Source organism: Varroa destructor, unplaced genomic scaffold (assembly GCF_002443255.2).
Source record: "Varroa destructor unplaced genomic scaffold, Vdes_3.0 BEIS01000003.1, whole genome shotgun sequence".
In the NCBI taxonomy this organism is placed as follows: Eukaryota; Metazoa; Arthropoda; class Arachnida; order Mesostigmata; family Varroidae; genus Varroa; species Varroa destructor.
In genome coordinates this window covers 23,527,149-23,599,237 of record NW_019211456.1, presented here as the reverse complement: position 1 = coordinate 23,599,237, position 72,089 = coordinate 23,527,149, and the positions used below count along the sequence as shown (strand labels likewise).

General features: G+C 40.3%; 1 protein-coding gene and 4 long non-coding RNA genes across 35 annotated transcripts; 2 read left to right on the top strand and 3 right to left on the bottom strand.

Annotated features, from left to right (window-relative positions):
* Positions 1–6,015: 6,015 nt before the first annotated feature.
* Positions 6,016–13,539, top strand: LOC111248172 (acid-sensing ion channel 4-A-like). Of its 2 annotated transcripts, XM_086983173.1 has the most exons (5): positions 6,016–7,161; positions 11,027–11,285; positions 12,428–12,674; positions 12,785–12,875; positions 13,312–13,539. In XM_086983173.1, exons 1-5 carry the CDS (start codon positions 6,198–6,200, stop codon positions 13,317–13,319), a joined length of 1,569 nt encoding a protein of 522 aa, XP_086839299.1. In that variant the 5' UTR covers positions 6,016–6,197; the 3' UTR covers positions 13,320–13,539. The 2 variants fall into 2 exon arrangements, with proteins under 2 accessions (XP_086839299.1, XP_086839298.1); XM_086983172.1 differs by having other exon boundaries at positions 6,021–7,161; positions 12,785–13,539.
* A 14,005-nt stretch (positions 13,540–27,544) lies between these two features.
* Positions 27,545–37,803, bottom strand: LOC147756697 (uncharacterized). Its single transcript, XR_015323598.1, has 3 exons — positions 36,877–37,803; positions 32,932–33,746; positions 27,545–29,437 (listed from the first exon to the last, which is right to left on the bottom strand). It is a non-coding gene; the product is annotated as an uncharacterized LOC147756697 (long non-coding RNA).
* A 208-nt stretch (positions 37,804–38,011) lies between these two features.
* On the top strand, positions 38,012–52,378 carry LOC111248102 (uncharacterized). Of its 29 annotated transcripts, XR_002672405.2 has the most exons (7): positions 42,305–42,410; positions 43,188–43,434; positions 43,864–44,181; positions 44,944–45,094; positions 46,568–46,767; positions 47,407–47,488; positions 47,843–48,269. It is a non-coding gene; the product is annotated as an uncharacterized LOC111248102 (long non-coding RNA). The 29 variants fall into 29 exon arrangements; XR_015323580.1 differs by lacking the exons at positions 42,305–42,410; positions 43,188–43,434; positions 43,864–44,181 and adding exons at positions 38,012–38,177; positions 39,157–39,379; XR_015323579.1 differs by lacking the exons at positions 42,305–42,410; positions 43,188–43,434; positions 43,864–44,181 and adding exons at positions 38,017–38,181; positions 39,157–39,379.
* On the bottom strand, positions 44,919–46,661 carry LOC147756696 (uncharacterized). Its single transcript, XR_015323600.1, has 3 exons — positions 46,544–46,661; positions 45,652–45,735; positions 44,919–45,046 (listed from the first exon to the last, which is right to left on the bottom strand). It is a non-coding gene; the product is annotated as an uncharacterized LOC147756696 (long non-coding RNA).
* Positions 50,389–58,126, bottom strand: LOC111247013 (uncharacterized). 2 transcript variants are annotated; one of them, XR_015323599.1, is made up of 3 exons: positions 57,988–58,126; positions 56,058–56,313; positions 50,389–50,519 (listed from the first exon to the last, which is right to left on the bottom strand). It is a non-coding gene; the product is annotated as an uncharacterized LOC111247013 (long non-coding RNA). The 2 variants fall into 2 exon arrangements; XR_002671921.2 differs by lacking the exon at positions 50,389–50,519 and adding an exon at positions 52,446–52,584.
* Between the last annotated feature and the right edge of the window lie 13,963 nt (positions 58,127–72,089).

Here is a 72,089-nt window from a genome sequence, read left to right as displayed (position 1 = left end):
TATTTTATATACGTGTACATGATTCCAAATAGGCCCTACAGGCAACATCAAACAGCACTTATTTAAAATAGATTTACCAAAATGCGAATTCGAACAGTCATAACAGGATAATCGCTCTATTAACATAAAGTTACTAAAATGCATAATAAAATATTATGCCCTCTTATAAACAACGCATCTACAAAAAGATGCACAATGTCTCAGTTTCTATAGAAACCCTGAATCGTTCATACAGATGACTCCCATATAATTTCTATCCTAATTTTCGACATGTCCGACATGGAGAATGGGTATCTAATACTGCGCTCGGTTTTCTCCTTCAAGGAGTCCACTCAGACAGTTCAGCCTACGAGATCGCGCCAGCGTGTAAGTACCGTGTCTCATACAATAACACAATTGAAGCGCCTCATTGATGGTAAGATCTTCAGAAAATTGAGTGGAGCCTGTGTTACGGCATCCATTGCTGCCTTCGCCAGCACCACTGCGCGATCGAGTCATCTCTTTCTTCTTTGTTCCATCTGTTCCAGCGTCACTCTGAGCGCCTACTTGGTCCGGGTGATACAGCAAGTGAGTGCAGGCATCGGGCGCTGCCGTCAACTAAGACGGTGTCATTTATTTTCTTAGTATAGTATCCCGCGGGGATATGCCGAGTACGTCTTTTTTTTTTTGAATTGGGCCGGATCGTCGCCCGTCGCTCAGACCTAGCACCGCCATAGGCTCATTGGCCGGTTCAGAAAGCAGCTTCTTTGTTCCTCACAGTGTTACGGATCAGCGGACCCGTAAAATATTGGCGTAATCTATGTGTCGCCTTGTTCGTACAGGGAGGAGGAAGAGGAGTCAAAATTGACGACTGGCTTGTAAATGGCGAAACTTGTCCGTTGTTTAAGGTTAGGTGCCGGCTATTTTCATTGCACAATCGTAACAACTTGTATGCACAGTGTTGTCTTCAATAGCTCGAAATAGGGCAGTGAACGAGGTAGCTATATCTTCAAACTGAACACGTAACAATGCACTTGAGGTGATGGCACACAACGGAGTTGATGCTTCGATAAACGTCTTTAGTAAAAGCATAGATTCGCAACGAAGGCGCAAATGTCATGCATTGAAAAGTCGATCGATCGATCGATCGATAGATTATAGTATTTTTTATTTCTAGCAGAAATGGATTTTTACTCTTTATTTCGTCTGTCTTCAGTCTGTCACGTTAGCTAAAACCTTGCTCATATGCCTACAGTAGAGCTGACAGACGTTTGTAACGAACGATCCGGTATTTCACTTGCTCAACGAAGCTGCTGCTTAGTTTGCAAATGTGTACCAATACGAGATAATAGTGGAGATCGTCTATAATATGGGACTTGGTTTACCTGCTCTAATATAATACCGATGCTTAATTCGCCTATAGACCGTATACGAAGTTGACGGGTGGTGACTAAAAATGAATTTATGGAACATTTGTATATGAATGAGACTGAACTGGTCCTTCAAAAAGAGAGCCGTCCGTTTCCAAGAATTGAAGTGTTGAGCTATTCGTGGCGCAATTTTTTTAGCTTGATGCCTAATTGTCTACGCAATTTGCTAAGCAGTCGGTCCTTTCATATCTGACGGCTATTTGTTTTGTTATTGCATAGGGACTTTTCGATCACTCTAATTCCCTAATCGAAAGTCGTTTGTGATGCGAAAAGCCTATTTCTGAAAATTAGAGAAAATCCGCGTATAATCTTGGAGAAAACATATTTTCGTTAAGCAAGTTTTTTTTTGATGATACACTGAGATTTCCTGTTTTATATATAGTGCTAGAATTAGAAGCCGTTCACAGATTGTGGGCAAATAAAGACCGCTTTGTTAGAACTAACAAAAAACTATTATGCAATATGATAACAACGAACGACCAAGGTTTCAAGTTGAAATTTCTTAACTAATTCGGTACTAGTTTTGTTTACCTAGGACTAGCTGAAGTGGCAAATTTTTACACCAAAGCTAGCTGTCTCCACCTCGTCACTTTATGCCATAAACGCACACGCCCATAAGAAGCACGTAATTTTCTTTGTCCAAGTCGTTAGGCGAAGGTACACATGCTACATTCATTTCAATCAAATCACGGCCAAGTTATAGTGCTTCAAGAGCACAGACAATCAACGTTATTAACAATGACTCAAAATTAGTTTTATTTAATGTTCTCATATTAAAGTTCATTAGAAAATATGAAACTTTGAGTCGTATCTATTCTCAGAGATACATCGACTTCTTCAGGTATTCATTATTTATCCACAATGTCTCGTCGCGTTATAGGAAACGAGGTGCGATAGGCAATTTATACGAGCGGAATTTTTTTCTGGATATCATTTACCCAAAAAATGACGGCGCTTGATTCGATGAGAGAAACGATACATTTTTATTAATTTAAAAGTTCGGAAAACCGAACTTGCAGCGAATGATATACTATCGGCATGTCCATAATAATTGCTTACCTAATTATATGACTCTACCTAAGCCTCTGCTACCGCTTAAAAATTAGAAGTTTTGATTCTTCCTCGTCTAAGAAGAGGAAAAGCACATCTCTCTTTGGTTCCTATTAAGCCTTTCTCTTTTCTAGACCTAGCCAACAGACAGCCGCTTTTATTGTCTCGTCTTTGAGTTTACCTCATCATATTATGGGTATCTATTACCACATATAGGTACTGCAGTACGTACCTAACAAACAACCTTGCTATATAATAGAATTAACTCTTAAGTATTCCGTGTACGTACGACTCATTCCATTGGGTAAAAGGCTATCAAATGCTACTGGTTGAATTGACCAACAGCAAAAGCGCCAGTTGGGACTAATACGTCGTGATTTCCTTGGCCAAACGATGCTCGTACCGTCAACCACGGGATTGGCGCGCCGCGTCTTCCACAGCCGTCGTAGGTTAACGTCTATGCGGCTCTGGCCTGTGCGTCCTTTCTTTTGCGTCCTATTATTTTTAGTTCACTTTATGTTCCCAAGATCAGAGATTTGCGTGCGATGCTTTGCGGTTGACGTTAGATCGAACACTTATATTTAAAGGCGTAATTCTGTGCAGAAATGAAACAAGTACCTACGCGTATAACCGTATCGTGAGAGAGTGTCCCAACTGCAAGAACAAAAGATTGATTACTAAATACGTTAAGCGTCATCCAAATTCCACCCGTGTGCTTCAGTAGATGCAATTTCTGAGAGAATACACGCGCGCTTTTTCGATTCATGCCGCGAGGCGGAAAAGCTCGAATTGTTTAGCGAAGCCTTCGTTCCCTGATATTCATCTACTGAAAATGATCGGCTCAATTGGATGAATTGACCCATGAGCAATCCTTTCACGACGGATAGGGTTTACCCGTTTCAATATTTAACGTTCCGTAGACATGTGTACGCCATGATCCTACCTGATGTATACCGTTCGCCTTTGTACGGTGTCGTACACCTTGTAGCTAGCTAATTGTAGCTATTTAAATGCACGCGCTCTTCCTGCTTTGTTCGACCTCTTCCACCACTTCCACCGCCAGTCCCCATCCGATTAATGATGTGTATACCTTGGACAATCACGCCAGTAATTCTCGTCCAAAATATTTCGTCAAGATGAATATAGCTAGGATTTATAGGCAGTATGAACCTAACGTATCATTGTTACAGGCAGGTACATTGCTCGAAAACTGTTTCAAAATTTCACCTAGGTACAGGTTATTAACTAGAAAATTATTATATTTTATAAGAGAATCGTTAATTGTTGCTATTCAGCTATGAAAAATGCGTTGATTTATTTTATTGTTATTAAGAAAGAGAAATTTCATTATTAGTGGATTTAGGACAACTGATACATTGGTAATATCAATGATATGTGACTTTTCGAAGAAACAAATCGTAATAATAAACCATGTTGGACATAAGTCATCAAATGAGATGCCGCATAGGAACAAATTTGTTTTGTCCTAGCTAAGCAGATTTGTAGTATTCTGGCACCTATGTATGCTAACACAGCGTAGTACTTTTGATGCATAGATGCTTACAAATAACATTTTGGGGTTCTGTCTAGATTGAATCATGGCCATCGGCAATACTCGGCTGCCTATCACGAACTTAGTTTAAATCGCGTCTACGCTCTTGAAATTCTACATTTTGTGTGTGGGATTCTACATTTCCTGTGAGGGCGGTCATCTGCTTTACTTAGGTGTGATGTGCAGTAAGCTTTAGCGTTAATCCGTACACTATAGGGAGAAGATCCCTAAGGCTATAAGGTGGGAGACTCATTCAGAAAGTTTTTCAACTGCTCTGGACCCTCTACGCATAATAGTGTGATTTTATAAGTATGAATTCGTATCCACAACTGGAAGGCCAGGGTGTCCTACCTAGTAGCTAGCTTAACTCGACTTGTCTAGATATAGAGCCTGTTGTGTGTACGGAAACTTAAGGTTTTCGATAGCCGCATCCGTGCCGGCTGTCATATGTGGTTTGTGGACGGTACGTCTTTTTATGCGACTGTCGAAATAAAACTGTCCTAGGAATACCGTGCACCTGGTTAGTCCTTTATTGGCCTACATTTCACTAAGTCGTAACGCACTTCCGGAACAGGAAACATCTCCGTAGAATGTATTTTTCGATATGCTACCGTTAGAAGTACTACTCTTACTGAATCAGGCCAGATTTGAAATAATACCTCCTGCAAAACGTGTTGAAAATCCATGCATATGAGAAGCAGATGGAGGATATCGCAGCACAGCTTTGTAAGCTGTAGACACAGTACTTGTGCCCTTCCGTACTCTCTCTTCTTGAAAGCCTTTGTCGCTCAGATAACATAACTATAGCGTTCGCAAAGCCTGCAAATATAGATCTCGCAACGTTTTCTTGATGAGCCGCCAGATATCGACGCAGGCACTCTGACTAACCCTTTCCCAGGACCTTTCAGTCGCCTCAAACAGGGATCAGCCAGTCCACGGCAGCGTTACTTTTTCCATGGTGCGCTGCGTTTGACGCAATGAGCTTGCCGTGAGGTTTTCCTGATGTATGAATCATTGCCCATGTTGGACTAGATCTGAGCGAAATTGCCGATTCTCTCTCTCAAGAATATAATACTTCAGCTCTAGACTAAAATGAGCTCCCTTCGCCCTTACCACTACTCTCGTTTGTGAGCTCTCGATTGGAGAAGAAGATGCGTTATTGCCCCCTCTGGCAAAGACAAATGCTCTCGGCTCCAAATATGCTCATCTGTCTTGGCCGACCTCTCAGTGGGTCATAACTTTCTTCCGTTAGTGACGCTGGAGCGGTTATTCTACGACTAAGGGCAAACCGTTTTTGGGTGAGACTAGAGAAGCTTTATTTGTTGAGGAACGCGGCATATATTGCTTTTGCTCCGAGACCTTCTCAAGGTCTGCTACTTGATGGCAAAGTGTCTCAAATATCTGCAGGCTGAGGTAGCGCAAAATTATACAGTAGCGAACATGTCGGGGATTTATTTTTCCTTGCTTACAGATATGCTTAATTTAGGACAAAATACGTAGACAAGTAACCGAAGTCGGAAGATTTTAAAAATGTCTTCGAAAATAATAAACCCTATTAGTAATAGTATATAATAATGTGCATACCGTACCACGGGCCTAGCATAGCACGTCGCGATGTATTAATATGTATTATGTATTACTACACCATCTTAACAGACAGTAAATTGAATAAAGTATAATGCACCTAACTGCTATGATAGAAGTTGCCTTACCTCGACCCAATGAAATAGGTCAACTCAAAACGATATTTAATCAGATTGAACCAGATCTAGAAAGTCGTAGCAAGCAACTACATAAGGTCACATAGAAATGTCTAAAAGATAATCAAGGTTTCAACCTCTCGGTCATGGTTAAAGGCGAAACGCAGTGACCTCCAATCTACTACTAACGCTAAAAACAAGAAAATCGATAAATAGGGGAACTCACGCCATTCGCAAATCATGGCACAAAATTGGAGTCCCGTTTTAATCAAGTTTACTATACGCACTTCAACTTCGATGGTTGCAGTTAACGTCTCGCGTTCGGACTCGTGTATTTCTATAACTTCTCATTTCGATGAACTATGGTATTTATTGTGTTTATAGCTCGATGAATGGTATTTGTAATACTTCAACGGTGATAAGTGCGGCAACTAGTGTATGAGAGTTGTATTTATATACAGTGGCCATTGTTATTAGCGCGCTTTGATGTCTTCACTGACCTCAGCAGGTACTGCGGTACGACTGGCCCGTATTCGAAACAATGACATCTTTAACACGCTCGTGGCTAATCCTCGGTGGAGTCTCAGTAGCGATCCGAATTCTATAAAATCAGACAGTGAGTTCATTAAGCCATCCGTGCCATTTATGCCACAGTATGGCAAGCCCACGAAGGGGCGTTACGGCCGATTTAAAGTGCTCGCTCATCTTGTATCAGCTCTCACTGTCAATCATGATGATAATAAATGGCAAATTTTAGCAGACCTTTTTGCCGACGGCTTAACAGGGATCGACCGAATTGTGCTTGTTGGCACTGCCAATAAATTTCGGCTCGGTTTGTGGATTGCCGTCTTTGCAACACTTGTTATAACAACATTATATTTCATTACGCTCACCGTTATCGAGTACTGGCAGTACAATACAATCGTGTCCGTAACTTTGGTTGGCCGTAATCCAGATATACTTCCGGCAATTACGATCTGCAATCTGAATCCGTTTCGCAAGGATGTGCTCTGCGATCCTGATGGGGCCTTCTACTCAGTACGACAAAGCATATGTGAAGAGTCGAAAAACTCCGAGCAGTTCGCTTACCATATGACCAGATTCAGGACACACTCGGCCACAAACAAGACTCTGGCAGCGTTTATTGAAAAATCGAAATACACTTGGGAAGACATAGTAATCTCGTGTAGCTTTAATCAAGAAGATTGCAAATCCGACTGGGTCCAGGAAGAGACTGTATCATTTTATCGATATGGCCGTTGTTTCTGTATGTTCTGCAACCTAACAGCTGTCAACGAGAACGTTCGTTTTTTTTTATCTAGTGGTCGCTTGCACGGTCTGAATCTAGTCCTTAACTCTAGCATGAATACGTATCTTACGTCAAGAAAGAGCGTTGGCTTTCTCATCATGATTCACGATCGAAACCGACTTGCCGATGCCAACATGGATGGTAACGTCATTAAAACAACCATGCTTATTTAGCGTCTATACCTTTTTAGTATCTTTGTCGTTTAATACTTTCACATAAATGTAACCCACGTTTTCTGTATGTAGAAGCGTATATTTATCGAAGGTATAAATATATATATATTGTCATGTATTCATTATTCTAATATAAATCCGTGAGTATACGTCCACGTATACATAACTGCAAAGCAAACGGCTGAAAAGCGCTCGTTCGTGTCAGCCTAGGGCAGATTCAACCCACATCGCTTCACACTGATGGTAGCGTTGAAATGGCTAGCGATGCTAGCACATCGGTGGATTGATTCGTCGAGTGCTTGAATGATAGGACGGCATTGTCAGAGTTCGCGTTCAATAAAACTTTGTCGAAGAGGTGGATTGACGAATTTAAGTCAATTCTTTCTTTAAATTCTTTAGACGAAGATCGCGGGTGGTCAACGCGCCAGATGACACTCAAAAAGCCGCACTACCTGCAAGGAACGTCCGTGTGTGGTTAGACCCGCGTTAATTGGAACATGGACACTGGAACATTGGATGATACAGCTTCAAGACTGAAGTGTACGACCGTTTTATTTTTGAGAAAGCCAGGCCGCCTGAGTCGTTTGCTGCTGCTTCAGGAGTAAGAAGAAGACGTTTCAGAGATTAGTCCATGCTGAACGAGAACCGCCGAACCTCACCTTCACCTTGCAAAGTAACAGGCTTTAAATGTGTTGGCACTGCGAGGCTCGAAGGTCGCACTCTGTATCGGCCAAGTCGTATGCCCGCCATGTACCACCCTCAGTACTTAACCAGCTTGTTTTCTATGGGTGGCGGTAAAACAGGTGTCGCAGGAAGATATACAGTCAGTGGGTTTACCCTCGACAATACTGAACCGGTCTTGGAAGATCGAAACCAATCCTGTCAAAATCAGCCGAAGCCTTGTCATCAGAGTTGTGCAGACCTAAGAAAAGCTATACGCTGACTAAAGGCACACTAGTTCCCTGATAGGAGAACATGGGCTTGACTACGTGCGTATGTACATGGATGTGATATACGCCGACTTGCGGGAGAGAAGGAAGAATGTGTGTATTTTTCTGATCCGTCGACAAAGGAACTGCGAATCAGCCGGTAAAAGTGGGCAAGCATCTTCCCTGTTGAACAGCACGGACGGCTCGAACTACTAAGTTTACTTTTACAACAGCATGATATCCTTCAGGATGACAGGAGGTCCAGTTGTGTGCTTGTTGCCGCGTATTCGTGCAAGAAACCCCCCAACAACGTTGAGATCTAGTCAACGTGCCATCAGCTAGTCGCCTTTGAGGAAAATGGAACCCCTTCAGCGCCCGTGGAGATTCGCGCATCGTAAAATTAAAAGCACTGGAGGCTTGAGACCTGCCGGCCGTGGGTCAGGGCATTCCGCCAGATAAACGTGACTCAGTCTTAATAAATGCATGCAGAGGGAATTGTTGTAAAGCGCTCGTTCCTGCTAGCCAACGGCGAAACTAAGATCGTTGTCGGGACTTTTATGTTTAGCTCTCGAAGTCACATGTGGGTGGTATATTTTTTCCCGTCATTGTTCACGATGTTCTCCAGTATTTTCAAATATGATATAAGGTGTCTTGTGTGCTACTCGAAGGTAGGATATCGTCTTATATGTGTTCGTAGTGAACAAAAAACGTTTCGCTTCGTAGAAGGCAATTCCTGTTATCCTAAAAAACGCAAAACATATTTTTTTTTGGATGACTATCTAGTAGGGCCTTGGACTTGGATTCTTTTAGACCTCTCCTTCCAAATACTACCAGTGACAATTTTGTCCAGGAATAGGCCATTGTGGCTGCGTGGCGCTCAATGCCGGATGAAATGTTAAAATGCATCATTGAGCCGTCACTTCCCTTTGCTGAGTTCAGGAAGTTCATGGGGCAACATGTGCGGTTGATTTTCGATTTATCTGTAAGTTTTTCTTCAAAGGTGCTTTTAGATTATTGGTCCAAGTGATTGGCTGGAGTAAAAGCATCGTCTGAATTCTGGTACCTCTTCAAACTTGACAGACAATTCTAGAATAGTCCTTTCAACGATAGCGCCGCTACCGTACACAAGATTAATAAGCCGAATTGTTTCGGCAGCATTTTGGCCTCGATAAAATACATAAAATAGTACCAAATATGCATTTTTTAATTTCGAATAGAGACCTTCAAGTAGTTATTTCGAGTCAAAATTTCAGTCAAGCTGATTAAGAAAGAAAATTTCTCACCCAACTTACGAGATATATATGTAAGTTGCGTTAGGCCATCAAAAAGAAACGTAAGAATATGCTCAACTTCGATGTTGCCGGAAAATGCGCCAAATGCCAGTGATAACAGGTCTCGACCTGTTTCTATCTTAGCTCAGTTAGGCATGATCCTTTTTTATTGCTGGAATAATTCATGCACGTTTCAATTTGGCACAATTTTGTGGGCAGGCCTAACCGTTCTGATTGTTGCAGTAACCGATGGCTTAGCTGCAACCCCTCCAAACGATTACAGGTTACGAAACGCAGTAAAAAAGCGTGTGAATTGATAAGCACTAAGTGTATGGCCTGTTTACAAATGCATTTACACTCGGTGTCAACAGAAGGGCCATAATTTAGGCGTTGCTTTGGCTCTGTTAGCTATAGCGGCTCCAAAAAAGAAGCTCCGGAACTCAAAGTATATAGTGGGTCGTTTTAGACAAACTTACGATAGACACGGCAATATAATCGAGAAGTGAACTTCACACGGCACTGCTTATATATTTTTCAGTACATTGGTTCTGGCGAAGAAGTACGTCATCCTTAAGCAGAAAAGCTTTTATAGTAGAAGGTTGGTTTACTGCTTCATTGTATCAATATCTAATTTCAACTTTTACAGACACTTATTACGGTAACTTATGTATGGATTATGCCCTCCGTGTAATTTCCCTATATGGAGTATAGTAGATGCACATACGTTGCATGCACGTTATTATATACAATCGCTTGAACTCGTAGCTATGTATTTCCAACATCTGCTATATATGTCATGTAAGCCAGTGTGTCACAGATCGGAGTAACTGTACCAGAAAGCGTATCAGACTCAAGCGAATACGTAACCATTTAATTGACCGCTTGACAAAGTCCGCAACTGGGGTAAATGTTTATCGCTGTCAACTAACTAAGGGCTGTACCGCACCCTATTGAACGCTCACATGAGTCGTTGGCCGCCGACTGGCTAGCAGAGATTAGCAGTAGATAGATAAATGCAATCGGTCAATGAGAAAACAATATAGATGAACCATGCGTTTGCGTAGAGACTGAAGATCGTTCGCTTGCTCAGGCTGTTAGTTGCGAGCACCGCCATACATGAATTCGTGTATATTACGAAGCGAGGGCTCATAAAAACCAGCAGAAGTATATTTTTTAGTAAAGCATCATATATTTTGGAATTAAGATAATGTATTAACGATTTGTTTACAAATGTATTAGAGTTAAACGACCGGACGGCCACGATTCTGACTGAAAGAGATTATGAGGAGATGGCAGTCGTTACTGCGAGCCCAACCAACGACGCATAAACAGTACGCAGTTTCTATGTTAGGCACATGATTTGGAGCAATATTGGCCAACCAGTTACATGGTTTTGATTGGCGTTTTCAATACAAGGATGAGAAAGCCTCAATTCACCAACAAGGATGTACGCTATATTGTATGGAAATGGGCTCGTCTCTGAATCTTGTGTTCACAGATAGATCTCAATTGATGCTAACGAGATAGATACACAGTATGGCACTCCATTTACACGATGGATAAGTTTTAGAAAGGGGAACCGAAACACTATGCATGCTATATAGCAATACAATCTTTGTGTTTTGCTTTGCAGGTATATACGCTCCTTTGGCAATGTCAACTTTCATTGGAATCTCCAAGAAGCAGGTGAATCTGTTAGAGGCACCATTCCGGTCAAACTGTCATACCACATGGCCGAAGGGGAAGCCATACAATGCCTATCTTAGTGAACATGACCGCTACTCTGAGGAGAGCTGCCGGAAAGTTTGCATCAGCTACAATATCATGAGACTATGTAACTGTCTCGAGATGTATAAGGGCACAGACATTCAGAAACTACTGGACGCAAACAGGTACGGCATTCGACAGAACTACGTCCTCGCGAACGGACCAGGCAGGTGCCATCTGAAAGTAGCTTAGAGCTGATCAAATCTTGCCAAAGGTCTATCGGCCATTCTTGATCTTGCAAAGAGCGTACAACAATGATGTGATACCATCACTCAGATTTCATCACAGAATTCAAAAGGATGCTAAAAACAATGTTGGCAGTCATAGATACGTTACTCAATACTCCATCGCCTTATGGAGTGAAGAGTAATGCTTACATGACTTTATGGAAAACTAATCAACGGCCGCGAAGTCAGTACGTGTGATGTACGACTAGCATTAACTTTATTTTAATAATTATTCGCCAACAACGATAAGATTTTTGTTTTACTAAACGGCACCCAGCTCATCAGTAACATAATCGTGCTTAGAATCAGCCAAAAAAAAGGAGCGATATTATTATATAAAGCTTTCTATGATGTTGTTTAGTTATGCAGTAAAAATGAGGTGTTGATTGCAAACATAAAATATGGCGTCGTACCCTTCTGTAGTCTGGAGATATGCTGAATTGTATTTTAATACTGTCCATTCGCGGTTCTTGGCGCCTGGATGCACCTTAAACAGCAAAACTTAATTTTACAAAACTTATCGCTAAATCAGATTATTCAGTCAATAATTTTATATTTTGTGGCTTAATGGTTAAGAAGCCAGAGTATGATCTCGCTTGTCTTACCAAATTGTTGTGTTGTTTTTTTCGATTTATCTTTTTCATGAACAACACCTTGGTTATCTACAGAAAGTAGACGAGGTTTTTATTTCGAAACGTAAATAGAGTACCATCGTAGGCCAGCAGACATAGAACGTGCATGCAATATTCATATGGTTCTTACAAATGTATGTTGATTTGTGACAAGAGGCAGCAATCAGGCAAGCGTGTAGCGTGCTCAATCAAAAGAAACGTAAAAAATCAATCATTTGGATTTCGCTTAGAAACAGAAGTAATGGACGGTATAGAAAAATCTATGCTTCCTTCCTAAAACGGGTGCTTATAAAGTACAACTTCTTTTCTCATAGAGAAAGCATGGATATTAATAACCTACAGAGTAAATGGCCTCGTACAACCAGTTCTTGAATAATGTAGCTTTCGTCGAATACGGTACGTTTCCAGTGTTTGCGTGGACTACAAAGAAGGGACGGCCTGTCGAGACAAATTTGTACAAAATCCTGGAGGAATCACGGATGCGTGCGACTGTCCGAAGCGTTGTGAAGAGGTTACCTACAAACGATCGGTATCAAGGGTTGCTTGGACGCAGACTCTCCGTTCAGGAGGCATCGACCAGGAACAGGCGACTCCCCTCAGTAATATCGTTATTTATTTGCAGAGCGCGATGGTCACTGCGATCACTGAAAAAGAGGTGAATTACTGGAAATCGGCGTTGGTTTGTGCACCTATTAGCTTTATTTTGCCCTTAGCGTCAACATCGATTTTAATGATATTATTGTACTGTTTTTTGTATTTTTTTAGGAAATGAGTGCTATTTCGGCATTGTCAAATGTGGGTGGATTTCTCAACATGTTTACAGGAACTTCGTTTCTTATGATCTACGAGGCTTTTGGTATATTCGTCATGTGGTTTTACAAGGTGTTTTCTGGATATCGACGTAAAGAAAGAAAGCTACCATTTATCGAGTCTTTAAATCTTAAATACTGATCTTGTGCTATCAAAAGTACTCGCTTGACCCTACCTATTAGCAGTCGTCTTGAACAGACAAATTCCACGAACAATACAACTATTCCACAATTTAGGGCACCTGTAATCGTAGGTTAGACAGCCTTTATCGTCGAATATGTGTTTAATGGAAATCGAATCCGACCGTAGTATCTACAGGGTCGTGGGGCTAGCGTTTAAGTTAGCGTTGCATGTTAATAACTCGTCCACGTACCTAGGATTAGCGACTGTATGTAGCGATAATTTTTGTCCAGCCGTAAAATTTCAGTGATGAATTTATTGCTATATTTATTGTTAGTGGCTTTTTTTTTTTCTTATTACAGACCTATAAACTGATTCGGGTTCGGTTGATAGCGTACATGGAATAAAGGGTTTGTAACAACATTCCAATGTACTAAGTACTAGATCGATAGAAACAATAGATCACAAAACATATGTACATTCGTAATATATTTCTTTATGTACTTTTATGTATGTTTCACTTGTTAAAAACTGTTACAAGATTGAGGGAACCTAATAAACATAAGTATACATTTATTACACAGTGTTAATCTATGCGTTTTCTATTAGATCAAATTGTTAGTTCAAGTGTAATACTAGGCGGTTGCATTATTTTCTAATGAGTGTTTGTTATTTTCATTCATTGCTATTCATTGTAAAAGCAAAATGCATAACTATTTAACAAGAAATTTACTTTTCATTCTTTCTCGAACGAGAAAACGATCTGCATTCGGCCTCTGCGAAGTTGAGCAACCGGCCGGACGAATATTTCAGATATCGAAAGTTTATATACGAAAATATGTAAATAACTGCGCCGGTTTTATATTTTATACGAAGGTCACCTTTTCTGAAGTTCGGCACAGATGACGTGTCTGTGAGATTGTTATTGAGAATTTTTTGTTTTTGAAAAATTCTAAGTAACTGTACAGTATTAATATATATAGTATTAGATAAAACAGAGACTCTTCTCATAAAGCATTCCTAGCCTTTTAAATCCTTTTGCAAGCAGCAGCTGTAATATTGTTTCAAGTAGATTTTTCACCCCATCGTAGAATTTTATCTTGATCATTTTTTAATCTCTAAAGACAGTTCCTGCCGATGAATATCCTTACATTATATACTGAATCTTTCTTTAGTATATCTAAGCATGTATCGGAAGTTCACATTTGAATTGAAAGCTGTTCTCTACAAACAAAGAGTAGTTTACTATGCCTTGACAGGTATTCGCACAGCTATGTTGGGGGAAATACTAAAAAAACAAAAAAAAAAACAGCTCTCGAAGAGAATTTATGTGATTACTCGATAGCGTATTCTAAGATCAAAAGTAGGCAGCATAGAAAGTAACAATTATGACAAACCAAAACCACTATGACTCGTTATGCAATACATATATATATATAGTTGGCGGAACTTTAACGACAACCTCTTTTGAAGTGTCTCGCAGCAACTATTTATTGTTTATTTATTTATTACCTCTAATTTGAACGTAGTGCAGTTGTCTAATATTATCAATTTAATCCTAACCTATATAGTTGGTTTAGCCTATTTAGTTTTATACTAGTCCAGCCAGCTGTAGCTATTCAAGTAGAAATTTTTGTTTTTCAGTGGGATCGAAATAGGGCTGGACAGATGCATTAGACATGAAGTTTCCTCTTATGGCCCCTTGACTATTGTTTACAGAATGAATAAAAAACGAAGATGAAAGACAAAATAACGGCTCGCCCTATACGTAGTTGAGCAATGCGGCCGATTTTCGAAACCGTGAGAGGAGATCACTGCAAGAACACACCCATCGCTCATTAGACTTGTAAACGGTAGGAGTAAAACTTATAGTGTGACATATATTAAGGACATAACTTTTTAAAATGTATTACTTATTTTTTATTTACATATATATATATATATATATATATTAGTAACTTATTGTATTGTAAATTAATACTGTAAAAATATTAATTTACTTTTTACTGAGTGTAATAGCGTTTCGTGAGCATACATATTACACATATAAGATTTGTGTGGATGGAGCATATGTGCTTACAAAGAAAGTAAGGTAAGTCATGATAAGCTTAAGTTCATTATTGTTTAGTGTTATTTATAGCAGGGCATAATCTTTGCCTTGTGAAACACTCTGTGAAATAGGTAATACGTGAATTTAAGAATCTTTGGTACGCATGTTGGGAGATGCCCACTTCCTCAAGACAAGGGTAGCCATGTTTTTTTGGGCTATACGACGGCAAACTGATTACGATACAATACAAGTTTCTCTATTATCAATAGAGTAAAGCAGATTTGTGATAGAAACATTTATGAAGGGTTGCCTCTGTTTGCCACTGTAATGCAGCCATGATTAGAGTGGTTCAAGATCAATTAATTATGACTTCGATTTCTTTGTCCCTCGTTTCTGTGTGGGCACAGTTCATCTTCGACGGATTAAACATGAATGTAGAAAGCTCTGTCGAAAGCCTTAGCTAAGCTGTTCCTTAGTAAACCTTGCAAAGTTTAACCCCTCGTTTTATCCATTACATGTACGAGCTACCTGTATGAAGCTCGCAAATGTTGGTAATCGAAGCACGTCTCTAGTGTTTTTAGCGGTATCAGCAGCTACTACACGTTACAACAGTTAGTTGTATTGCTCTGGCAATTCAGCCTTCGAATAAGTTTCATGATCCGAGCTGTCCCCTGTTGCCAAGCGCTCTTCTACCTATTATCCATCTCCGCTCATACCCCCAATTTCGTCCATTAGGCCATGATATGTGGCGTGCCAACATAGAACCTTTTTTCTCCTGAATTGTAACAATCTCCATTTGCCTCCTTGTGGCTGGAGACCTTTCTACGTGATTGTCAATGTCGGATTTTTTTCACCCTCCTCCCTCTTTTCTTCTTCTCTCACAAACACTCATCCTGCCGTACTAAAAACTGTTCTCCTATTGGAAACTTCAACCATGCACGGGTGATGCCTGACCGTACGAACGTCTCCCGTCGACCGATGAGATAAAGCACAGATCTTTTCTAACGGCTGTCTCTGCCTACTGCTGGCGTCACATGGGAGCTCGTTCTGAAGAGATTCCTTGATCTAGCTTAAGATTATATTACAGTAGCGGCAATATTCAACGAATCTGGGTAATGAGGCAGAAAAAAACCTAACCGTTATTATAATTAGTGCTCCTTAACCTGGTGAAAGGGCGTAGGAAGGCGAACATGGAGAGGAGGCAATGCAGCAAGATTCTTCGACGGACGAATCAACTACCACCTATGTTGGAAATATTAATATAGCAAACCTCGTTTAAATTTTTTACAAACCAATTTTGTTTCCAGTGACTTCGAGAGCCAGGCGCGAAGTCTTCCGCCACGAATATCGGTTCATCTGGCATACATGGCTATTCTATTCTCTGTATTAGAACTAGCACCCAGAGCTGGAAGTCTACAACACTGAAAAGGTCCAATAGAAATAAAAGAAATCTTGCGCGTTTCACCCATTTTGTGTGTATTTATACGCGAGCATGCCATCTCTGGCATACATTAACGGTGGCAATAAAATACAATTTTAACGTAACAGATTTGAATTTTCGGTAACTAACAGGAAATTTCACTTAAACGCCTCACGTTATGATCCCACATGGAGCGAATTAAAACCAACTAGCTGATGGTCTGTTAAAATAAAAAATCCTTACAGCTTCTTTTCCAAGCTGTCTCCGTTTCGGCCTGTCTTAGATAGATAGCTGTGAGAAGTAGCGTCTGGGAGCTATTGTAGATTCTCTTAACTATGTGCCCGGTCGCACAGATGTCCTATACCTGCTCTTTCGTCGCTTTACCAGTTAACGAATCTGTCCCAATTTATCCCGAGATTCGTTCTATTATGCACTGACTAATGAGAACCGAGGAGTTCAAAGCCATCAAATCCCTCGTTAGCAGAAGCATCAGCTAACCCACCTGGCGACCGGCTTTCAGGTCCCGGAAGCAGAGCTTAGTGAGTTGACCAGGCTATAATAACATAACGGTATATTACATCTGAATAAATGTACCCGAAAAAAATTATAGTAACAGATGTGTTCCTACGGTCGATCTAGTTAAAATCGAACCGTAAAGCCTGAAAATATTGAACTCATCGAGTATTTGTTCTTTTTACATTTACAACTTGGGAATCACTTTAGCCGCTTCCAATTTATCTAAAATCTATGCATATTGACATCGGCTGATTTTTTTTTGTGTTTACGAATGCGTGTAGGTCGAACCTGGCAGATACCGCATGTGACAAATACTTCTTTTTGGCAAAAAGACTTTGCTTGGCCATTCCTTTTTGATACATCCATCCTACCCCATCACCTTCATGTTCTTAACGTTTTTATTCAGGTTATAGGGGCCTCTACGAGCCCGCTGGGAATTAGTTGCCCGTAGAAAGGCCCAGAATCAGAAGAAGTGCGTCAGCCCCTGGCGTAGGTATGGTAAGTAGTAAGGATGGCTACGGTGTCTAAATAAGATCACTCCGTGTGCCATATGGGGCCTGCAACATCACGATGTTTCCTAGATCTAACCACTAGACCCTTATAGCAGTCCTGATTCTGAGAGCCGTGTGACTCTCTGAGGATAGCAGTTTTCAATACGCTCAAACAAATACGGTGCTGGCTGCCGTAAGCAATATTTGTTGGTGTGATTGATATCGTGCGACCTTAATAGAAGATTATAACACACATAACCAAGTCGATATTGAGTTATTACAGTGTGTATTATTATAGTGGAAGCGGCAGTTCCAATTGGATCCTGAATCAAAGTTAATCTATGTACTAGACTTTTTTAATAAGGACAGTTTTCAGTTAAAGCCTCGGTGCGGTCCTGCTTTTTCGTTTCACAATTGCCGAAAATGCCGCACAAACAGCCTCCAGTAAATTCCTTTAGCACGAAGCATTATGCCTGCTCCGTCAGTGAATTAGTATAGAAACAAGAAGCGCTCATATGGCGCTATTCTGCAATAACACTTGAACAAATTTGCCATATGAATTCTGGATTCTTATGTAGGATATTATCTCAATATACCGGAAATTCTAAATTTAATATACCAAGATTTGAACAATACAACAATTCGTCACAGGTTGACGGAACGAATAGTTAAAATAAGGAAAGACTTATCTGTTTAGACAGTCCGCTCGGTTAAGCTGTGATATCACAGACTGATGTGTGATACTGTTCTTCACAGAAGCTTACCAGTTCGATCTGGGCTGCAGGAAAGTCACGAAGATCTGATCTGTTCTACAACACAATACGTGAAGAAGACAGGCTTGAAATAATATACACATTATTTTTAAAAGATTTCTTCCTCACTGAGAACACACCGAACAGCGGCTTTGCGCCGAAAGTAACTGAAGAAGCACATATTGATGTTTACTCGAGGGATACGATTAGTTGTTAGGTGGTGCCACCTATGTCCAACATATAAATGAAGCGAAAAGGTCTTCTAGTAAACGCCGGTAAGCATATTTGTTTTGAAAGTGTTTAAGAATCATTAATTATGGAGTACATGTGTCGATTTACAGAAAATAAATCACTTGCGATTTATAGATTTTCCCCTATATCATGTTTGTTTGTTTGTTTTCTTACGTTTACCTTAACGTTCACTGACGAATTGAGTCGCATTTACACTCAGCTCTGTTCCTTCAATTATCGAGTCGCTAACTTAACAATATACCTTCAATGATACTATTAAGTTGTACCCGGTGATAGCACCTGCCGCTGTCGTGACAGCTTTAAACGAGGCTCCGACCTGAATAAATAGTGCAGATGAACTCTTTCCCTAAACTCTCATATAATGATCATCATAGATTCATTGTTTCCATATGAAATGGAAAATGGCAGATGGCCGGACTATAGTAGAAGACAGATTCTTTATTTTGCTTTTTAAAATAAGCTAATTTAAGCGGTATTTAGTAGCGATGCTTAAGGCTGTCTATTTTTCCAATGCTTGTATTTTAAGGCGATTACTTAGGGGATGGATAATATCGAGATGGATTGTGTCAGTTCCTCGAAGGATCAAAGTAAAATTGTAGAAAGAAAAATATTTGTCATACGATAATGAGAAGCCTATATAGGATGTGTAAAGTATTCTATTCATATTAAAAAAATCAATCCTATTTAGTTACTTAGATAGAGAGCTTTGATTCCTTTCTTTTTTATATGTGATGCATGACCTCGTTTATCCTGTTGGTGTATTGTCCCAGGTGTCCATAACACTGTTCCACATTATTATACATCTTATATACTTTTGTAGAATATAACAAAGATTGTACCCCATCAATTGGAATTATGATCCGACGCGAAACACGAATAGAAACAATTAACACATCGCAATTTCAATGCCTAACGTAAATACTTCCACTGGCCGTGTATTAGTTTAAGTACGTACACAGAGAATTAAATGGAAAGCATACATACATACATATATATATATATATATATATATACAAGTACGGAAAAATTGCCTGTTTAACTTAACAAGTTTCGTAACATGACCAGCTTATTATGGCGACTTTATCTACCTGCATACTCGCGAACCAAGTCGAAAACGATTACCTGAATCATATGGAACAGGCTATATGTATGTTATGGAGTTTAAGTGGCTCGCTAACTACGAGCGGTCGATTACACTTTCATCGATCCGTGTCATTGCCGCGGTTCAGAACAAAGCTATAAAGGGCGGGCCCGGGCTTCTAACCTCTTTTGGGAACGACATCACGGAAGGACGAAGACTCTAAAAGCGAAGAGGAGATAAATGACGCCATCTTGTTTGGTGGCACTAATTTATTTTTGCCCCGGCAAGTTTCACTCGTGACAGTAGGCATCGAAATAATAGAGGAAGAAAGAAATTCGAAGAAGAACTTCGCTTTTTCAATGACCCGCTAACTACAGACGGCTATCATAAAAGGAATTGGATCTATTACAATCATTACTATTACCGAACCACACGAGATATCGTACGGAGTGACGCGGTGGAACGTAGCGACGGAGCCTAGTATTGGCCTCTGTTTTACGATGAACTAGATTACTCACTGAAGGTTGTCTAATGATAACGTTTCACCAATAAAGAAGCCATTAATAAGGACAAAATTATATTTGTATCCAGGGGCGTACTGCTTTCTGCTCCACGAAGACAGTTCGACAACTGAATTATAAAAGTTTCATTTAACTTTTAAAATTCGTTTTATTTACATTATGTAGAAGTATCCTTTCATGTGTGTATGTGAGTGCCTTCTTTCTAACCGACAACATTCGCCTGATTATGCCTATTTCCCAGCTCTTGTAGTTTTCATTTTGGTTTCCATAAAATTTAGAGCCATAATTCCTACTAAAAAAAGAATAAAGTCGAGCGCCGGTCTGCTCTATTGAGACAGCCTGAATTTGGATAAGTTGCAAAGAAAAGTCTATAATCAAATCCTAACTTAAAGGTCATTGTCAAACGGCCTGTAGCGGTTGGCCCGAGAAGTTTTCAGTTTAGCATCGAATATTCGGATGCGGAAAGTGTGGAGAGGCAAAATTAGACTGATTGGTAGCAATAGGAAATACCGCAAATGATATTAGACCATGTGGGTTATTTCTAGTCAGAACTTCATGTTGGCACTTTCATTCTTAGATTGTATCTATCACATACGAAAATCTAAGACTAGGAAACGAATAGAAACATAAATTTAATTGAATAGAAAAATTGAAAACATTCGCATCTTATTGCTGAAAAGTACGGAGGGATCGCTTATAGACGAACCCATATACCTAAGGAAAACGAGCGGCACCAATACGCGCATTGAGGTCATGCGAAAACAAACAAGTAAAAGGGTATCAAATATAATGATGAGTAGAAACATTTTCGTGCTGAATTATCTCCTCGGAAAGAAATCATTGTCATGTATGATCAGAGCACGGTCTACTGTCACCGAGGGAAAACACTTTACGGAGTCCGTCAGTCACCGTTAACCCCACAATTAACTGGAAATTTTCGGATCGTAACTATTACTAGTTGCGCTAGTGCGAACGTAGCCACGGAGGTAAAGGCAACGTGAGTATTTAACGGATCACAACGAGACGTCCAACAACATACGGCACTGCTTAGGGATATGGCGGACTATGCCGAGCGAGGTCACCTACAGTCATGCATTTTGTATTGCCCTGCACAGAATAATAAGTGACCAAATATTATAAACCTGAACAATCCATACACAATACGTATGATTATGGTTTTTTTAGATCAGCACTTTTCAAATTTGCTTCTAATCAATTATTGCATAATACAGATGACATTATCAGAGCTCTTATCGTACACACCTTTGTCGTCCTTCGTCGTTTCTCTGGTGATCGGATCCAAGGCTTTCGTTTTGATATCAGCCCTTATAAAAATCGTTGTTTTCGGCATCGTCTGAACACGCATAAATTACTTTCTTGTTCTAGGGGTTTGGTAAATAGACAGTAAAACGAGCACAGTGTATGCTAGTTCTCCCATGAGTTACCTACTTACGCTTTCGGCTTCTCGTCCGAAGTGAGTAGTTTGGAAAAGGACAGAATGTTAACAGTAGTAACAGTACAATGTCTACAAGCTCGTATATAAGCGTGTCAGATTCTATATGCTAGCCCCTTATGGGGCTAAGTGTTTTATGACCTAGTACACACAATTTTGTATATCAGGAAAGTTACTTCTTCCCATCTGCAGCGAGCCGTTACAAAATGATTCAGAGTTTGGCTTTGTTTGTAAAGTTCTATGAACTTTGTCACTCGATTTGACAGAAAGCGTAATTTTGGCAGAATTCATGATGCAAATTAGGCAAAGTTCACAATATAGCTCCGTAATAGCTATTTAGTGCAATAATAAAATCAAATTATAGTTGTCAGAAGAAAGACATCAGTAATACAAACGATGATCTAGAAAACGATCTGATCTAAAAATACGTGTATTTAAACTTTTCAGTTGTTTGATTGTTCCTAGTAGTCAGGTTTCTGCAAGCTGAGTGTCTCTCAGCGGCTCGAAGTAACAGAAAATTCATTTCTAACCAAAGGCCAAGGATAGGTCTAAGGATTATTGGCTGAGCGAAAGTACCAAAATACCAGACGATTACCATGGCAGCGAGTTCTGCTCTGCCGTACAACCCGCTAGCCGTTTACCTTCTGAAAAAGTGTGCTTTTCTTTTACCTAAACTGTTAAATACATCAGTTATCTAGTAAAACAGTCTGCTTTGTTAACTCTTACTTAAAACAGAGTTCGTTAAAAAAAAAAAAAAAAAGAGGATGAAATGCGCAGGTTGAACACACAAGAAGACTCTCTTAAGGGAATTTGTCACGTTAACATTCGTAATCCTTCATGTCGGACATCATAAAATCTAAAGGCTACGACATATAGTTAATAAAAGATTTTGTGCATTTACTATATTATCCGCACAGCTCTCGAATCCTATTTCGTTTGTTTTCTTTTTGACCATTCAGACATGAAATAAAATCTTTTCCAGCTCGAACGGACTATTTCTCTGGCAAAGATCAGCGATCATACCTGATTCCTGCTGATCAGAAACGCCACTGGCAAGCAGAGAGGTGGACGCGTTGGGCTGCGGCGGGAGCCCAAATTATGCTAAACAATGTGCGACATATTAATAAAACTGTTTCTATACCTCGATCTAACATTGTTGCTTTTAGTATAAGCTTCAGTGTTGTTGTTCTAATCAACATTGTCACTATGATACGAGGTTCGGATAGTTTATTGACCATGAGCATTGTAAATAGGTCAGAACATGGGCAGCCACATATCATATACACATGTGAGATGACCAAGAGAATATAATGGAGGCTTTGCGAGGCGTTGAAGCTTCCGGAAATATGAACAGGATCAGAAAAATGGATACACGCATGTCGCCGTTTCGAAGTAATTCCGAGCACTTCGATCACATAACTGTGTCAGTCGTAAGGGACGCCATCAAATGAGCGATTGCATCAACATATCAATACGCCGTTAGCAACACAACGCAAAATCATCTACCATGGTGATAGGAATTCGGAAAGAAAATGGTTGTTGACTCATTGTTATCAAAGAGTTTTAAGTAGCGACTAGCGAAGGCTAATGCAGCCCTCTTCCATTAAGCACAAGCGCATAATGTCACCGTTCCCAAGCTCCACTGATGGCCTACGCTATCGCTAGTAGCTAAGTGAGCTCGATGTTTCTAAGGAAAACTTCTGCAACTCGACATGAAAGCCTCTTATCAGATAAGATGATGAAAAGTTTCAGAAATCATCAAAAAACACAAAAATGTATGCTTTACGCTACTAGTACGCTATTCGGACCTTTTATTCTAGCTCTATAGTGACTATTTATGTACGAAAGCCTATTGCATTTTATACAATTATTATCTAATAAATATTAAACGGATGCTCTATGAAGACGCAAGAGATTCTGTTCGTTGATAAAGAATTAATATAAAGCAAATTTTTATTATTCTTGACGCTGGATCTTTGCTATTGACGCAAAAGTCGGCAGGAGAAGCGGCTGCCGATCCGTCAGCGCTCCGAAAATATGTCTGCTAGCTAGAATCGAATATTCAAGATGTGACAATATCGTACGCGGTTTGAATCACTTCGACTTACGTCCAAACGTAACACTTTCTTCAGGAAAGCAGAATGATTAGAAAAGAAAGCTTTTGCGCGTTTTGCAAGCTAAGCTGAAATCTATTAGAGTAAGAATTCAACAACTTTTGACGGTTCTTAAAGTATCTTCTACGGTTGTGAAGAAGCAGCCTCTGCATCGAACCGCAGTTATATTGAAATGGTGATGTGCCGTAGTGAGATGTCTCTGTTGAAATGTATGCATACCTATAGGGGATTGTTCGGACATATAACATATAAAACGTACATGTAGGCGTCAGACGATGTAGCTGAAAGGCTTCTTTACGTTCGAAGGGGCTCGAGTGTGCATCGAGTGGGTTTATTTAAATTATGTGTAATTTATCCGAGTTGTTATGGAAATCGGGTTTATTAAAAGAAAATATCATTTTTTTTTTCGTAATTACATTTTTCAAGGACACCTGTAAATTCCTGTAGTATACCTGATCCTATTTCAACGTAACTATCATTCTTTTTTATCTTCGTTTTCTTTAACTCTTACTTAAGCCTGCGTATATATTCTCTTCAAAAACTGGCGAGGGGTATATGTATAAATTAAAAAAAATTCACACATATATATTGACATATTGAACAACAGGAATGCAGAAAGAAAAAGTGGTAGAATATGTTTAAGGTCAAATAAACCAGGTTACAATTTCATTAACTGTAAAGACTATGCGATATATATCGCCGTACCTAAATTATGAAACCTGTGTGTGTTTAAACAAAGACAGCTATCTTAACGAAACGTTTTGCATTTGCTGGGAATGTCTTCCTAGCAGTCATGTTTTTTTTCGTATAATGACCAACTATCACGTAAATCACTAACTATCATTGGTTCTTCTGTGGCCGGCAAATAAAACGTTAGTAATGATTGTGTATCAAACCAGTTAAAAAGCTGCTCACATACAAACAATTTCAATAGAATTATATCTCAAGGTGACAGTAGATCAGATGTTCCAAAGAGAAGCCCAAAATGGCCAAGAAGTCCAAAAGATGGAAAAGGCATAAAAGGTCTCTAATCCTCAACTGGCTATTGATCTTCTTCCCAGGATAGTCATTAACGTCTGTGTGAAAAGCCTACGTGCATCAGAAATGGCTTCTCGAGTCCTTTAGATACAAATTTTATTGAGAATCTTCTGGCTTGCCTTATGAAACTATTCTTCGGTTTTTCAGAAGCCACATAAAAGTGGGCAATTATGTTGTTTGGTGACTTAAAGACTTTAATCTGGGTGAGAATTCGTTCAGCATAGAAGAACTGGATAATTACTAATCTTCGCTTAGATTGCACAAAGCGACGGACAATCTTTCATCATAGTCTAGTTTGTTGTTTTATGCTACAAAAAAACTGGTTTCTATCGAGTATGAGAAGTACTTTATGAGCATATACCTCTTATGTTAAACAACCCAAAGCTTGCCCCAGTCTGAACGCATCACTACTCATATATATATATATATATCAGTGAAAAAATATCGGTTTATGCTCTACCGATGTTTTAATTAGTTTGGTGGCCATTAACTTGCTTGGTTTTTATCGACACACAAACTTCTATTCTATAGCGAATACAATTACATAAACACAGAAGCACACACGTGCGCATCTCAATATGTGCAATTCAGCTAATGTTAGTGAGCAACAGATGATTAACTTCCTTTACAAAATACAAAACCCTCGAAAGAACATCCAAGAAACATCGAAAGAAACTAGGGTTACGATCACATCAAAGACGAGCATATGTATCTATTCCGAGAGGAATAATACGTCGTTGCTTTTCGTTACCGCCTTGTGGCCCCCAATTTCCACGCATATTTGCTCTTTTTTGTCATCGGCTTGTGCGTCACGTGGGCTCCATGTTCGACACCAGCTAAATCACAGCAAATCTATTTATTGTACTATAAGACCATGATGAATGTTGCAGTACAATAAAATGCTCAGTCTCCGTTAACATTCATATGTCCCTATTTTTTAAAATTACCCGCGTTATGAAACCAAACATATTCTACGATACCATACAATTTCTGTGTATGTTTACATGTCTTACCGGTATATATTCATGCTGTATAGTTTACTTCTTCTATTTGCCCATTACGTGTAGTATATATATATATATATATATATATATATACAACATTAACAGTAGCATATATATATATATATGCCGCTTTTATTTTTCTATCGTTATTATTAACACGTGCTATGCATCGTCAGCGAGGCTTATTGTTGCATTTTGCCTCTGTGCTGTTTCGCCTGCACGTGGGATATAGATCCGGACCACGTCGAGCGGTTTTAATCATCGGCTAGCGCTTTTCTTCATCTTCATAGGGGATAAGAGAAGCGTCATCTTGGCAAGGTTGGCTCTCACTACTTACATATATCAGTCGTCGTGCCTCCGCTGAGAACTCCCTCCGGCCACTGAGCGCAGACCCAAGAAGCGCACTCTGGAACCCGGTACTGATGCACGTTTCCAGAGTGCGCTTCTCGTGCCGCTTTGCATAATCACATTGTTCCGCCGCTACCGGCCATTTCCTAGTGCAAACCTCAGCTTAGCTGTACCGGGTCCAGCTGGAGTAGCCGAGAGGGGAGGAAAACCGGCCACGCTCTTTACCGAACAGAACGCAGCTCCTTTCTACAGCCCTGTGACCTGCTTCTTTGCCACTCCGTCATAGTGAGCCTGCACCGTTCTTTCAGTAGTGACAGCCCATCTTTCTATGCACTTACTATGCTGCTCGTTCTTACATTCAGGCGCTTCTTCACAACAAAGCTGTTTATCTCAAAAAGGAATTACAAGGAAAACATCGAAATGTCCACGACCGTCACTACCATGATACGATGATGTTAAAGTAGCAGGTGTTGACTTGTATGTAACAACGATGTTACGTACACATACGCGTGCCTTCAAAAGAGTTTTCTAGAAACCCTGTGTTTTTTACTTTTTCGGACAGGAGAAAAAACAGCTGACAGTTTAAAACTGTACTCTATACGGATATTTCTTTTAATATCTCCTTGAATATTTTATGTACTGATTAGTTGAACTAATGCTCAGTAATTAACTCTACTAGCAACCGCTTGACGAGTTATACTGAGGGGCCCCCTCTGGGCCCCCATAATGGGTTATCAAATTTAATTGTGTGCTTTGCGGTCTCTGAGGGACAGTTGCGACTGGAACTCACAGTATATATAAGTAGAAAAGTGCGTTTAACTTTCGGGCTTCCTAAACTAATTTTTATTACCTATGATTTACTCATGGAATTTATTCCTTGGGCATTCATATTATGATAAACTTTTGGAGTTCTACAAGGCATTTGTCTAGCAAACAATTTGTTTTAGTTGATAATTTAAAAAGAGGGAACCGAATCTTATTTTTATCGACGTGTTCATATGGTTATGTAGGAAAAGTTACTATTGCATTATTATTTGGCTAATCTTACTTATGAAACTGTTGAATCAGCAAGCAAGCTAGAAGGTACCCCAGTTAGATGGGATCGAAGAGGTATACATGCGTTCATATATCCACACTGACCGCGTAGTTCTTCAGATCTATCCGCCTGCCTATATTTTTGACATAACCATCGACCTATGAAGGTACAATGACTTTTAATGTAATGTTAATGGGTATCGAACAATTTTGTCCTTAAATCGTTGTAAGGGTTCTCTGCGCAAGATAGACTGGCAGGCGACACTAGTCGTCGCCTGTACTCTTGGGCCACCCACGATATTTAGAAAAAAACAAGACGTTTATGAATGACATATACTTTGTTAGACTAGATCATAGATTTTCCACTCGGATTTTCAGCAAGAATCTTTAGTTCTAACAACAGCAACCTCAAGGATTTTCTTAAATCAAATTTTTTTTTTAAATCAGCCTCAGTTCACTAGCTTGAGTATGTATTTCTTTCCTTTCTTGCAATGAACTAACTGAATATTAGTAAAATGAATATAGTTCTAATGAGCCTTGTATTTATTAGAGTTCGAACAAGCGCCGTTAAAATGTTCATCTCAACTTAGCTTAACGAAGTGTTATCAATCGTCGCTTCGTTGAGTCATCGTCTTACTGAATTATGTTTGTTGAAAATATATCTGGTAACATTTACATTTCACCCTTGTCCTTTATAACACCCAACAGAAATTTGTTTAACGTCTCAATGTAGAAAATTCAACATAGAGGGTTACTACAGCTTTCATCTCTCCTAACGTAAACATACCTCTTGCCTACGCCTGCTGGTTCAAGCCTTAACCTAACTAAACACCATTGGTATTGAGGTAGTAATCCAGTCATATTTCACCCTTCAGTGCCCTCAACCTAAAAGCCGTCGTATCAAACATGTTGTGAGATACGGATCGTGAATTCTATAGGTCTTGATTTTCTATTGCATCGACTACTATATGACAAGCATCTAACAGAGAAACACATAGTTTGGAATTATTCGTTCTATCCGCACACGGAACCAAGCGAAGCTCACTGTCTAGTTTACCAGAAGTAGGTCAAAGTCGCCGGAATAGTTAAGTTTTTACCTATAATAAGGCTGTTACAAGCGAATCCTGCTAATATTAACAGTTCCACTAGCTGGGGTAGAATGACGATTTTTTTTAATATGTATTAAAGGTAGTTTTGTTTTTCGTCTCCTCGTAGGGCTTTTAGACAGCTGTCTATCTATTATGCTTGCCCATGTTCACAGGTTTACTACCTATGGCTCTCCAAGTGAATCGATAGTAGAGTATACTTGCCCACTGGGTGCTCTTTTTAGGACATGCAGAGCCGCAGAATCACACGGACTACCATCAACAGAATAGTCGGGTTAGTGCATTACTTGGTATATTCAGGAAGTACTTGAGACATGGCGATAAGATCTGGCGTTGTTATTGAATAACAGGACTCGTCGCCGTGTCGCTAGTCAATAAGTCTCCTGCATACTCGAGGTCTTGGGCAGTATTCACTGCCTCACGTTCGGCGGGTATTTCTCAAGTACTACCATCGCCTTATGTCTGAGCCTATTCAACACCGGTATCAAAGTCGATTTTTCTCCGGGTCGACGTCACTCTTTTGTTTGCGGGCTGATAGGTGAGGATTAAATTGTGCCTTGTCGACGGCGGCTATATGTCCTGGGCGGATTTTTCGTTAGCTGACGTTCCGCAAATCCCACGTGGAGTATATCAGCATATTCCTAATGGGATGAAAATCTATTGACAGGGAGTGCATCTTTTAGCCAGTTTTTATATTTTTAGTATCTTAGTAGTAATTCTGTAACTCGTTACACGTGAAATGCCAGTCTTGGCTCTTGGGCAGAGCCTTTAGACGCCAGGTTCTGTTTCCATGAAAGACTTCCTTGCCGGCGACAGTGCGTTTCTGTCTTTTGAGTCTCGACATTTGGTCACTTCCTCGCTGGTCTTCACCACTCCGATCTCCGTCCTTGAAACGGTTACACCATCCACATATTGTACTTTTGTTTAAAGCATCTTTTCTTAATGTCTTAGTTCCTCTATCTGAAGTAGTTTCAATCTTCTGTGAATTTCGGTAGCATTACGACCTCCGAGGAACAAAAACTTAACCACTGAGCGTTGATTCTCGAGACAACAAGGTGTTTTTACTTCTGAACCAATTTCTGCTGGCATCAACCCAATCGGTTTTCGCTAACAAATTTGTAGAAACTTCGACCGAAGTATCTATTAGTAAAATTTGCTCTGTTAGTGGAGCGCTGCTCAAAAATGATTCAATTCCAAAATCCGCCGAAGATGTCTGAAACAGTCGAATAGTATAGTTTCAAACATTTGAAGTGGTTTGGGTTCGACGCTGGACGTCGACATACTTGAAGCTGGGTATGTGAAATAACCTGCAAAAGCAACACCGGACAAGAAATTTGAAATGCTTAGTTTAAAGTTACAGCTCTTTTTTCAAACACAGGTAGGTTCTCTAGATAATAGATCTTAAGGACATATAGATATTTGTTCCGCCATTCGGAGGATTTGCCAACGGCAGATACTACACAGTTCCTGTGTAAACGAAGTTAGTTATTATAATATGGATATTTCACATAACTAACTGTTCAAGCATGCCCGCTTACTCATACCTATGTGTTATACGGCTGAGATCGCGCTGGGGCGGTTTCCATTATTTGAAATTAGTACTACTACAATGGTGCCAAAATATATAGAAAAATCCCAGCTGAAAGCATATCGTATACAAATAAACGGTGGTCATTTTAAGTTTTTCTAACAGTTACAAAACCATTTTCATAGGATCATTGACACATGGCCTTACGCAGGTAGATTAGCTGCTATTGACAAACATTATATTCAAGAAATGCTCATCTATCAGAATTAATTCTGATTCGAAAGCTGTTCTGTGAAAGTTGAAGTTTGAATTGTCGTCTAATGCTAGTCTAGGCTATTGCGTTCCGTCCTCGTCTGTGTATAGAGGCCATAAACATCTGGACGTTTCCCACTGGAAGTCTGCCCACTCAACAAAGAGTGCTACATCGAAGGACAACAAGGAGATCAGAGATTGTCGCCGAGCCGGTTGGAACAGGAAGCTGTCACGGTCATTGCCAACAGATAGCCTCAGCCTAACGCTGAGTACCGATTGGACACTTATGAAATCCACGTGAAACGAACCGAGTCCTATACAGGTAAACAGCAACTGGTCCTGACTGCTGTAGGTGGCCGCGATACGTTTACAAAAAAAAGAAAGCACTTCATTATGCGATACGGTAGGACACGCAAAGTTCACTGAATGGGGTTCCTGTGAAAACGACTCGAGTGGTGTCAAAGAGATACGCGGACCAGCAGACGCTGCCTGCCGCTTTGACAAGAGTCGCAAGAAATTCGTTTCTTTTCTTAATCAGGAAACTGGCCACTGGCGATGGATGTAGTGTTGGTGTCTGGGTGGAACATGATATCAATCTCATAAGCCACACATTAACATCAACAGCAGCACTCTGGATTGAGGTCCATCCCGTCTAAGCATGCATTTTTGCTCCGCATCGCCTGGACCGGGCTTATGTTTGTAGGTTAGGCCTGCTCGATCTGTTTTGATGTACGTAGATGTTTTGTGGGGAAGTTTATCGCTGCAGACGTGGAGTGTTTATACTCCCGTTCTCTATACATTATTATCATGCCATGAAAACCCAACGGGTCGTTAATTGATTGATGCAATGCGCTTCAGCGATCGAGTTAAATCCTCGAGAGCGCGATAGGGCTCGTCAATAAGACTCGCTGGAATTATCGTGAGTCGATATTCCTTTTAGTGTTAGAAATTGAACTATATTGACAAATATAGTTGGCGGGCCTTATTTGACTACGTATGATATGCTCAGTATTTTTTCCATATTTCGTTTTCGAAAATATACAGAGAAAAATTTGTTCGTTCTCTTAATATTCATTTGAAGTGCTTTACAGGAACTAGTCATACCGTCTTGAGTATAATTTTAACAAATCGCATCTAATACTTCATTTTTCAAAAACCTTCCAATTTGAAGAAAAAATCTGCGTAAAACTAAGACTCTGCTCTTTCATAATAACCTAAGAATTTTCTATCGGTAAAATTCGGAATGTAGTGATATATACTTTCAAGGATATTGGGTACCTGCAAGACTATTTTTTGATCACGTCTTCAGGTTCCAACAACTGTACTATTTGAATACGAGAGCTTCGGATCATTCGATTTTTATCTGGGTATCTTCATTAGTTGAATATACTCGATAGCTTCGATCGAGTATTTTTTTGTGATATCAACAGATAAGTTGACGACCTTTGCCTTTATTAGGTAAAATAAATAATAAAGCTTGCTCCAATATTTTATTAGCAAAATTGACCACTAAATAAAAAAAAGCACTTATTTTTTTTCACTTTCACACAGATTTTCTAGCTTCGCGATCATAAAGGAAAAAAAATTCTTCCCATTCAAAGCTTGACAATAAAACACGATAAATTGAAACTTGTTATTATTTAACTTGGTGACTATTTCTGTGTGGCAATTAGCTATTTCTAGTCAATCGACTGAAATTGGTATCCAAAGAAAAACTATAGTTCTTTACGTACACATAGCATTTCATTGCACTAGTGTTCTTCAACTTACATTGTAACAACTCTTTGCGTGTAATCAATCGGCTACCTAATAATAGAACATGTCGGTGTATACACACCGCGTTTCTAGATCAGCGCTAGGAAGGCAGCATTTTTCAATCGTTTGTCCAGACTAATTACTTTCAACCCAGACCATACGTAGCTCTTTTTTTTTTTATTATATTATGTATATTAATTAACAATTATACTATGTAGCTATCAGAAGCATGATGGTGAAGTAACAAATACACCTTAAAATTATCTGTATACACAATATCAACGAAATTCATTAATAAAAATTAGAGTTAACATATATCGTGACGTCAAGAAACCCATAACAAGTAACCAGAACCAATATACATTATGTCGGGCTACGCTCTAGCCAAAAAATTCGTCCTGCCCATAGGTAGCCCTGGATCTGCTCCCCTTTCGTCGGAGAGAGGCTATCAGATCAAACACGGCTAGAAAGCTAAGCACGAACTGTGCGTACAAGTGCCAATTTCCCTTTACTAAATATTACTTTTTTTAATAATTGTGTTTAGCACTATTTCCGCTTCTCGACATGGGACCATATACGCGTATACGCCAATGCTTCAAAGCTGAATCTTGTAGTAGTTAAAGACCACATCTTTTTTTAGGGTATAGTTGGATTATTGGGGTTTATTATTGATGTGAAACTAACCGACCCAGTTACTAGAACCGTATGAGTTTTTTTCACGTGATTCTGGGGAGTTGATAGTACTTTGTCTTCTTTTCATCGCACAGCTGTTCGATGCTCAAACGACGTTTACGAATTACGCAAGCACCATCTTTTTGGAGGGCAGTTTCCTGGATCCCTGGAGCAGCTTCAGCGTATTTGTTTTTAACAGAGGAACACATATAAGACTAGAAGTCTCCTCGTAACGAAACAAAACGTGTTGCCACAATTACGTTTATAATTGCGCAACATAAGTCGCCATCATATTAACTAGTCTAGTTAATGACAGTCGACTTTTTAATCAATTTTGTTAACTTAGACTACAAGTCTCTAAGTTAATGCATTTTTTTTCTAAAACTTCTTTTAAGCTTACTTGTCACGCTGGGAAAGCCACGGGGACCCAGAGCGATGTTGAAAAATAATATCCTTGCAATATTTCACAAAACATGAGCTAAATGTTTCAATAAGTGGATTTCGAAACGGCGTATCATTGTGCGGTCCAGTGGTGTGTAAATATGCTACGTATGGCTATAAGTGAAGTGTTCTACGAACAAATCGGATACGTACTTTGCGTTCACTTCCAATAACAAACCACCTTTCCCCCTGTTCAGAACGGGTTCAGCACAGCTCGTCTAGTGGCGTCCCAGTTGTGACGCATGCGTTTTGTAAATCGAAGCGTGGATGGCCCGTCGAGCTTGTCACCGTCATAGCATCTATTCCATAAACTGAACTTTTCAACCAGCAGCAGCTGCCGCCGCAGCGGCCATCGCAGCCAGACTACGGTTAGTCTCATCACCACAAGCATTGACGTCATGAGCGCGGCGACGTCCTCTCTGTTCCACGGAAATAGCTTGTCCTCTCACTTTTTTCATTCTTCATTACCGGAGCGGGAACTGGACCACATCAAACTATTTTTGTCTCCAACTAAAGCCAAGAGGGGCAAGGGGGAGGGTCACATCCATCATCCTCAACTCTTCTCTGGTGGCATCGTTCGGTCGGTGCTTAAGTTTCTATGCTTGTCTGCCAGCTTCCTGCTACTAGTTCCCTGCACCGTTTACGCCCTGTGTCGTCCCATCATCGACCCGGGAATGCCTTGTCGCCTGCTAGTAGTGTGACTGACACATCAAAAATAGAGAGTCGTCGTCGTCGTCGGAGCCTACTTGCTTTGCGCACAAAACGAGGATATGCTCAAGCCCCGGGGGCCTGTCTATGTGTAAACCGCGGGCATAGCTAGAGTAAAAGGGCCTCCAGGTAACAGCTTATTTGCCAGCATGATCTTATTCACAACGGCGTTCCGCACGTATTTGTATTCATACGAAGATAATATGCATAGTGTGGACGTTAGTGTTAGGACGTGCATAGAATGGTAAAAGGTGATTTGCCTGAATAAAATTATAAAAACAACGACCAAAATAGATATGGGTCAGTGAATCGGTGCTCAAAACCTTACAAGCGCGTCATCACTGTTATTATTTTCTAGGTTCCTACATACTGTACCTACCAGATCGATACGCATTGATTTTATTTATTGCTAGGTTTGTCAGTGTAGATTACTAGGTAAATCCGCAGTTCTTTGAATCAAAAACACTCCGCGTATCCATATTGCTGATGTACATGCTGATTAAGTAATGTAAATGAAAATGATTCTTCTATACAAAACAACGCACCAATTTACAGAAGAATAATTTAGTGTTTCTGAATTTAAATGGGCCACAATTTCGGCTCGAAGAGGCATGTGGACAATCTAATTGGCCTGAAAAAACTGGGTTAACATAAACTAACTTTCGCTCCCACGTTGATACTGTTAATTCACACTGATCAAGATATGCTACTGAAAATATGCTACCGAGATCCCTAGTTTTTAAAGCTGAATCCTTTACGCAAAAATGAAGTTGAATGAAAGTTGCTGAGGAAGCTGAATAAGGACACGAGTTCCGAATGCTCTCTGACATTCTACATGTGAGTATGCTGATAAAATCAATTACGAGTACATGCGCACATCAAATCTTCACATCAAAGTTCCACTTGCTTAGAATACGTAGATAGGGGATAGTCTTCACGGTTCGGTTTGCAAAGCCGGGACCCGACAGCGCACAAGCTCACGATATTATACAGAGATTACTAGTAGAGGAAGTAAAGGATTGTGCTTACGGATATGTCAAGAAATATCATGGAACTTGCGTTATTAATTGTGTATTACGGAGCTTTGCAGGTTAATTTACATAGGGCATTGATTTTTTAAACGTCACTTCATTGCTCTTGTTCTTCGTTCGATTTTGGCTACCTGTTTTCGGTAGCTCGTTACCTAGGAATCTGTGACCAGAAGAATAACTAAACATTCGAGTCACTCCCAGGAAACAACTAATAAATGTTATGATTCCTTTTTCTGCAATAAAGTCGGCGTTAGTAATGTTAGATAAGTACTCCGCGTCTACGTAGACGGGCTGAGTTTCTGTCAGAACAACCTGTCAAATTTACTTCCCTTTATATCGGAAATAACTCCGATCACATCACGTTCGACAGGTTTCGTTGGTAAGGGTAATTTTTTAGAAATACATCGTATGATGTCCATTTTTATATTTTAGAGTGACTTGTACGTCTGTTTTTATGTCGACGAACCACTCATGGTGAAATGCAATCGTGGTGCTAATAGCTTTCCTACTGGCGTACGCTGGAGTCGGTCACACCACATATAAGTTGTAATAGGCTCGCATTGTTCCGCCACCCCACCAAGTTAGTGTTAAGTTGTTCGCTGGAACTTCCTGACGCGGTGCAGTCACATAGCCTATCGAGGGTGCCTAACTTAGCTGGTAGCACGAAAGTAACTCACTGATTCTACAAGTGCGCTCCAAGTGTATACTACTACTGCGATGTGACCTACGACCTGAGCCGGCCCGGTCCTAATGAGAGTCATCTATTGGCTCCCTGTTTGTGCAAGGTTCATCTCTGTATCAGCTAATGGTGTTTGTGATGGTAAGAATTACTTGGCTAGTATTTAGCTCGGAACAAGACTCATTCCCGGGGCTGTATTTTGCACGAGCTAAATAAGTTCGGCCCTATTCTACTTGTGACCTACCTTGTGAGTAACACGCGGACCGAAAAGGTGCACGGTGCAATGGCCTACGAGCTAGCTGTGTTAGTATCGCGGTAACAGTCATAAACGTGGCTGGATATGGGAAGCTTGTAGCTGCAATCACCGCTAATGTACTCGCCGGACAAAGACATACAATTTTAGCTTGTGAACAAAGCGCCGGCTTCTGTCTTCCATGTGACAGAACGTCGAAGGTTTCAGTTGGGGTTTTTGGCGGCTTCTATTTCGTCCAGCTTTTATGTTTATGGCAGTTTGATATGTAAGACAGAGTAGAAACAATACGCTAACAAAACCTGCAATGAGCGTAATATCTGAAGTCTAGAAAGGTGGAAATTGTTCTGGCCCGTAGTCGCTACGTGTTATGCGCGGTTTTTCGCCTCGCCATAGGGGTATTATTCCAGAAGAGAAATTCAGAGATGGGAATGAAGCTTGCTTGCTTTGCTTAAGGACTTGCATGTAGCGTCGCGGACCAAGCTAACGGACCAGCAATTAGCAACTTACCCAAACCGCTCTGGAATATTGTCGCCTATTCACACAACTATCTGTTCCTATTAGAATATCCGATTGACGATTGACGCTAGATATTAACGCACTCGGTCCCATATAAACATGTTATCCTCATCGCTTCAGTGTTGTGGCTCAAAATGAACTAAATCCTAAAGAAGCCGCACTTGTGTTGAGCTGTCAAAAAGATGTTTGGTCGTTGCCGATTGTCAGCCTTCATTTGAAAATAACGCATAAAAAAGAACCCTATTCCACTGCGCTGGAGGTGAAGGACTCATTCTAGTTGGGGTCTAGTTCAAAAGTGTAACATTTTTACGCGTATCATTTGTAGCCGCTGGTATTTTTTAACTTTTACTAGCGTTCTCTTAGCATAATAATGGGAGCGAATCAGTACGGTGACCACAGCTATTATCGTTTTGTCTCGATTAATTAATATTATTACTGTGTTACCTAATTACTTTTTCTAGCTGTTCATTAGATTCTGCAACAGTGGCAAATGCCGTCAGCAAAGGTCAACGAAACGGAGCCAGCTGCTAACGAACAAAGCCCTATTGCATCGTTTAGCCTTCTGCTATACTATGAGCCGACGCAGGTGGATAGATCATCGGGGACACATACGGCAATAGCGAGCTTTAAGTGCAGTGAGCCTGGTTTGTACTAGTCGGCGCTCCCTTCGGCGGAATGCACCACGTAAAGGACAAGCAGAAACTATCTAAAATTACACCGAATCACTCGACTTGCTCGCATCGACTAAAATAGAAAAGGAGGAACCTGACACACGAACAACTACGCCAATTAGAAATCTCCCTGCGCGCTCTCGATGAGACGAAGGCGACCGTTCTCGGTTACTGGCTAAATAAATCTTATAGAAATCTGTCATTATTAGCTTGCTAGAATCTCTATCGTAGTTCACTTACCAGTGACAACAACGTAGATTTATACCACTGCAGTGTATTCGATTTTCAGTTGCTGTTCATTAAGTTCGGCCTGCGCTGGCCTCGTCGCTAGCTGGCAATAGCACGTAGTATGCTTGATTTAATGAGAGGTGTCCGCGGTGTGTCGTGACTCAGATTGAACGTGTGGAACTGTATAGGGGTAGACGTACATAGTAATAGCGTGATCTTGGCGCTTGTCCAGCTGTTGGCAGCAGCTGCCAGGGCACTAGTCAACATACGTCGCGGAAGTCTCGACCATCTGCCCCCGAGTGCTAGGCTGATGCAACGGAATGCCGCTGGAGTATGCTAGAGGAAACATACTTGATTTTGCTCTTTCGTGTTTTACGAATACAAGGATAGATAACAATTTAATTGGTCCCATAGTAGGGCCAAATGCTGAAAAAATTTTATATAAAGAATTGTCAGTTTTACGAGTGCAAACTTCACCCACTTTGCTATGCAGACGTTGGCTGCGAACAAAACGTACTTCAAGCGTAGCTTCTTCAACCACAACGTATTTCCTATCTATTGCGCGATGCGGTCGCTATACCCAGTGGAAGCGAACGCCAATGGTCAGACATATATAATTCGAGTTTAAATCAATCCCCATACTGATTGTAGCCAACCTAAACGGTTTGATAGTTTAGGCTCTTGGATGCGGCTGATGAATGTCGCCATGTCCAGAGGACCAGAGCTTTTTGAATGGGCAATACTGGTCACATGATTTAGAGCGGAGCGCTAGGATTGCCACACACAGATTTTCATTAATCCTATGCAAATCCTTCTTGGCTAGTGATAAAACGGCATAAGTATTGACGGATGCCTATGGAACTACGCCATTGTGTGAGATAGAAAGGCTCCACAAAACAACAGTACGTAAAATATCTAGCCAGACTTAGCTTTACCGACAACGCTAACACGTACCTGTATATTTGGTCACGTGCTCGCCATTTCAAAGGCTAAACAACTGACGTTATCTATGGATGAAAGTGGCTTAGATAAACAAATCATTTCATCCACTCAACACATATCTATGTAAGGTTACCTTATAATAATCTACATAATTGCCACAATGTGTCTACGTTAGACAATTTCTGCGAGCCAGTATTTAAACTAACGAAAGGAACCGTCCGCTAAAAGCTGAATTGAGATTAGTTGCTACTCATTTTCCATTGAAGGATTGCTAATTAAATTTACTACTTCATCCAGAAGCAACTTATGGTGATGGTGGCTACCTACGTGATTCTGTGTAAAAACATAGCCCTCAACGGAACTATATCACCGTGTGTAAGAAAGAGTGCAGATTGATTTCAGACAAGTTTTAGATCGGCAGCCGTTTTTCTAATGCAGAACGGCAAGCAGGGCTACACATCCCTTAATATCTCGATGTCAGTTACTGATGCGTTCGAAGAGACGATTGCATTATTTTTTAAGCAGTGATATCAATCAGTGTTTCCTTGGAAGTCCAGGAGTATGGTCACAAGCTGTTGTAATCTTTGCAATGTTTTACGATGGGTCACTGATGGCGCTACCTTCAGGTCTCGTTTGAGCAGGTTGCCAATGAGTAATTCTCGTTCTGTGTTGGCTAAAAACGTTAACTTACGTTGTCTTTATCGCAAACTATCTAAGAGATTACTTTTAATAACATACAGATAGATAATACCAAACGGTGAGCAACGTGCCTAATACGAATTAGTTATTCACCGTTCCTAGACATTTTAGGTCCTTTTTTACGCGAATGCACGCCAGCAAAGCTAACGCTCACAAAGATTTTACGAATAGGGTGTGCAGATTGTTAACCTCACCGATAAAGGTGGTCCCAACCTTTGGAAGTCTTGAATTTCGCTACTTGATAGTTGTATATTATGTTTTTGCTTCCTTACTCTGTTCCACCTTCTCCCCTTGTGAGATAGCAGTGTTCATTATTGTTGACATCCCTCGGCCTCCATGGGAATTGTTTCAACACGATTCGAGTGGGGTTGGTGAGTTTCCGAGACCATTTTGCCTTTCGACTTTTCAGCGATAACTTGACCCAATATACGCCCCTACGAACGCCGGGTAGACAACGACGGGTCGCATTGGTCGGTTGCTCTTTTCTTTTTCGCTCGATTTCTTTCTGTCGTAGAGAAGTGACCTGCGTGACGATTCTCTTGACGCTATAGACCAGCACATTACTCCCTAAACTCCTTGCTCGCTCAACCCTTTGCCGCCAGCCGTTTGCCGTTATTTAATTGTGAACACGTGTCGCCTTGATGTTTGCAGCATACGTGGAAAACGTTTTCCATCTGTTTGGCCGGTTTCGTCTGCTAAATCAGCCAAATGGAGCGTCGCCTTGAAATTTTTACATAGCCTGTTTTCTAGTTGACGTTACTGCTGCCGATGCTGTTAGTAATTGCTGAGCGTTGTAGCTGTCGACCTCGTCTTTGACGTTCTTCGTTCTTCCGTACCAGCACTAACCCTGTTCTCGACAGTAGCAAGCCACAGCGTAAGTAACTCGTGGAGAGCTTTTCAGTAGGACGAACCGCTCGACCCGCTACCGAAGTGGATGAGAGCGCCGGCCGTTTGTAGCATGAAAGGACTGCTACAGGCAAGGGACTGATTGCCCCGTAGATAATTGTGAACTCTGTCCACGGAGTCAATTACAATGCTGCCAGTTCAGTTAAAGCTCCTTCATTCAGTGGCGGGCTGGTCGCAGTGTCTCGACGTCGGTGCTCCTTGTTTTGGTATGTCTAAACCTGGCCTCTGAAGAAAGAAAAAGGGAGCCAAGGAAACGGTCGAGGCTGCAGTGGTTGAAGTACAATTCTCTCCAACTACCTTTTTCTGGCGACTAGTCCGTCACTTCTAAGATATAGTCTTATAATAGCGCTCTTTAAAGAGCTTAAAATTGCGAAGACGGATGGTTTGTTAGTGTGAAATGAAAGCTGAGACAAACATTGACTCCACGCTGAAGTTATTATATCCATGAAGAAGAGATGGACATTGTTATGAAAACCTGTAAATACGAAAGTCGCCGTCTTACTGATAGTCATTTTTAGAGCTCGCCGGTTGAGGAAAATGCCTGTAGATTCTGATCAAATGACACTTATCACACCTGGTGCGCGTGTGGGGCATTAGATTTATTTAACAGAGGATAAAGTAAAACCTATTTACCTATATGTTTTAATAAAACTATTTTCAAGATGGCTACTTAAGTAGTTTCCGACATATGTAAAGTTTCGTCAAATATGTCGCAAACTACTTCAGATACGACCGATTTTGCAGTCGACGGAAATCAAGTATCGCATGTTACTATGTACTGTGCACTTCACTATCTGTGATATTAGTGGTTCTTTTTGCAGTTCTCATGATGAGTCTTATAGCGCATAGCAAATAGAACAGTAATTCTTATAATCCATTTAGTCCACACATGCTATTCCGAAAATAACGGTTAGTAAGGACCAATACTATAAAGTGGCTCTTAATAGAACGTTTGTTTCGGATTTCACCCATGTCCATACGGATCCCGTTCCCTCTGATCTGAATGAAGGTGCTTAATCTATAACTCTTACACTAAACTTGATGTGTCACCATATAATATTAAAGACCGTTTGTATCTAACCTACGTGGCAACAGGTAGTATCTCTACAGGTATTTTTAGGTATCTAGGTACAGGTACAAATCACTTCGCTTACTGCTGCGTTCATCCACCAACACCGGTCTCGTTTAATCATTATATATGTACCTAGCAGTTTAATGCCCGATTCGCTGTTTTCATCTTTTGTCGTATTATTACCCGTAGCAGCACACCCGTTACGAGCTCCATGGGGCCCTAAACTCGAGCTCACACTGAAGGAGTTTAGTTAGGGAACAATGTGGCACTGTCGTTTGTTTTGTATTGCTTCCGGAACCATACAGCATACATCTGCCCGTCATCGTTGTGATATAACCGTCATTCCCCGGGCTGATGTTTGTCTCCCTTTTCTCCATTCACCTTCTGTGTGGTAGTAGAATCCGAGCGTCTTCGTTTTCTGTTTATGTGACTAGGGTCACCAAGTCTCTAACATTGGCGGGCGTCGTCGACAACCTAGATGCTTGCTATTTATCTACTTGGACTAATACTACTGCTGGCTTAAGCTCAGTTGCTGCGATCCAACGCAGGTTCCCATCACCATCACTCTAGCCTCCGCCTCCTCCTAGTGTATCTGCTGCTAAATCATCGATCGACGGTCGACGCTATTACAGTTGCAACTGCTGTTTCCGCAATCACATTACAAGTAATGAATTTACGACTGGCTGGCTGGCTGTACCCAGTCAGCCACGGAGCCAGACAGACGAGCTGGTAGCAGTTACGTAGTGGCACGTTAGGCTCTCTGACGTCGGGCAAACGACTGCATTCGCTAATGCCAGATGCTAGGCACCTTACAAAGGGCTGTTGTAGATCTGTAGCAGAGTCGGCGTAGAAATTGAGCTGTTCCTTCTTTCCTTTCTATATAGGAGGCTGCGAATCTATAAGAGGTGGATGAACTTCGTTACGGAGTGATGGAAAGAAGAGACCACAAAGGGAGAGGTTTCAAAGAGGGGCACCTACTCTTGTCGTGGAAACCTCGCTCGCCAATTACCCCATCTTATTGTTGCTTACACGCAAATGATCAAACGTGTTGCCTGCGAATTACGTCTCTTGCTCGCCGATGCCAATGTGCAGGATAGCGAGCCTCAGAGTACTGTCCCGTTTGTACCTATATTATTACTAGACGGGCGTATGCGAAGCATGATTGGATGTGTGCTTGACTATTGCGATATAAAAGTGACATTGCTTGTGTGTCTGGTTGTCGCAAGCTTTTTCTGATTATAGTCACGTTCAAAGCTTGAAATTATTCCCTGCGATCACTGCTTTTTCTTTGTTGGGGCAGCATAGCACGACCACCGTCGCTATCACAGGAGTAAGCATAGACAGGTGCACGGGCGGGCGGACAACTGGCGCCGATTATGAGCAAGCCGTCAGCTTAGCCAAGATTAAGTCAATCACTAACTACGCATCGCTTGTTTACCGGATCGGAGGAAAGATCTTATGTATGCAGAAAGCAGACGTGTCAAAGGCGTTCACGACTCGCCAAAGCCAGAGGAGCTTTTGTGTGCAGATCCCTTAGGATACCATTCGTTGTCTTATCGATTCTATTTCTGCCTAGCAATTAGCGGATCCTTAGCGGTTTTTGAATTAATGATAAGTAGTTATTATTGGGGGCGTTTGACAATGTTTGTACGATAGTGCTCATGTGTTTAGCGATGGATTCTTGTTGCAGGTTTCATGAGCTTGTACAAACTGAACAATAAAACCTATGTGAATGCGGAAACACGGCCTAATTTTAGAGCTTGCCTAACCTGTTTAATAGACTCATTCGGATATATTGTTTGAATTCAAGGAAGTTGCATAGTTTGTTGTGAAGGGAGAATTTGCCTAAGGTCCAAAGACGCTTTTCAGTACGTTACTTGGTATGCAACTTGTTGTGCATCATGCTCATGAGGTTATCCCTTCGAAGGTTTGTGCTTCACATAAGTGCTTTGTGTAAAGGAGTGTATTGTTTATGTAGTGGTAGGTACAATTTTGAATTCTAAAGGAACAAAAGTTTGCATTATCCAGTTAGCTGTCCATGTGTTTGAGGAATGTTTTGAATTATAGTCAGCTTTCCAATTTCAACAAACTAGATTCAAATAACTTCTGTTCCAAAGCAATAGCCAAAACACAAATTTGTTCATTACTCAGAGTGCGATATGGCGTACTTGAGTGCATTCACGATTATATATGTGCTTTATATGTATGTAGTTGGGAGTGAGAAATCAATTATAATATACTCTTGACTTAAATTAACTGCTATTAAACTATCAGCACGTGCGTCTGGATATAGTAATCGTTGTATTTCGAAAGCCAATTGATCGTAGGGCTGAGGCTTGAACATTCTTAGTTAACTAACATTGTATAATTTCCCATTCTCCAAGTTATACGTGTGGAACTACGAATGGACATTGCATGAGAATCTTCTCCATACATGGTTTATAAGGTTTAAACCACTTCGCAGGTTACACACAACGCAAGCTATTTATTCTCAATTTCCCATTTTAAAATATAACTGCGTGATTAGCTTAGGGTAAGGGCTTTGCATGCATATCCGGATTTAGTCGCCTTTTCACGTACTGATCTGCTTTCAGACTACACTTTTTAAATCGGGCGCTTAAAATTCGAATTTTACCGCCAGTACACTTTTTTCTTTAATCCCGTCTATGTTAGTAGCGTGTTCATAAGCAGGTACTCTTCACAGTTCTACGTTGTATACAACCAAGAAGAGATGCTGAAAGGTCACAATAGTCAAGATGATTGGAAGTCATAGCAAGCTATTGCCCTAGCCTTGGAAATGGCGACCGATAAATACGGGTCCTCCCCTAAGGGTTAGAATAAGAAGGTAGTTAATGCAACGAGTTTCGTCCTATTTTGCTAACCAAAATAGAAGCAAGGAGCAAAGTGCAAAAATACCTTTCTGCGACGTTTCGTGACGCGCGTCAAGAAAAGTAAGCACGTCCACACTTAGAATAGCAAACAACCGGCAAGGTATCGCCTACATACTAGTTCATTGAAAATAAGCAGTTTATCAAAGACAAAAAAATGGCTGGAGTCCCCCAGCTTGCCATCTGCCACTCGAACGAAACGGTGATGTTTCCCCGTTGGGAAGTATTGATCGTGGCAGATTGGCAAACTCTTCAAACCTGGCTTCTCCTATGGAAGAAGCTACTTCAGAGCTACCATAATGTTTAGATCAGAGTGACGATTTTCTATAGACCTGGCTGTTTAATTTAAAACAAATGACTATTATTGAAAAAAGTTTATATTGTTGACTACTATGAAGCAGACTTTTGAGACTCATAACTCTACGAGAACATCTATTTCGCTATTTCTTACAATGCAAGGGCGTTGGCTTATTTTGGCTGGACACCTTTAAGGCCACACCTGTCAGGTAATATGGGTCGTATCAGATCGGCACTGGCGTCATTTGAAGGTAATATCATTGAAAAATGGGTCACATATGACAATGATGTGCAAACGAAATAATCCGTGCTCCACGGTCCGTAGCGAACTTCAAACTGACGACGAAGAAGGTGACGCTACCATGAACTTAAAAAAAGATCATGCATTACGAGTTGTTGCCCCTCGCATAATAATTGAATCGGGTTTCTCCTGCCAACAACTAAAAAAATTAAAGCAAGCCATTGGAAAAAATAGAACAGAAAATCGTCTTTAGAGCATCGTCCTTCATCATGGTAATTCCAGACTAGATACATCCTTAGCTTGTCGGTAACAGAATTTCGATATAAATATTGAATGTATCTGCTGTATAGCCCGGGTCTACTTCGGTCTATACGGAATTCCCTTAACAGTGTTTATTTTGCAACAACGGGTGTAAAGATCGCTTGCAACTATTGTTCGGTCAGAAACCATAAAAGTTATACAATGATGGGATTATGATATTACCAGAACAATGACATATCAAAATGCCATATAACTTGTTTAGTAATACCAAAATCTTCACTGCCATTTTGACTTTAAAACGGTCAATACTATTTTGACGACTCATTATGATGGAGATTATAAGTGGCCTGGTTTAGAGCATAATTTGTACAATGTTAGACAATTTAACTACATATATAGGTATAAAATGTAAACATGTACGATCAATGCACCGCACAGAGGAGATTTTCAAGGCCTGTTAGATTTATATTGAATGTGTGATCTAATTCAGATTGCAGAAAGGGCTTCTCAATTTGTTATCATGTTTATCGTTAGAGGTGAGCCTGCTAAACTCACTCTCTGGCGAAAATGTTTTTCTCGCCTTATTACCGTAGATTTAATAACCTCAGCTTGAACAAAAGAAATGCGTTACTATTGAGCAGTAGAATCTTCCTTAGCGAGTAATTAGGTACGAACTGGAAACTGCTTGGATACATGTAGCCAGTTAGATGGTATTGATTTTGCATTAGCAGACGATTCTCCATTCTCTCCGTTTTGAACCTTTCCCATAATAGACGCAGTACTTCGAGGAAGAACAAGCGCCACACAGAGGGGCCCTTTGAAGCTCGTATCGGTCAAGGCCGAGGCTTGTTTTCGTTGCTTACCATTTCCTGCATGCTGTAATGATTATAACGTACGTTTATGCAACCTTAAAGAATAATCAATGTAAGTACTCTGTAATACAAGGCTGTACGTCTTAACGTGACTTTAAGAACTAGTTTGCTTTGTTACAACTATACATCAGCAGGTTTACGTAATATTCTCGAACACTCGAAATACTATTTGAGCAAAAGGCATACAGTCTATGTAAGAACTTAATAAGTAAATAGGATAGAAAGAACTATAAGAAAAAACGGGAACGTGAGTTCTCTCACAAGCGTTACTTATTTGTTAAGGTTAATCGAAAAATACGCTGTATATGCTAAAAAAGCGATATAAATAATCTATATCTTGTATATATTAATCTATATTTGATAAATAATCTAGCGATATATTCTATATCGATGATTATTTACTATGTTATTAACGCATTCTATTTTAGCGAGAGCGACCGAAAATCATAAAGGGCATCCCGTTCGCTTGACTGAAAGATGCTTATTGACTGAAGAGACTTCTTTGTTGATATCTATATTTTTTAGGACCAGTTCAATTGAGAGCAGCTATGCGATCTCTACAATGTATTGCTAGAAATATGACTACAATGAAACTTGCTAGAAACTTACCACCGAAACTAGAGAAAGTAAAATAGTCACCGAGGGGATTGCCAGTCAAAATCACGATGCATACAAGTCCGGCAGGGCATAAACCTTCAAATAGGATTAGATAGATCGATAAGACAGATAAATCTGAGTTGTTTAAATCAACGTTTCGAGTTTTACGCCCGCTTCTGTTGCCCTGAGATATAAACAGAGTTAGGTATGCTTGCGTTAGGCTTCAAAGTTCAAAGCTACGTCCCCTTTTGTTTAATCCGAAACATCGATAAGATCTCTGAAATTTATTGATGTTTCTGTTACCCCAACTGGCGGTCTGTTTTGAGGGCTTTTCACTCCATCTGAATGTTGGTGACGAACAACATTACTGTTCTTATGGGAAAGCGAACTAGACAATAAAACAAACGTAGCCAGTGAAAGTAAAGTTGTACTGGATATAAAATCTAGGGTGTCGTCGGTTCGAATCTGTGGAAGTACATACATACACAACGTTTCGACAACACAATATCATTTAAATTATGTACCACACTTTGTAATGAAAGGAGTAATAGCAATAACTGCACGATGATATTAATGATTGTTGCACACACTCATCAACACGTTCCTCTACGAATATATTTTTCCATGTGAATTCACCAGACTCTCACGAACGGTTGCCGCGTACCATAAAGCCCTAATGGTAGAATACGCCATACGATACGCGGAATAATTAAACAATCTTCACACGTGGTTCTCTACATGTGTCATTCAGCCTTTTCGTCTACTTTTAAACAGGTGTAGACTAGCTTCTTGTGTGTGTCTGACATACCAGGACGCACCTGCCTATCTATACATATTCAAACTTTTTTATTCACTACTAACTGACTCGGCCAAAAATAATTAATCAAAAGTTTTGCTCCCTTACCTCCCGATTCGTGCCCTGTTTCAGGAACAATCACGGAGCGCTCATTGCATTCAGTCGACACCCCTCCAAAGCTGCGCAGCGAACAAGATGAATGATCAATCAAAGTTGTTTTGAGCCCTTCGGGCGGACTGAGCAGTGGTAACAATTACGGAAGAGGGGAGGACGTGTATCTCTTGGCGTCCACAGTCTCAGCGTACAATTTATATCTCTGTGCTAGGCGTTTGGTAAGTATAATTCTGTTTCGTAGCTCCTTCTTTGGTTAATGACGTTCCTTGGCCGAGTCATGCGTATACGACCAGGGCTCACCATGGCTGTCGTAGGAAGACATGTGGTTGATAACATTCGACGATACTTGGCAAAGTTTTAGTACAACGCAATACTGTCCATTCGGTCATATGCTACAGGTGGATATTTCTGATGTCGTTTTCAGATACTACAAAGTTGGCAGTATTTTAGGTGAACCATGTTACATATCGCACGGCATGTTTGTGTCCTAATATTATAGAAATAAATGGCAGATCGAAGATCTATAGGTTCATATATCTAATTTTAATATTTACCTTAATGCAATGTATCTGGTTCGAAGTTATATAGGTATGTAGAAGTTAGTGAAAGCTTCCTACGTAATTCTAAATCTTTTTTTTGGAGGTTGAGGGCAAATGCATTATGCAGACCAGACTTCATAGATTTATTCTTTGTCTGGTACCGTGGGACTCTCACCCACTAGACCCCTTCATAAGCTTAGACTATGATTCGGGATATAGTTTGATATTACTTCGAAACGTGATTCTAAATCTAACAGCGAGGTATTCTAGTTATTTTGTATCACTTCATGAATCATGCGTTTGCGCACCTGTCTGCAGCTCTCGCTTTGATTCTCGCCATTTGTGGAGATATGTTTGGAAAAACGTATGTGTGGCGAGGTGATCCACGCGCTCGACAAAGGTAGCGTTTTCTACGTCGTAAATGGAAATCCTCACCCAGCAACATTATCCCTATATTAAAATGCTCAAAACGATTACTCTTTGTGCTGTCCAGCTGTTCGCAATTTGCCACAAGCAATTCGTTCGGCCCAATATAGATAGTCACTTCAGTCATTTCAGGACCCTTCTATTGTATTGTTTTTCCTATTAAAAGTCATGTAAATCGCATAGATTTTGATCAGTGTTGACGTCAGCCAAAGGATTTACTCTGATATCTATTGATGACTCTAAGGTAGGCAGTCAGTCATACAAGACTTAAGTGCATCTTCTTTAAATAAACTCTATTATTATCTGGGATTTGAAACGCTTCTTTCAGTCCTAGTATTTTTCCAGTAAGTTCTTCTGGTCAGTAGCAGATGTCTGGCAAATTCATCTATCGCTGAAGAGGCACAGATGACAAGCGACATGTCAGGCAGACAGTCGCCGGGGGGACTAGGACCAGCGCCGCCTTACCACACTTCGAGATAAGCCTAAACGCTGGCTTTATTCATCCGTCCTATTTAATGAGATTATACGTATCTTGTATTTGACGAGGAATTATAGGCGTACAAAGATGTTATAATATTGTGAGTGGCTATTGTAATGCAGATGTATTTGTCAGCTAAGCGAAAACTGTTCGAGGAAGATTGTGGCGATAAAAAGATCCACTGCTGACTTGGACACTTCTTGAACGTGAAGGAAGATTAAAGTATCGTTCCATGAATAAATACAATGAGCATTGTCTAGAGAGACAATACGCTTAACGCAACGTTCCTATTTTAGATTGACTCGCTTAGGACGTTATTTATGGCGTAGGCGTTCATTTGGGCTGAAATGAACGCATTGTAGAACAGCGTAGTATTTTATGGAGAATCTACGAAAGGAAAGACGTACTGCACACAAGCGAGCGTCAGAGAAAATCAATATTGTGTGGTCGATATTAAAAGGGATACAGTTTAGGACCGCGTTAAATAACTTAGGCGGGAATTAGTCACTGGACTAATTTCATGTCGTCTCAATATTTTGCAGATAAATACTAATTCCATTCATATATATGGTATTCTTCGCAACGGACCGCTGTGTACCTGCTATATAAGTTGTGCTAGTCGACATTTACAACAATTTAGGTTTGAATTTGGTAACAAACTGGTTGCGTTTCAAACAAAATAATGACGCAATACGTTGGACCCCGCTGTGACTGTGCACGTAAAGCCGATGAAGCTCCCAAAGGAAGCGTTGATAAAACAGTCCGATTTATTTTCCATTTATCGACCAGCCGGGTTTGCAGATGAGGCTGTGCCCAATGCAAATGTTCCCTCGATGCGGACGCATTTAGACCTTGTGATTTGGTAAGTTAAATTGACAAAAACTTCGATCATCAAAATGTATTTAACGTGCTTCATTACTGTTACAAGCCACTGTTATTAGCTCGTATTGCAACGAAAGCGAGATTCCAGTTAGATGGTACAAACTGTTTTTAAAAATGAACGATAATTTTTTTCTTTCGAGTACGTCATTTACTTCGGTTTGTTTTATTATTACCAATATAAGTAATCTGCTTTGGAAAATGCTCACTAAAACTCGGACATTTTCATTTTTAATCTTTTTAATTTTAGTCATCAAACTAGGAAGAAGAGCCTTCAAGGTTAGCAGGGAAGAACGTAGGGCTCAGGCCACCTTGATAAAATTTTGGACAAATAATATTGTACATTTTGGAGAAACAGTTAATCATCATAGTTATCCTAAGATTGTGCAATATGGATGGAAAATATTAAAGATAACCGAGCACCTTAGTTTGTACTGATCACTGCAATCCAAATCTTTCTTGGAACAAATTTATGTATATATATATATAAATACGCGACCTCAAGTAATAATCCTTCCAAGAACTTTCTAGAATATTTTGCAGCGAACCCCCGATGTCATCAAGCTCGTACCGTATCTGCTCAGCATACCTGCCTAGTACAGACGACGGTCTATCCAGAGACGTCTACTATGTTCAAGCTGGAAGAAAGAGGTGTTCGGTTCGCTTAATACCCTTTCCATCTATTGTTCTATATTTTTATTCTTATTATTATTCTAAATTGTCACTTTGTTTATCATTATATAACTTTATCATGATAGAACCCCTGTCACGCTATTTAGCACCTGTTAGGAAATTATGCCAATCAGTTGAGTAGCTTACAGATGAAGAACTGTCATAGAATAGCAAGGACGATGAACACACAAAAGATATATGAGTTTTCACCGAAATACATGTACATTTAGAAGATCCTAGTGACATATATACTTATGAAATATATTTAACAGAGCTCCAATACAAATTGCTTCGTAACTATTTCAAGTTTTCGAGTTCGCAAATAGTTGTACGTACGAGTTCGTGAGCAGAAATATGGTAACAGAAAATCGGCTATCACGAGTGTGATACGCACATGGATTAGGAATTCTTCGGTGTAAAAATTAGTGATTGACAAAAGACCGTCCCTTTCAGGATTTGCCTCTTTGAGTCCCTCTAATTCGGAAACAGTTGCCCACTTTTATGCGGTATGTCTTTGATCTTACATCGTTATCTCATTCTGTTCTCATCGACGAAGCCGAAAATTCACTTCGTGGCTAACTAAGTTCTGCTTCTTACTGCGGCTACCTTTGGCTTTCTCTATCTTGTAATTGTGCCTATCGTAGTTGCGGTGGCCACCCAGCACAGCCCAAAGGTTACGCGGTGAGAACTTTGGTTACCATGAGTAGGTATTTACTCTTGACGCCCCTGCTGACATGACCGTCGTAGAAACAACGAACCTGCGGGTTTTTAGACGGTCTGTTTTCCTGTCCCGTCTTGTCCTGTTCTGTCCTGACCTGCTGCACAGGACACACACTGCAGGAGCGACGTGAGTTGTTACTTCATGCATGGTTTGAAGGGGACAGACACGTAGCACAGAGTTTGAGGTAGTCACAACGAACGAACGTAGATGCCGCATATTCTTGGCGGCTGCTGCCGGCGCTGCGTAGGTCGCCATCTAAATACTCAGAGTGAAAGAAAATAAGAAAGAGTAGATATGGACCCAGCTATTTTAGGACTGAAGTGTATTAAATGCGGTACTCTGTAATAATGTATATGGTCGTCTTTGATTTATGATACATACAGTGGGGCCTCATATGCTGGAAACCAAAATGACGCCTTCTACTTACGCCTTTGATGGCGTTATAGCCATCGTTTCGAAATAGGGATTCTTTGCATTAGTTGATTCTAAGCATAAACTTCAACGAGACGTTCAAAGGTCCTCTTTCTCGAAATCAATCTAATTATACCCGTCATTACACGTTGAAGCTGTGAATGTAGGGTCGACCATTAGCGCTTCAGTCAATATAGGTCACAGAACATCTAGATGTCAACGTAAATTACGCAATAAAAATAACGAGAAAAATTAACGGAAAATGATTTCACAGGACTGATATGGTCTAACTTTAGTGTCCTTCAAGATATGTATACATATATATATATATATATATATATATATATCTAGAAAACATGGCATAGAGCTCACGGCATGGAGCTTCGGGAACCACCTGTCTAGAGTTTTGTTTATAACGTACGTAAAATAATCTTACTTGTTTATTTACTAACCGTCAGCTAATCAGACCTGATAAATGGCTAGAGTTGAAATCAACTTGCCATAGTTGATCTGATTTGTAAACAATTTTTAAACAAGGTCAATGGTATTCATACTCAACCCTGACCTCCGGCAAAGCCAGGTCCTTCACTTATGTCAAATTCGGCTTAATTTCGTTATAAATACAATGAAATATGAATGGTTAGTACTTTCCTTATAGCTGCTCAGTTGAAATACTGAGCTGAAAAGTGCATTTGCTTGTTGAAGAGTACATATTCTGCGAATTGTTACCAAGAAAACCGGTATACATTTATTGGGATGCACTGAAGATTCTGGTGAATGTCTTCCTAACAAAATCAGATCATTCCTCGTATGATTTTTTGTCATGAAGAAGGCAAAAAAGAAGACCCATATATTTTACCCATTTTCCGTAAATAGTGTCAGCCTATCTACTATTGTTATGATAATTTCATCATATCAACTTGCCGGACCCATTCTGTGGAATTGATACAAAAGCTATATTCACCTTGTATTAGCGATACGGAATCTATTTTTGAGCTCCGTTTATGAACGTGTAGCTTCGTGTGCATGCCATTATTTACAGGGTTCCCCGAGTAAGGCCACCTAGCAGTGTTCAAATTATCGCGCCAGGAATGTAGGACGTTCCATGCAATAAAAAATCTAAATTTTATCGTGCAAAAGCTATAAGGGAGTCTGCCCATACGGGCGACACACGACAAGAAAATCATCTCTAACCGTCGCCCACTTTAAACATATATTTCACAATGCATGCGGTCATCAGGCAGGCTCGTAGCCAACCTGCTAGATAGTCTACAATGTATTAAATAAACACGTTCGAAGGGCTCACATGCGTTAAATAACACACCTTAAATACTATATAGATGAATAGATATAAGACGCGTAAATACCATTATATTAGAATACAGAAGCGCAAATTACCGAAGCAATATAGAGACACTTGTAAAAAAAAGTATCGTTCTTTAAATGACGGAATTCAAGCCGCTTAAAATATTACGCAATAATGATGATTCGTGACCCTTTAGCACGTCGAAAAAGCTAAACTTAGGGGCTGCAGTGGCATACATACTGTTCCGTGACGAACAACTTCTGGATCATGATTTCTCTGTTTTGATGAGCTCATGTACATGTTCCTTTGGCATTAGTAGAAAACAGCTCAGTACGGTTCGAGTAAACAGTGCATAGATAGTTGGTAATCTTTCGCCCTTTTTTGGGAAGCTCGCCATTTAAAGCTTCTCGACTCCAGTAAGAAATATCTTGGTATCAGCCAGAGCAGCGAGCAAACCGCCGTAAACAAAGAGTTGCTTCAGTGAAGTGCGCGCAACGAATGGGACAAACCTTCTTCGCAGCTATTCAGTGTTTCCTATATTGTTAACGACCGTCTGTCTCCCTTGCTACCTCAGAAGTACAGACGAAACGCAGATACTATGTCCTGTCGGAGGGAAAAGTAGAGTTCGTTGTCTATTATCTCTGTTAAATTTGTTATTTGTCTGCAGGATAATATATAAATGTTTAACTACATACATTTTTAACGAGTTTACGAAAATTTAACATCTGCTCGTTCTCAAGCGTATTTTTGTCTTGGTCCTATCGAACATAACCAACGACCGTCTTGTAATATCCATATGGCTTTATCAACTCGATTAACAAAGTTCCTTCGCTGTATGCTTTGTCCACGTTTCGTGTACTTATCCAGAAAAAGGACGGGCAGTCACAATAAGCGAGAAATGCAAGAAATATCGTCGTGTTTGCGCAGGATATCAGATATTTGATTGTTTACGTGCAGGCTATTGAGTGGTCATTGAAACGCCACTATGAAAAAGCTCATAATGGACACCTCACAAGCGCTGTATATTGTTTTCGATTTTACTTTTAAGATCAGGAACAGGGAATTTTGCATCTCTTTCATTTCAAGCATTTGTATCCAAGTCTTTATCCCTTTAGAAATAAAATAGCCGTTTGTAGTAATTTTTCACAATATATCTAAACCATCCCATAACCGTAAGCCTGAATAAATTTGTTTTGATCTCCTATTATAATATGTTAAAGTAAGGCCAAGCTATAAGCGGGACAATAATTGAATCTTGAGATATATCCATCTGTCATATTACTAGCAATAGGCGGAGCCTCGGTAGTACGATCAATATGTCCTATTATATCACAGTATAGGTTAAGCGTTTCAAATAGAGCTATATATCCTAATGTTTTGGCGGTAGTGTGCCTATTGCCGTTATAATATGATTCAATTAGGAACTTTCGTATTACATTTTCATCAAACAGGTCTGCATTAAATATATATATATATCTATCAAGACCTTAGGATGTTGAAAAAAACAACCGAATTTAGACAAAAGGCGGGTATTAATGCTATATTACGATAGTATGGATCATCATCTCGCCACTGTACTTACTGGCCAGCCAAGATTACAGAAATAACTGGTAGACACTACGCATTTTCCGTCAATCTGAGTAACAGATGGCAAGTGAATTAGTACGGTCGAGGGTTTTTGCGAGGATCGTAGAATAGAACCCACGAACAATTACACGAATTTTCAACTTCACATGATGGTCGAACTTTTCATGTGTGTACTACTCAGATAGGCAAGCAAAATCCGAGCATCACATCAAGTCCTATGTGCAGGCTATCCCACATGAGTGCAATGTAATTTCGCACCACAAAAAACTATGGGAAATTTACGGCCACACTTCTTTGGTCACCGCTGACTGTGTAATTACATGAAAAATTGTGTTGACTGCAGTTGATTTATCTTTTCGCATACTTCGCCTATGTAAATATATAGATCCAACTTCCAGCTCCCTACTATCACCATTGATATTGCTTTGCCGAAGCGTCTTCCCCGTTCTGCTTAGAGAAAATGAATCTCGTATAGAGCAGAAATCAGGTTCAGCTTATGAGAATAGTTAAGGACATATTGTTTGTCCGCGTAGACGATTACGAATAATTCCATCCTTCGAGCCGTGAAATATTTGCCGTTCGAACGATGCTTGCCTCTGAGTTCGCGCTCGATTTCTAGCCTTCACAACTCATTCGGTCCGCTCTTATGTTCTAAAAACCTACACAGAGCAAAGGAATTAGGGCATTCTATGGCAGTGACAACAGTAAACAGGCAGCCAAGGATGCACATTGCGGGTGACAGCAGGAAAGAGCCGGACGTCAGTACCGGAAGCCGAAATCGAGAACAAGACTGAGCAAGGCACGCGCAACGGAGACGTCAACCGAGATGTTGTGCCTATAGACAGCGCATAACAACCTGAGCATCGAGATGAAACCTCGCATCGTTGATGCCAAACAAATGAACGAAGATGCGGAACAAGGAAGGAGGTCGCTAATCGCATTAAAAGTTTCGTTGCTGTACGCCCATTATCGTTTTCTCTCCTTGTCTCGCACTTTCATGCATGGTATTCAGATCCAGAAGGTCATGTGCTGTTTTCTACCGTTGGAAAAGGGGCAACAGCGCTGTCTGTGTAAAAACTGGGCACGGAGAGCGGGTTGTGGTTGGGCGAAAAACTGGAAAGCAGACCATAAGGCTTAAAAACTTGATCGTAGGTTTTGAGGGCGACGTCTAGCCCGAGTAAAACTCTAAGGCAATCCAAGTGGTAGAACCTAGTTAGAGATTTTTTCCGCAAGCTGTTTCATCATTTATGACACAGTTGTTTGTCGTCTGTCGCTGAGTGCTTCAATAAAGACGGCCTTCCTGTACGGGCGATTTCTTTAGTGACAATAAATAAATAAATAAATAAAGAAAGGAAAAGTGAGAGTCGAAGCAAACGGTAAAATATACTCTGCTGGCGGAACCTGAGCGTCAACCAGAAGATCTTACTTCATCTTGATGAGTGTGGATTTCATAAAGATCATTGACAGGCGGATTAAATATTTTATTTTACGAGAACGATTTCCGTGTGTGTGTATGTGTATGTGTATATGTATGTGTGTGTATGTGTGTGTATGTATGTGTGTGTGTGTGTGTGTGTGTGTTGTGTGTGTGTTGTGTGTGTGTGTGTGTGTGTGTGTGTTGTGTGTATATGTGTGTGTGTGTGTGTGTGTGTGTGTGTGTGTGTGTGTGTGTGTGTGTGTGTGTGTGTGTGTGTGTGTGTGTGTGTGTGTGTGTGTGTGTGTGTGTGTGTGTGTGTTGTGTGTGTGTGTGTGTGTGTTTGTGTGTATATATGTGTGTCTGTGTAGTGTGTTTGTGTGTATCTGTGTGGGTCTGTGTGTGTATCTGTGTGTCTCTGTGGGTGTGTCTGTGTCTGAGTGTGTGTCTGTGTGCGTGTCTCTGTGTGTTTGTGTCTTTGGGTGTGTATCTATGTGTGTGTGTGTGTTTTTGTGTGTGTGTGTGTGTGTGCATTTCTGTAAAACATAAGAACTATAAGTTTCGATAGGCATCTAATTCCTGCTGTCTGGGGCCCTTAGAGGTAGCCAGAGAGATTATTCTAACCATAGGCAACGTGTTTCAGACAAACCTAAGTTGGTTGGAGTGTAGCCAGGTCGATAGAAATAGAGCTATATCTATGCTAACTATTCTCATAATACGGCTAGAAAACATAAACATTAGTCCACCATAAAAAATAAATTAAGCAGTTTATATGATTAACGAAATCCATATAAGGGTTGTATCGATTTCAACAATATTCTAGCATCGCTATGGCGTCAGATTTTACCTCTCGCGTTATGTTCGTACGCCTTGCTCTTGTTTTTGGTGCGTATGAATAGGTCAGCTGTTATCTGCCTGGCATCTAGTATACCAAATTAGTAAAATAATATATTATCGTTGCATTAGGCTACGATCCATTGTGATGGATAGACATTTACTGTATAGCCGAATTCAGTTACTAAACAGTACGTTGTTAACTTACTAGTACTTCCATGATTCAAAGGCGCAAACGTACATTAGTTAATGAATAGGTGACTAGTTATTCGTGTAACGCTAGCTTCATTAGCGTTGGCAGCCCGGCCTGGTGTGGTTTTTATACGGGATCGTCGCCATCACTGAGCAATTGACCTTGTCGCTCGTTCAGTGTTTTTCGTCTTGCTTTACGGTTCCGTGGGTGGTCGCTACGTCTGCGATGAAGGTCACGATAAATCGCTGACCACGACCCAGCTTAAGTTCGACGTTTAACGTGGTCGGCAATTTCGATTTTAGGTCTGTTTGCGTGACAGTTTACACAAGGCAACCATTATTAATGCCGCGCCAAACTCACCACTACTGATATACTTATATAAGAGATCTTTAAGAGAATAGATGGGTTACCATGAATAATTGATAGCAGAAACGATATAAATTAGGTAGTTAAATGAAGTTTATGCATGATTAAAGAACAAAATGTTGAATACAACACGATATACGCTTTAACATAACTACAAGGACAGCTGGCCTCCCATCTTAAAGCATTAACTTTAACTACTCCTAGTCAACAGGCCAGTATAAATTCTCGTCATCGATGTAACCGTAAATGCATTAAGTTCAGCTACTTACTTAGCCTATACAACTACTTATGGCATTCGAAAGACTATTACTACTGCTATTGACCCTCACTAAGACACAAGTATTTTCATCAGCTTCATTATAAAGAATCCAATCTATATTGGATATATAGTCGATCGTATAGTTTTGGATAGCATTCAAATCTATTTGAAAATGCCTTTTTGTTGGGTGATATTTTCTCGTATAATATTCACCAGGGTATCTTTGGAGGCCGTATATGTAATAACAAACAAGATATCCAACAACAAGATATTCGGCACTGTGTGTATCAAAAATGTCACGGATTGATTTCATTAATATCCTGACGGAGAGTTCTCTCTAACGCAGGTTATATATATGTGTGTTTTTATTGTACAACTTGAAGTTTGAGCTGTTTCCGCAGTAATACAACCGGTACTTTCTATACGGCACCACACGACAGAACAACACAACCGCCGTGGCCGCTCGTCAAAGGACACGGTGTGAGTTATGGCCTGAAGCTTTAACTAACCTACTTAGCCAAGGTAGCAGTCAGAATGATTATAGACTGCAATGGGCACACGCATCGTCCAAGGCTTACCAGGCGTGTCGGGGCATCGCCTGGTAACACGTGCGTCCGCATGATAGAACTAACAACGCCAGGAGCAACGATAAAATCCACTCTAGCAAATATAGTAATAACAACAGAAGCGCAACTAGAAATTCCACAGACGCAGACTATAGTAACGTCAAACCCATAAACGTCTTTTTGAACATGTAATATAGCATCTTTTCGAAGTGGTCTCGTAGCGTAAATTACACAGACGTTACAATTTAGTATTTAATTCAAATTCAATCAAATTAGCTTTATTATTGGTCATAAATATATGAGTCTAGATAATGAGTGAGAGGAATCGGCAATTTACGGTAACCTTAGCCTGAGTTTATTCATTTTTTATGTTAAGAAAATGACGGTTGTAGCCTAGTTAATGATTTAAAGCTTCTTCGACATAGAAATGATTGTTAGAGATGGGTACGTTAGGACACTGCATATTTAAAAATTTTACCTGATGATCTTATTTGTAAAACGTTTTCGATTCCGTCAGCAGCATATGTTTTTTAACGCAGGTGTCTATTGATGACACACGATCTTCCGCACGGCCACAAACCTTAACTCTTTATGTACAAATTATGCGCATGTAGAATGTTTAATTAAGCAGTTGTAAAACTATACCATAGATGGTCTCTAGAAGTTGCTGATACTAAAAAGTTGCGTGGACACAAACTTACACACGCAGATATGTTGATACAGAATTGAATGCATTTTCATATATATATATATATATATACATTAGAAGTTTCTTCACACTACCCACCGGGAAAGGCGCTTTTCTTCAAACAACGTCATCACGTCATGCTAGCTCGCGAGCTGTTTTAAACTTTCTGGCGGTCCGGTCTTCGCATCGATAAGGGTATCCATACTAAAAAGATGCTTCTAGCCGTCGGCATTCCTAAGTTCGCTGTTTCGTTACGTGCCCATTTCCGCCCATCTTAGCAAGATCATATACAGTACAGCAGACTACAGCCACAGCAGCAGTAGCAGCAATAGCTGAATAGTAAAAATCCTACCGTCTCTAAAAGGTTCGTTTCGTTTTGCTTACTGTTTTCCCAATCTTATGACGCTGCCTTCGTTTCGACGGGTCACCGTTGGCCCGAGGCAACTCTTCGACCGTTCGAGCAGTAGAAAAGACGTTCTACCACAGTACCATACACATTTCTTACGCCCTAGCCAACCCGTGTGTTCCAGACAATTTTCAAACCTCTTGGCAAACTAGAATAGATCGAGCAGGTCGTACGAGACAACGAATTAGAGAAGGCAGTATGTAGGAGCATAAAAACTAGCGCTATGAAGCAGTGCTTAGCCGCAATACCAAACGTGCACGTCAAACATTATTTCGGTACGCAGCTGCGTACTGTCGTCTCTAATTTGTTACATCTCGGAAATTTTGGCTTTGGATCTGTCAGTTAGACGGATGGTATGTATCAAGGTTATATGAAAGCATTACTGATTGTGTTTCATATGTGTACGTGTGATGCTATGTTTCGTGCGAATCGGTACAAATCTGCCTCATTATGGGGTTTCCCTTCCGTCTTCAGACAGGGTAATCAGACGCTGTTGATGCCCACTAATATCCAGAAGCAACGGCAGGAGTAGCAGCAGAGATGGGCAGCGCATTCTCATATCATATTTTTGACCTTCTTATGACCTGCGACACAGGGGCAACGGGTATGCACACGTAACCGTTCTTTGTGCGTTCGGTATAGAAACCCGAGTGTATTCGACAGGTACGCGACAGAGCGTTCGCTTGTATAGATATTGTAACATAGCATTCTGGTTCTACTGTACGCCATAAATGTACACAGCACTTTCTTGGTATAGAACAGGACGCACTTACTGCACAGAAATGAATTAGTAAACATCTGCGCGCGAGTGATCGCATGAAGTAATTAGCATGACTAAGTACTGCTGTCCAGATGATCTAAGGATAATGCGATGTTCGAGATGTTGTCTTTTATGTTCATACTGACATTGATATACGAAGCCATACCTGTGGAAGAATACGGGTCTTCGGTCTAAGACTTTCATGCGCTGAAATTCGAAAAAGCAGCGTTTCTATGGAAGAACAAGATAGTCCTTTAACAAGTTAGGTAACTTGGAAGGTAGAAAATCTTCATTTTACAAGATATTGCCCACTTAATGAGCGAACTTATAAGTAACGTTTTCTGAACTATTAAGAAATGTTTGTCAAGCCGTGTATAATAAAGTTCATAAGAATTATAGTAGATAATGAAAGTGAAAAGGTACAGTCGCAGTACACTTGTTTCTGTATAATCTTACATAAGCACACTCCTTACTAAATTCGGGAATTTCGGCAGCTTTTCGGGAAAAGCTTAACTCATATATAAATATATAAATAATAATAAAGATATAAATATATCTTATACAAAGGAAGATATAAATCTACCTTATAATAACTCTATACTACTTCAGATAACGCATAACTTAAAAAAAAAGTGCTGTTTTAAGATATTTCATGTGACCACGTCTTTAAAGTACTTTCAAAGGAAAGCGCTTTTTAAATTGATGGTCTTCTGAGTATTCAACAAGGGCACGAAAGGAGAAGAACTTTATTATCATAAATTTAATGTTATGACTCTACACTATGCCCCGACTGGAAAATTCAACAGATCTTCTAGAGACCACAGAATATGCAGGAAGATAATCGCTCTAGTTATTTGCTGCCGAATCCTGTATAATTGCAACGAAATGTCAATTCATCTGAAATGGATAGGAACATATCCTTTCTATCACATCAGGAATACGCCGACATCTGGTTATGCCTTATGGAAGGCTTTACGTAATTTATCGACCTAATTTTTTAGGCTTGGGTAGTGCGAAATGGGGCGCAGATGATTAAAAAAAAGTGTTATAGATTGGCACGTCCCAATATAATGTACTCTGGGTCACTGTAGGTGCTGAATAAGCTCAAGTTAGTTTATGGAAAGGAGTAAGGAGGTTTACAGGTAAAAAAATTTTTTTTATTCTAAGGCAATTGCCAATATATATATATATATATATATATACTGATTTCCGCAGCCATCTTGTTCTACTTGCTCATTTTCTTAATAATTCTTCATTCAATGGCATTATCCGTTCTAGACCCAAATGTTTGTAGGCCTTATTACCAAAATGTAGCAGGCTGTTGCAGCAGGATCTGATATTGCATATTTACAATAGAGAGTCAAATTTACGTAAGGCACCGCTTAAAAAACGGTTGAATAGGGTGAATATTGAATATTTTTTCTTGCTATATAAATTTTAGTCAGTCATGTTTGCTACAAGCAAAAGCGATTGCAAATAAAACACCATTCGCACAGGGCGATAGGAGCGCCGTTTTGTCATGACTCTGTTCAATGGAGTGGGCTTGCTGGGTCGTTTTTCAAAAAACCATTGTTCGTAGGCTAAAAATAGAACAAAGTAAAAAAAAAAAAAAGTAAAACTATATCTCGCACAGCATGATTAGCGTACTGTAACAAGATTTCATTGCACCGTCTAGTGTACCGGCTTGAAACATCTGTTAATTCAACGGTCAAAGTTTACGGATTATGTAAAGCGTTTCACGTTTACGCTACATAAGCCGAAAAGCAGCTGCAACTCGACCATGCAGGACACTCGTATTTTTATTTGATCAGATCGATGAATAAATAAAGTTGCCGCGTACAAAAAGAAGATACGAGGACTCTCCATTTGCGTATAACCGAGATATGGTTCCAATAAGATGGTGCCACATGCTATAGCACACAAAATAATCGAATTGTTGAAATTTACTAAACGTGTAACTTTTCGGGGACGCTCGTATTGTGAACCTTTCCATGTCGTTTTTTGAAAAACGAAGGCTAGACATTCGACAATTCGCGTGTTTACGACAGTACTAATGAAAAGTTTGTTAATTACGTTCGATTTCTATAAAAAAAAAAGTTATAGCAAGCTTCGTTTTCTGTTTTTGGCTCATAAACGATAACATCTATAAATCCCGAAGCAGTGGCATAAGGGGCACACGAGTGTTGCCATTTGTATACGATCTATGGTCTTGATACAATGAATATTAGGCGAAATTATCACAGTTCGAAATAAACACAACGGTAATGGATGATTCTCTAATATGATGTACGGAATAGTTTCGAATACGTACGTTTCCGTATTATAACTATTAGTATCACTTCAATGTTCTACCTATGGTGATAACATACATTAATTCAGCAAATGATTCTTCTGCAAAAAACAATCCACAGTTTTCATCCAACCCGATCCATGCTTAGCGTATATGAAAAGCGTAATACATTTAATGTGTACGCAAGCAACACCATAAAATACCTTAAACTATCTGGAAAGGATATTGTTATCGTCCTAATTCATATTTAGGTAACAAGCCATAGGCCTGGTTAACGTAAATTTTCCTTGGGTTAATGCACTCTCTCCAAACAAAGCAAAGCGCTCGTAAAAAATGCAATGCACTCAAACAAGCACAGGCCACACTTCTTGTCCTGCGAGCCATTTTAGTATTAAATGCAACGGTATCTCGCAAGGACGCGTATTGGCGAAAGCGGTTTTTGCGGCTGTCATCATCCTTTTCACGCTTCTCAATGCGAGAACGGTCGCGCGTAAGATGTTCACATCGCCGAAGTTCAGTTTACGCAGAAGTTTCCTTCAGTGCCTGCTAGTTTTGCTCTGTTGTTTTACTTAAACGATGCTAGAGTGCGTTTCTGAATATTCACTGAATAAACAACATCAGCAGTGGCCTACGTGTCGCTACAAACGATAATAAGTACCAGCGAAAATCGTCTTTTCCTACACAGTGCTCCTTTTAGTCGTGTTCTGTCGACCCACCACCAAATAAAAAAGCCTTATAATGCACGCAGGAAATGCAAAAAACAAGATAACGCGTTCCTTTCCCTTCTCCCACCTCTTCCACTGGCTACGCTGAGCGTAGATACTTCAGTTGCGTAGTTAAACCACCACGAATATTGTTAAGGAACTTATTCAAGTGTTTCATCTCGATCTGTAGATGAATGTTTGACTTTGTCTCTACCTCATTCAGTCTAAGAAATAATCTTTGCGTTCTTAGCTCTAGTAAAGGCATGCATGTGTGGACCTGAAAAACCGATCCTTAACATGATTCAAGCTGAAATAAATAATAGTTAATATGTAAGAAATAATCTATTTATTTTTCCTGCTAGTGAGACTTCTGGATCCGCAAAAGACCATTTTATATCTTAGTTAACCATGCGTTTTTCGCCATACCTCAAGCCATATCTCCGTTGGCGGACCGGATAACCCGAAAAAACGCTTTCAATTACTCTGTAAGTGAAGTTTAGCTTAACGCTGAGGATCCCACGGTTATAGGGGCCTTCGCAGGATTTTTGCAGATTTGGAGAAGCTAAAGTGACAGAACAGAAAAAGTTACTGTCGTTTGTCGACCAGCAGCTTTGTCCGTGCGAAGTTCATGCGCAGATTTTGTCGTGCTTTCCCATTGAAATCTGTTTTCCAGCTCAGCCAAACGTAGGGATTCTACTAATGGACGTAGCAGAGAATTTCCGAAAATAGAGGCATAACCTTGCCGCACGATGATAAACGAATAGTGCCACCGAAAAGCATCGCGACGGGGCGAGCAGAAACGTGATGAAGAGAAACTTCGGAAGATAGAACAGCGGCCGATCGTAATAAAGAGCACTGAACGGCAGCCGTGTCTTCATCGCTTCGGATGATGGAAATTTATCCGACGATTGTCTATTTATAACCCGGCGCATTAACTCTATGAAGCGCATTGAAAATTCGGATACTTCGAAACGTTAGCATCTATATATGGATTTTTGGCATAGTAATACGTGAAACAAATATTCACGGATGTACCAGCCAAGGTATGGACGAAAACAAGTGAACATTACCATGGAAAAGGACCGATTCAATTAGGAAGATTCTAGATACTTTGCCAGGAGTCTGTTCTTAGCCTATTATATCCGTGCTTCTTAAGTGACTGTGAGATCCTCGTCGTAGCTTTATCTAGAAAAACGTTTCGAACAATACCTTTTTGTCCATCTGCTCTGCTTTTTTTATCTTCCGGTTGTCAGATGATGTTGTATTTTTCGTTAGGTCTCTGTTAACAGGTCTGCATTTAAAAAAGCAAACGCAGGCCCGCTTACTAACCCCTTATGCATTTCTCTTCGCTCTATAGTCTTTTCACAATATCGTTCCTCGTTAGATCGATACAAAAACTCCACTCTGAGTTTTAAACTGTTCTTTCTTTTTACTCTCAACTGTATTTTCTCACCGGAACGTCCAGCTTTTCTCCTTATGCTGCTTACTAACTGTAAGCGGCCAATCTACCCCAGGAAAACCTTCTACTCCCTTGAACCCCTCTACCACGCTGGCCATAGGTTCGGGCCAACCATAACGTCTTCGCCAATGTCGATCTTCACCCTTCAGTTTGCTGTACGTGTTCCGTTCTTGGGGACTAACAATATCCCTTGGTCGAACGCCAAACACGAACGGAGTCTTTTCTTCAATGTGTGCACTAAGTTATTCACTGCCGGTGCCACGCGATGTGCCCGTGGTGCCCGATCGACAGGCAGACCGAGAACGAAAAGCAGCGAGAAACAGCGAGCTCGATCCAGAGGATAGAAGTAAGAGGACTCACGGCGCTGATATATAGCAATGCATACAGCACACGGAAGCTCACATCCACACACCAGCGTATTCACCCACCCAGTTAGGCTCGGTAAGTGCAGGCTGCACGTGAGCAATAAAGCAAGCCTCAGGCACCAAGGCCGGGCGCGGCCAGTAGTTGAGTGAGTTCTGTTCCTCATATGCGCGAAGTGTTGCCGGGGCCCCCTTTTCCAGCCATGAGCCAGCCAGACAGACAGCCAGTGCACACGCCAATCTAGTTCTAGCCGTGGATAAAAATTCGGTTAACTCGCCTGCAGGCCATCACTCGCAAGCGTGTTTTTCCGCCGCTGCTGCCACCACTGCCATTCGGCTACGTGAAGATTTCTACGTTACTTCGAGTGCAAAGAAAATTTAAGCCAACCAATTGAGGATGGTGAAGAACAAGAAAGATAGAGATTGCAAAAGACGTGATAGAAGTTCGAAGAAATAAAAGGGAACGAGAAATAGCAATGCATATTGTATATACCGAACTCAATTACTGCTAACATTTTACTAGCCCTGTTTGGATTAGGCCGAGTGCGGGATAGCCTAAGCCAATGTTGCTTGGCCTAGGCAAGCCAAAGGAGGCCTTTACCCCAGTATACTTCTAGTGATCAGTAACGAAAGCTAACCACCGTCTGCCTCTTCAACGTGCGATTGCAAGGCACATTGGAAACATCTGCTGTAGTCGAAGCACTTGAATCTACCTAAGTTGGGAATAAGAGTATGGTCAGAGCACCTGATAGAATCAGATAGAATTAGCACCTTCTATTAGGTCCTAAGATATTACTGTAGTAGACGAGGTGTCTACAAATCCATGACGTTGTCTGTAGCACAGAAATATCTAGCTTTCAAATTATTTATATCAAAGCTTGAATATACGATCGCAGATACTGGCGTTCCAATCAGTCTGGTCAAAATTTTTAATTAATAAATTATTACGTAAATGGAGTAAGTAGATCAATGCGGATGTTCAGTAATATCAGACTGCTTTACGTTGGCTAGTCGTAATCGCATCAGCCAGCTAAGTGAATAGAACCTGATCAACTCCATCAAGCTACGCATGGAACAACACCAAAAATTCGGATTGACGATCTGGACGGGTTTGCGAATAGTTTTGTCAGTCATCAAATATTATGTAGCATAACCGATGGATTGATTTATCTATCGTGTCGCTAGCCCCCCTAACAGTGCTTAATCTACAGAATAGGACGTGCATGAAGACTGTTGTCGTACGTTGGGCTCGGTGGCAACGGTAATTCAGTACGCGATAAGAAATCAAGATCGAGAATGAATCATTTTACTAAAATACGCACTACAAATAAATTATGCATTAAAACGAACCACGTATAATATCTCTGTGAGGCATAAAAATGTACGTACGCAGTAGTTGGTTTATTTATAAGTATGATTTTACTAAAGCGATAAGCTGCATCAAGGGCTTTCCGCTCCTGTAAAGGAATAGTGTTTGGTAGTGATCGATGAGATTTCTCTGAAGTTACACGTTGAACTTAGCAGAACGAAGCCATTTTAAATAAAGCGTATGCTTTATCAACTTCCTACCGCAGGAAACGGTGGATTCAACTGCTACAGTTGACTAATCCGATGCTTCATACATGTGAACATAATTTAAGTATCGAACACGTTATCTTGGGCTTGACAGGCTGATGTATAACTAGTCACGATGCGGGGATTATCATTTTAATTTGCCTAGCATATAGCTAAAGCCATCTTTCATCGCATTTTGAACGGGCGAACCTCGTCAGGGAACAATAGCAAACGCTGACTACTAAGCAATATATTTTCTCCCGTTGTCCATGTCATCTTTCCATGGAAATACGTTGACTACGCCAGCCAGATGGCCAAGGTAGCATTTAGAAGTTTAGCGTGTGACCGTTTTTTTTTTAATTAGATTAAAATTAATGAAACAAAGTCAAAACGTCAAGATTTTACTAAATGGTAACTTTCTAAAGGTAGAAAGAAGCAACATCCTTATAAAAGCGCTTTCTATAAAGCTGATAGCTGATATGGATCACTGTCCGTTCTACCGGCCATATATTGTCAACAGCACAACATTATTGGACTATCTAATTCACCTAATACCTAAAGTGAGAAATGCCTAGGCAATCCGTTAAGTTTTATGAACGTGCTCTTTACTTGAATGTAGCCAGTATTATGGGTTTTGTTGCAGCTTTGCGTCATGATATTATTCTACAGAGTTTTTCATTCTAACCTACTATCCTCCCTAAAAGTCCTACGATGAATCAACGAGTCAGTGGCAAGATAAAGTGCAAAGCACCACTCTTCGTTACAAGGCCATGCCAACCGAAAGCATCAGGATTTCTCTGCTATGACTCGAAAAAGCTAAACCCAGAGCGGTAGAGTTGAACACTCCTAAAATCATGGATTCAGGGATTCATAATTCAGGGATGTTATATAGGTAAATATGTATTTATTTCTATAATAGGAGAATTGTTCTGATTAACTGTTTTGTGGTAAAACATACTGTCAAAAAGGAAGTTTTCCACCTTCGTAAACATTATTCCACTGGTCTATGCTTCTAAAGAAAGAATGTATCTATTATAGGGTTCGTGGTGTAGTTTATGTAACGGAACTAGTAGCACCCATATTTTCAGTTCTCCATTTCAGGGGACCTCGTTACCACAGCCGTAAGTTCTCGCTGCGTGCGCCTACTCATCCATAGTAAAGAAGAATATTTACGTAATAATAACGTTCTGTCGGTTTTATCAATAGATAGATTCGTCGTCATTTGATTACAAGGAAGTTGGGAAGACTAGTTATTCAAACGTTGCCTGAATGAATTTACTTGTTTGCAACAGCTTCACGCACTTCTTAAGTTTTGTGCAGTAAAACGTGGCCTTCCCGATTTTAATATAACTTAGAAAGTGCCCAGTACGAGCCTGTTTATCATTTAAAAAATGTTAGTGTTTTGTCTACGCAGGACAGCGAAGCCTCTTAGTCACGGCAAATTTTCGAAGGAGGACCTTTGAGCAAAATTAACGGTCTGATAGTGACTAACTAAAAATCGCGTCATCATACGTATCGACTGGTGTCAGAAAACGTAGCCCGTAAATATTAAGAGAGGCTTCCTCAGTATAAATATAGAAGTCTCTAGAAATGCACTTGGGTTGCCCTATAACGACATAACTACATATTTTGTGAACAAACAATTAACTGCGTGTACGAACACCGTCTTCTTTGGCCTTGACGGAACGCATGAGAAAATCAGAACAAGAAGGCAGACTTCGATGCGACCATATTGGTTTCATAATCAGAGAGAGCAACTACTTCTTTAAGTGCAGAGGGTGGAAGCGTTCCTATGTTAACGGTCATTTCATAATGCGGCTTCGTTCTTGTATTAGCAAAGGAGCTCAACTGGTTAATTTCTGTAAAATCTGCTGAAGTTAATGCAATACTGAGGCTAGCTGTTGCCTTGCTTCACAAACGGTGAAGTATTACACAAGCTGCTCGACGAGAATATAGCTTGACGCTTTCTTCAAATTCGATTGCTTGTTTGTGCAGGTTTTGAGAAATTCGCTGGAATGAACTCAACGTGGTCAACAGCCAAAAGCGGATCAATCTATCTAGGCGTGATGTATGTAATGTCTGCATATATGACGCGACAACAGCTCCGGCAGCTACACATAGTTGTAGACATAGTAATAAATCTGTCACGATTGCATCGCTTGAGCCTGCCTAGCCAGCGGTAAACATTTCAGATTATCTACCGTAACGACATCTCTGACCTATGTCTTTGCTTTCATCAGCATCTCCCTTTCACTGCCCCAGCCATTTTTCTTCCACCATCTATCATTCGCGTGTTCTTCGAGGATTACGGCATATCTACTGTTGCCCTCAGGTCCCGTCAGCACTTGTTCCGGCTTCTTTTGATCTACTTTTGGTCCATTCATTTCTTGTCCTACACGTTCTTGGCCTTTTTTCTCTTCCTGATACTTTCGTTGGTTTTGGATCTCCCGCCCCATCGCTGCCTTTTTCGTGCATCCTAAAAATATTGCTTAGCAAAGTAGAAAAGTGAACGAAGAGAATACCGGAGTAGTGATCCCACCTACTAAAGTTCGCTTTATGAAGGCCTTATTCCCTGCGACAGGCCTTCCGAGTATTCGCATCCTGCAGCACCATGATGATGAGGCACCCAAAGGATGGCGTGACTGTGTCCTTTTAGATCGCTAGCTAAGGCGACTGTATAGCGGCCGTGGTTGTGGCCGAGTGGGTCCCATATATACACTGGTTCCGGGACGACGGGTTTGGGATGGGTGTCGTTGTCCCGTCAGAGAAAAAAAGAAAAACGAAGACAGACACCTTGTTGAAGAGCATCGTGACAAAAATAATACGCGCGATATGCATACTGACAACTAGTACTATAGCTGCGCGCACTACAGTGTCAAGTTTTGCAACGAATATAATGGCTCGTTAGTGTGATGGTCGTCTATATTAGCGCGTTGTAAACGATAGGCCGTGCTAGCCGTCTTGTTGAATAGACGAACAGTATGAACTGCGGTATATGGCACAGTGACGAGAAATAAAATAGAGATTTTCATTAGTGCTTTATAGAAGACCTGACATTTTGCTCAATACAGGACACCTACGAATATTCTAAAACGGGGTCAAATTTGAATTTTTACGCACTCTAGATAGAGTAAATGTAAAGTATTGTCGGAACGTCTATATATATATATATACGTGATTGTTCGGATAGTGTTGACCTTTCCAGTGACGCGATACAGTGACTTGAATACGTTCTAATGAGTACGTCGAAGCAATTAAAGTACTTACTGGAAGTGGCAGTCACAGTAGAGTGCTTACTGCTTCTCTATGCACTTCCATATTATGAGGAAATATATAGGAGGTTATATGATATAATAATGTTAGCAAAAAAAAAAAAAAAAATATGAGGAGAGAAATTCTATTTTCATAGCACTACGTTATGAAATACCATTGGGGTATCCCAAACGCGAATATTCAATATTTATGCTTAGAATTACCAGTTCATGATGCGTGTTCGTCGTTATCGTATCGTGATGAGGATTTACGTCCAGCCTATCGTAAGTGTGTCTCCCGTTGTATTGACGAGATGGCTTACATTTGCGTATATCTAAGTGAGTCATCATATTTTTTCAATTGTAAGGAAAGTACATGTGGAATTTAACAATAAATAGGAATTCGATTAGGTTCCTTTTTATCCGCAGGAATACATTAGTTCTTTTCTTCGAAGCTCTCTGGTGCATATTCTTAAAATAAATGTTTGCCTGAATTAAAGGAAGTGAGGCCAGCTGTAGTTGCGAGTGCTGCCTGAAGGAAAGGCGAGCCTTTGAGTAGAACCCAGCGTGGTCAGCCGTATCCGTTCCTGCATTGTTTCAGGTTCATTTGAATGGAAATAGCTAGTCAAAGCCGGACTCACGCAGTTAATTAGTTGCGTTTGATCATTGTCAAACGTGTCATAAAACTAAATCGTGCTTAAGCTGTTCGATTGTTGTTCTCCTTGGCTCTCGTTCTCTGCAAATTCGTCAACAAACTCAATGTTGCCCCTGTGATTTTGTTATGAGCAGCATCTCTACATGAAGGTCGATTCAAAAGGCTCTCGTGAACACTTCGCCCGTCCGTGAGTGAGAGGCTAATTAGTGAAGCTCATTCGCTTTTATCATTATTTCATGCGCCTGCCTCATTTTCGACCGCTCCGGACATTGTTATGAGGTACCATAAACACGAAACTCAGCACGTGAAGTGTGATATTTTATGTAAGTACAAGCCGCAAACGGGGAAAAACCCCAAGCTATCCCTGGTCATCTTCCCGGTGTCCCGGTAACTCTGCCGCAGCTTTCCATCGACCCAACAGCACTAGGAGATATTAGATATAGCCTAGTATATTGTGCCTAAGGTATCTGCGCTTTTTGTGTGGCTGTGCCGTAAGTATTCTATTGTATAGTGCCATATAACGCGATCGCAGTGGAAATGGTGTGTATGATATAAACGGGATTTCACAGTGGCTACAGAGTGGACTAACGCCGACAGCTTTTTAAGTATATATATACATATACATATACATACATATTGATAGTGAGTCACGCAGGTAAGCATCATATAGGAAATAAACGACGACACTGTGCTGCAGTGCACACCGTTAGCGGCGGTGTTACTGATGCAGCTGAACTCGTATCGCGTGTGTATGTTATGTATTTATAACGGTATTAGCTACCGTTCGTGATTGGCTGAACGTTGGTGTATGACAGTAACGCCACGTTCGACCGTATCAGGGGGTCGGTTTCCTGTTCATCACTAGCCTGTATGACGATTAGGTGAGAGAGAACACGTACGGTACAGTGGCAGCAATAGCAGAAACCAAAACAATATCTGCTATAATGGCTGCACCTTACGCCGTTTTTATGCTGTTGTTGAGGTAGAAACCAGCTTAGTGGAACCCCAAAATAGATAGCAGGAAACGATATTTAAAATAACATACGCTAAACACCATCGGCATGCCGTCGTTCTTGTTAAATCAGTGATTAGATTGGAAAAAAAACGACGCTCCTCTTGAAGAGGGTTGACTAAAGAAAGAACATCCTAAACAGGTGTGTCGGCATTTATCTAGGAAAATTACCTCAGAAGCCGCGTAATACAAGCATATATCTTTCCTCTTTTTTTTTTTTGTTTTTTTGTCTTCAACTCGGAGTCCTGCGAAATGGCGAAAAGATTACGATGCAAACTTATGATTCGTTCTTCGTGCAGTTTTTTAGGGCACGCTTTTTCTATACTTTTTCTAATAAAGTATATAGCTAGCATTACATTTTGTCTAGAGTATCTGCACAGAGTGTATCTAGTACCCAGTAGACGTCTACGCTACTAAAAAATAAGGTTGATGATTTCGTCCAGTTGTGACTTGAAAGAATTATGGTTCTAGACATGATAACACGGATAATAACAACGATATAAATAATATATATGTAAGTAAATAGTGTAGGTGCCGATAAACGCTGCAATAGTCTGTGCAATAATGGCCATGAAAAGCTTGTAATTCATTACAGGTTTAGGCCGAACTAAATCTAATGAATGAACGTTTCTCGCTTGGAACTCAAAGAAATAGGATCGACGTCACGAAGCGCATACCGGCGTGTGGTAAATAAGTATCTCGACACCTTTTTTTTGCCTTCATCACAACTGTGGGTTAAGCCAGATTGAGACGTCAGTATGTAGTAGACCTAATCCCTAAACACACCACAGCCCAATTGGGGTCAACTGTTCAAGCGTCTTATTGCTGTTAGTAAGAAGTGGCGAAACATTCATTTAATGAGCCGATATTTCTAATTATATCATAGTTAATTAAACACTAAAAGAAAATGCGAGAAATGTTTATCCGAACAAAAAAGTCAATTCATCTTCCCTGTATCTATGCTTGCTTGCATTTCGAAAAGTGAGCTGTCACAAAAAAAAATAAGCTACAGAGTGGAAAACACGCTCTTCACACAGTATCATCCGTCTAACTGATTTTCCGCATAGTAGTTTCCCATTGCTAAACGGCTGCGGCGTTGTACTGACCCATCGACTAACGAATATAGTCTCTTATGACTCTTAGATTACGAATAGTTTTAACAATTTTAGTAGTCATAAAGGCAATATATCAAAGCATCTCCTACCTACGTCATAAAGATACAGTTATTTTTCAAAGAAAGCTTCAAAAAATTTCTAAAAATGTATCTGCTCGCGGAGCTCCCAACCTGTATTTGCAGTATTAGATTTATGGGCGTAACAGTAGGAAATAGACCTTCAAGCCAGTTTCAATAACGAAAAAAAAAAGTTTATAGAAAGTAACTCTAAATGAATTTATATGCACTGTAACATTAAGTAAATCGGAAGACTTTTGGAACGGAATCTGCCTTACAGTACAATTCAGCAGCACAAAGCCCTACAGACCGTAATGCAGTCCTGAAGCTTGCCCCCGTATAATGCCGAGACTTGCTCGGCAATAAAATAAACGAGAGTGGCTGTTCGTTATCGATCCCATCACACTAATGGATATAAGCACCGACTTGGTAAATTGCACAAACTCCAAATTACCTTACTCATAACGTGATTCATGTTACCGCTTTCCGTGGTCGGGGGGGGGGGGGACATTCTGCGCATGGAATATTTATTAAGTAGATTATTCGTACGTGAGCTGGGTCGAAGGATTCCAAGGGT

What these genes read in the sequence shown, in the direction of transcription:
- LOC111248172 (XM_086983172.1), top strand. Translation starts at nt 6,198, where the DNA reads ATGTCTTCACTGACCTCAGCAGGTACTGCGGTACGACTGGCCCGTATT. An exon ending in AAACTACTGGACGCAAACAG is followed by an intron (nt 11,286 to 12,427) that starts GTACGGCATTCG and finishes GTACGTTTCCAG; the next exon opens with TGTTTGCGTGGACTACAAAG. An exon ending in CTGCGATCACTGAAAAAGAG is followed by an intron (nt 12,675 to 12,784) that starts GTGAATTACTGG and finishes GTATTTTTTTAG; the next exon opens with GAAATGAGTGCTATTTCGGC.